We start from the raw sequence: 72,089 nt of genomic DNA on the forward strand, positions 1-72,089 counted from the left end.
CCTATGTGTATTAAAAATGGCTAATTTGAATGAATTTGGATTAACTTTTCGAGCCCTCCTTATCTAAACCGTATTGATAATCTGCCGGTTTATCTTATGAGTCGCTTTCAGATTTTTCAGAAACTCCATGAAATCTGGCAATAATGTGAACCGTCGATTTCAATCTTGATAAAATGCGGCGCGAAAAGATTAACTAGTCGCTAATCTTCGCCCAAATTCTAAAATAGACGCACTGTTGTTTGCAATGACAAGTTTATCTTATTTTAAGGAAAAACCGGCTTTCGTATAATCCTAGGAATAACGGATGAATACATGCTCATGTAACATATAACGACAAGTAGTTCTCCGTCTCTGTTATCTCTTGCATCCAGGCAGATAGCTCAGGGTAGGTTAAACAGAATTTTAATTGCCCACCAATTACCGGTTGTCTAGTTCTGATTTTGGAAATTCTAATGGTAGCAGTCGAAATCGAAAACCGAGTAAGAACAAAAAGCACAACTTCGGTGCACGTGATACTCACCATAAACTATATTGCCTGATAAAGATATTGAAGTATACGGCACAACAGGATAAGCTCAATATTTACTTATGTAACAAAGACAAAAGCAAAATATTGAAAGGGGCAGCAAGGACCTCATTTAAAAGAAAAAGAAATAAGCCACGCACATCAATATGCTAAAGGATATCCAACAGGAAATGTAGAGGGGCTGAGTATACTTTTTAAACAAGTCACTCAACTAAAAACAAAAAATAAAGCTTTACGGAAAGAGCCCGCAGAACTTGCAGTAAAGTCGATTTCCAAGCCGTTCTAGAATTCGTTCTATAAGGTTAGAAGAAAAAGTGAACAAGACAATCAGGCACGAACTCGGTGCTTCAGATGAAGAAACGTTGGAGGTCAATAGCTACAGTGAACAAACGCGAGAAGGTGATGGTCATGAAGAGCAGGTTTAAAGCTCCAGAAGGAAAGGTACATTGCATATCAAGCGTGCAAATGCAAAGACAGGGAAGCGCCTGAGGGAACAACACCGCGATGCGGCGTACTAGAACAAATAGCAAAGCAGTGTAACGCTCACCCCAAAAAGTACTATAAATGCGAACCGGACAAACGGTAGGTTCAACGGTGCGTTTTATTTATTACTATTATTATTATAAAAGAAACCAACCCAATAGTAAGAAATCTATCCATGTAAGAACGAATCATGAAGGATAATACGTTTTCTTTTCACAGATAAGCCTGACATTACTCTAGGATTGGAAGGTTCATCCGCAATGATATTTACTAGAAAAAAATGTTATAATAATGTGACTATGTTTGCTAACCCTGATTGTTACTTTTCTTAACATAAACAATTTCTCTGTTCGTTAATTACAATGTAAATCATCAAGTGAATTTTGTATTTGTAGCCGAGCCGTCTCTTAAATAAAGAAGCATTCATTTCAACTTACCATCGATCATCCAAAACTTTTTGTAGAACGCGAAAAGTAATTTGAAGTTCGCGCTTCTAGACGAGTTTAACTAATGAGTTTTCGCTGGATTCAATAACGGCACACGTAACTGGTGACGCGGCCATTCAGGCTTAAATAGATGTTTTGAATAATACAATTTATGCTTCCATTAGTTACCGTATCGCATGAATGCTTTTTCCAATAGAAGTTTATCTATGTCCAGTTTTGCATTAAGATCGTCTCAAGCATCCGTCACATTAGTAGACAAACGCGTCACCGCAACACGAAGGCACCGCCGTTTAGACCTGCAAATTAAGCTACTCCAGCTGAGCAAGTTTAAGATCTAAGGAGGATTTAAGGAGATCTGAGGCGAAGTATCGAAAACATTTTCGTTTAAGTGATTTTGCACGAATATAGGCAGGGAAATATATCCTCTATTGGTTTAAGCTATGTCTGAATTCCAGCTTATTTGGAATATATTTTTGATGTTGTCTGAACGACAGTGTTCGGGAACACCATGGAGATGTGCAGTGTCGACTTAAGGCTTCCCTAGGCCCGCGCTTTGGAAATCTTGACTGAGATTTGCATGTCGAGGCCGTATTAAAAACCTTCTGTGGCATTTTATTCCCAATCTAACTTCTCTCAGGGCAATTTAGAATATTTACCCTACGATTACGCTTCATTTATCTATTAAATAGACCTGAAGTAGTTGTATCAAAATTGTATCAAATAGTAGTAGATGGCACCCAGCTGAATGATAACTGAGAGTCAAATGGTTTAGCTAAAAAGATTTATAACCACAGCAAGAACGGCGATGTCGACGCCCGCTAAACTCACTTCGACTTGCCTATTCGCTCCACTCCTCATGTTTGGTCCTAACTGTATGACCCATGCATGCAAATTCTAACTTCTTGTTTAGCTGACACTCATCGGCATGAGAACTAGTGAGAAAGGGTATGGTTGATTATGTCATCTCGACCCGACATGCGTGTTTTGCATCTGTTGTATATAATGCCAGAGGATAATTTCCTTTATGTTCACAGTCGATTTCGTTAGAAAAACCTATGAATGTAGGCTGCTCAAAACCCACATTTTTCTTTGTTTCAGTAATACATTATGCACAACCGCACGCTTTCAAAGCAAAGTTTATCTAATAGAGGTCAAGTCTGTAAGGCAAATATAAAAATCTAAAATGTTCACTGAAATTTTTTTCTTCTTAGTTACTCATTCTGTACGCACAGCTTCACCTAGAAAACCTTTCGGTAGATTCGGTTACCTCATAAGAGAAAATAACTATTCATATTAGCTAGCATTGTTTATTGTCGTATACAATTCGTTAAATTACACCTGTCACTTTTCCTCATCCCTATTATCTCTACATAACGACGAGCTTTGTTTATCTACGTACTCATTTATTCTTTCTAATATTTTTTAATATATATATCTATCTATCGCAATCAGTCCGCCACGTACAGATGGATTTCTATCCACTAGGAGATCTAATCGATTGCTTATCGATTAAACGTCACATGCATGCATAGACATACACTGTCAGAAAATTATCTATACATAATACTCATGATACCTAGATTGATTTGATCACAGAAGAATAATTATGCCGTTTTAGCCCGTTGTAATATCGTGTGTGTGTGTAGTTGTCTGCACTGGGATATCAATAAGGAATTACGCGCCCACAATTGACATCCATCATGGCGACTACGGTTTCTATGTATGTGATAAATGTTAGGATTGTACATCCTTCATAAAAATGGCTGTTTTAATTGCTTTCAGATGTATTTGTCGTTTTTAATCTTTTCCCTCGAACGAGTGTTCAATGAAATACAGAGTGTCTACAATTTACTAACGTTACTATAAATACCACAGGATTATAATCGTCGTTATAATGCTTCTTAAATACAAAAAAGTAACAATCTTTCTTTTTTCTGGAACTCTTTTAGGTACAAACACTGAGCAAAATATCTCCTTTGAACTAAAGGGATACTAAAAACTACACATATGATACTAGAAAATGAATATGATTACTTGGCCTAATCTAACGAAAGCCAACAAGGATTGCTTGTTGATATTTATGCATAGAAAGTCAATAGCACACTATACAGAATATATATATATATATATATATGTATATATATGATTCTTGTTGTTTCCGCTCCAACAGTGAACTACAACATGTCCAAATGGTTATTTATCAGCGTCCTCGAAGAACACAAGCGGCTCGCTGTTAACGGCTGAAACGGCTCAGGTAAACTGTAGAGACTCCAGTTTTCACCAGCAGTGAGAAGAATATAGAACACGATTAAGAAATTTTTCGGACATCCGGCATTTTCCGCCTCCAAGACTTGGCGTGTTAAAATCAGAAACATGACCGAAATTGATAACTGACTGTTTGTCTTTCTGTTTGTTAATCGCTGGCGAATCTCTGGTTTGGTTGTTAGAAGAACCTTCCCCCTTGCTGGGCTTGTTGTTGCGCTTGTTGCTGAGCTTGCTGTTGAGCTTGTTGCTGGGCGATATGAGCAGCTCTCTGCTGCTGCTGCATCGCTTGAACCTATCAAATACGAAAACCAAACACGCTAAGTCTTACCAACGGCAAAGTCGTAATTAGAGATTTATTTCCGTTCTTTCCGTAGACATGGATTTAGGAAGCTGACCGTTAGTACGAAAGTAAGATTACTTCGCGTATCCCTCTAAGTTTAGTAGACGATCATTTGCTTCTAACATGTGTAATTTAAGAATACAATGCGCACATTTTCTTAGCTTATTAGGTTGTGCTACTTGATTAGCAGCCGGATAATTTCAAGTATTCGATTTGTCATAAAAGACCAAATTAAAATATTAAACTTTTTATATTTTTCCATTTTTAGCGCAGCGTTCCATATCAAGTATAAATGTTACCTCGTTGTGAAAGACATTACATTTATCGGCTGAACAGACTTCTCCAATAATACTAGTCAAAATTAGCAAAATTTCCAACCATAAAATCTTTAAATGCTGACGGCGCTTTTTTTCTGTCTTGTCCCTCATTGACCCTAAAAAACACATGTCCTCTTTTTCCTAATATCTGTCGCTTGGATTTGTCAGCAACTTCGTCAGCGATATAGCGAAAAAAATTGCCCACACATTTTTTTTTTGCTGAACTAACTTACCAATTGTTGCTGTTGATGCTGGAATGCAGCAACAGCAGCTGCACTTGACGTGGGCGTAATTTGTTTATGTTGATCACGACCACCATGGCCTGATACAGCCGTGAGTGGAGTTCGCCGACCCTCACGTTCGACCCGCTCTCTCTGACGAGCCGCAGCGACGGCCATTTGCTGTTGTTGAGCCATTGTTGCTACCATGTGCTGATGCTGAAGGGCAGCCACGGCCGCAGCGGATGATGTCGGTACCCCACTGCTTCCGCCCGCGCTGTTTTTATGTGCCTGTTGCTGCTGTGTTTGGCCAGCTTGCTGTTCTCCACGAGCTGCAGCTACTGCGGCCGCGGCAGCTGCTTGTTGACGCTGAGCCGCTGCGACCTAAAAAGAAAGAAGCGGGAACGAATCAGGATGATAGAAGCATATAGAGGCAAAAAATAATAGAATTTCGAATATGTATTGAAGGTGCATATGTAGATTTTTATACGAATCTTCATTTTACTGATTAATTTGTTCCTCACTCGAAGAGCAAAGATATTATAGTCCCCGGCTATAAATTGTACTATATGGAGGAAGTTCCAGAGTTTTCTTGATAAAGTCTAAATAGCTACCGTTTTCATTATAAGAAGGGGTGACCCCGAAAAGGTTTGATTGCATCAGCAGTTTAAAACAAAGGTAGAAAACGCTCAAGGCGAACGGTTACATTGGGGTGCTAGGGCCCTAATCTATATTTCTGATTAAGTGGCTAAATTAGTTGCTGGCCCATACCGCTTGTTCTTGAAGCTTTTTATGTTCGGCTGCTGCAGCCGACATTACGGCCATATGCTGAGGGCTGAATACTCCAGGTTGACCTGGGTGACCCGGATGCCCCGGATGCCCAGGGTGGCCGGGATGGTAGGCGACCATCTTATCTGCTTGAGCCGGCCCAGGTTGCCCATACGGAGCTGGGAATGGATACTGGAGACTTCCCGGTTGTCCACTGGACACGTAGTAAACAGGTGAGGGCGAAGGGTATGCCCCCCCGGCCGATGCACCTAGCTTGCCAGTAGCGTTTCCATAAGGCGAACCCTGTAAGTTTCCCAACGGCAAGCTTGGTTCACACTTCAAGGTAACTACGAAAACTTTAGGGCTAATCTCTCCAAGAACAATTGAGGGCATTCCATATGCTGTTTAGTGCCTACAAATTAGAAATAAAGTGCAGAAAAATACCTGGATCATGAAAAGGTATTAAGGGGGCCTTAATCCTAAATAAATACTGTTCACTTACTTGACCCGGTGCTGGCGCAAATCTTGCCTGTGACTGATTAGCGGTCTGTCCTTTGAAAGGATGTCCCGGAGGATAGCCCCCTGGAGGAAATACTGAGTTACCAGGCCCCTGCGCCGTACTGGTAGGAGGAGACGGTGAGTGATGTCTCTTAATTGGAGGCGGTCGATGCGGTTGAGGTGCGGCAACTTTATGACCTCCTGGATGCCCTGCAGCGGCTGCCATAAAACGTTGATCCTGCGTAATTAAAATAATATAAGATTAAGCCATATTTTCACACTGGAAAACAGAATTATCGTCTCAAAAGAAAACCCTGAGGAGAAATTATCCCCTGCTGAAAACGTTTGAAGTACGTCAAGGTGCTTTATTTTTATTAACTACGTTGACAAATAAGTCACTTACAGCAAATTTTTTCATCTAGCATAATGTTTCAAACAACTGTCATTTAAACTATTTCTGTCGTAGTGCGACCTGTTTGTTTATCATCGTTGATGTGAGAACTAGGAGACAAAAGGCTGCACTGAGTTCTTCATGAGTTGAGTTGAACTGAGGTCTTCGTAGATTTATCTCTTGTTACCTTGTTGTTTAACAAGCTCGGATTGTTATTCTGAGGTGAAACCACTGTTTGTTACTTAACACTACGTGATTTAGAAGAATAATAACAATAACGATAACAATAATAGTAAAACAAAATCAAAGAAAAATAAAGTTTCTCCAATTCAAGTCCATATGGCACAGAGCTGTCACTTAATAACACCAATGACATTAACACGGGCAGCAACGATTGTGGCCGTTATTTATTTCAATATAGTCTCACGTATCCCATTCTATCTAATTTGAATTGCCAGCGATAATATCTGCAACAACACCCTATATTTCCTCGAGCAGTGTCACGCTACTAGGACATTATCAGCGACTGAAAAGCCTTGACCCTTATGTTTTGTCACCCTTCCATAAAACACGCAGATTCGTTCCAGCACAAGCACAAAGGAGAACATGCATCCGAATATACCGATCTGTTTCATCCGCCCCGGTGATGACCGAAACTGTAGAAAGACTAGTATCATCAGTCAGTTTTGGACGAATCGTGTGCTCGACTCTGTTCATTTGTGCTAGGGATTTACACAGAAATCTTCTTGACGAAGGACGTGTTCCCACAGTGAGTAGTTACAGCGAAGACCATATCAACAATGCCGTAAGTACATGCACTCGAATGTTATGTAACTGCAAGATAGAGTACGCGCACCTTATGGCTTACGTAATAACATACAAGAGAAACTCTATCGCGGAATCTGTGAGACACTTCAAGCACTTAAGTACCAGCCAAAAAAGTGAATAGAATTCCATCCACATCAATATCATACATTATCGTGTTCTTCCTTTCCTATAATCTCACTTACCGTCATAAATACTGGGCTCGGCATCTCCTGCGGCCTTTGCTGAGCAGCCGCTGCCACCGCCGCGGCAGCCTGTTGCTGTGCCGCGACCGCTGCCGCCTGCACCTGCTGCTGTTGTGCAGCTGCTGCTGCAGCTGCCGCCTGCTGCTGTTGTTGTTGCTGCTGCTGTTGTTGTTGAACAACCGCTGCTGCAGCTGCTGCCTGTTGGGCCGCATGCTGGTGCGCCGCCACCGCCGCTGCAGCTACTTGATGCTGCTGTTGGTGATGCTGCTGCTGTTGTTGAGCGGCAGCAGCTGCAGCAGCTGCCGCTGCCTGTTGTTCCTGCAATAGCAGTTTGTGATGCTGTTGAGCCGCGGCAGCTGCAGCGACCGCGTGCTGTTGCTGTTGGGCGGCTACCTGCTGCTGCTGTTGCTGCTGCACGTGTTGTTGCTGTTGCTGTTGTTGTACAGCGGTAACGGCTGCTTGCTGTTGTTGTGCAGCCTGGGCGGCTTGTTGCTGCTGGGCGTGCTGCTGCTGTTGGGCGGCAAAATGTTGTTGAAGAAGATGCTGCTGTTCGTGCTGCTGGAGCTTACGTTTGGCGTCGTCCTCGTGTAAGACCTGAAAGAGAAGCGCGGAGAAGAAGAAAAATTGAGTTAAGTCAGTTGAGAGAAAGCAAGAAAAGAACGTGGAACAGAGAGAACAAGATTTCACTACATATATGGGAAGAAAGAGAGATCTATAATTTCTTAGGGCTTTCCACTTACTAGCGAGTTGGTACAGATAATGGCAAGTTGCACTGGACGCATAATAGTGTAAATCGTTAGAAGCTTAGCTTAGAAAGAAGAAATTGCTTTGTGTAAGAAAAACTGCCACCAAGAAATGCCAACGATGTCGGAGAGGCACTCGAAGGTTGCATGGCTATGAGGCGGAGCGCACGAACCTCATGGCTTCCCTGGTAGTTATGAAATCCAAAAAACTCCACGGGCATAAGATACTAAGTATTCCAGACCGAGGATCGGTCAAGTACCAAGGGCCTATTTAGTTATAATTGTGTAAAGCTTAAAAAGAAACCTTTTTGAGTTGGAGAACTAGCTCTTGCTTTTCAGTCTGGAGTTCTTGGAGACGTTTCTCCGAAGCTGCTACCTGTTCCTTGATCTCCTCTAATGTCATCGCATCCTGTAATTGCCATAGAAGAAGCCGGTGTAATAAATTTGCTAGAAAAATTGTGTGCATAAAGCAATACAAATGAAAAATAACAAATTAAAGTCTTAAGTTGAAGTCTAGAACTGATCCCACAGTTCGTATAGAAATATCGTCATTTGTATACAAACTCCTCCAAGCATGTGACGACCGACTTCGACCGCGAAACGAAGTGTTTCTAGGCTCGTATTCGGATCTAGAGCACTATCTGTCCGTAAATATAGCAAGCGAACATGTTGCCCATAGCGCCATCACGGGGACATAGTACAGTTGGATGCCTTCAGTAGGAAGCAAACTCTGCTACAAAATTTTACCGCTGCGTAAAAAATGGGATAGGCCTATTCGGAAAGGCGGATAAAAAAAAAGCTAATAATTTTCCTATTTATAATCTGACATCGAAACTAGGCCACGAGCTGTAAGAAGGAACAACGTCTAATAATATGATTGTCATAATGATTGGCACACATTTTAGAATTTTTCTCTTTCCACAGCATGACGCAAGCGACGGTATATCATTGTGATTGTGCTTATTGTTTAATTCCGTTCGAACGTTGGGTGTTTTAGATATAGATACAGTAGCTTTATCTGTTTGCTGTACCAGCGCCATTAGTAAAGCATACTTTAAATTGTTTCAAACTAAAATATACGAAAAGTTGTTATATCGTAGTTTTAGAAGATTTTTTCCTACACTCAGAAATACGTTAGCAGCTCTTGAATACACTTACCCTTTTCCGTTTTTGTTCCATTTCGCGTTTCATCTGTTGTATCGCTTGATCGGCTTCCAGTTCCTGTTTTTTCTTTTCTCGCTGCAGGAGTATGTGTGCCTAAGTTAAAAAGAAATTAATAATAAACTTTAGAGTTGTTTATTAAGCTACATTCTGTATGTGTTATACTTCCAAAGTAAAATGTGTAATGCTTTCAATGTTCGTAGGTTTCGTACAGTTATCACTTAATAACTACATAGAATATACAAACATTCGTTCAACGTATCGATTTCATCATTCCATGCGGTAGGTACATTGGAAATTCTGCCGACAGTTGTAATAAAAATAATAGCACTCTAAATACAACTATAGAGGCATTACATTATTTCGTTCTTATTATTCTTATTTACCCAAACGGGTCCTATCCAAGAAATACTGTATTAATCGATTAATGTAAAACAACTCGCTACAGTAAGGCTGAAATATCACCGTAATTTATTGTAATGATTAATTACGCCATTCCCAATTTTGGCTGTAGATCATTAGCAAGAGAAGCTCTCAACGTGTAATGAAGTATACAAAAATATGGGCCTTTTTTTACCAGGATGAAAAACAAAACAAGTATATACGAAACATGAGAAATTATTGTTTCTAATAGCTTCCAACGAATTCTATTTGTGCGCTGGCGAAAAACCTTAATTGAAAAGCCGAATCTATTACCATTCTTTTCAATACTTTTATTCCTTTTGTGCGCACGTTTAACTTAGGCATCTCGCTTACTGTATCCATCAGAATGGGTGAAATTGGCAATCCAGTCATTCGCGTATACCGTGGCAACGATTGCACACGCTTTGGTTGACTTTCATGTCACAACGTAATCGAATTAAAGCGCGCGCGCCATGCACAAGTGGTCATTATCACTGAAGGTGCTTATTTTCACTCAGTGATGATCAGCGGTATTCATTTCCGTTCTGAAATATCTGATGACTTTATGAGAGGTGACGGGCTTGCCCAGCTACTTATGTTAACACCATAGACTGCAAGCTACTGAAGGAGCTACTGTGGTACGAAATAAGCGAATTTTTTATACCATTATATTATTAACCTGACAACATTGATACATCATGGCGTAATATTGAACCTAACAGCAAGCTGGACGTAGAAATAAAGAAAGATCAAATCTAGGGTGTACTACAATGGGTAAGGTTTTGTAATGGCCACTTAGAAGTGTATTCAACAAACTGATACAGCATACAAAATTAGATAAAACAAATAATAGCAATACAGTAGAAAGTGTCTCTTAACTAATCATAATTACGCATTTATGCTCATGTATACTTCTCTAAGAACAAAAATGTTGTACATTAGAAGAATCTCTCAGTGTTTTTCAAACCATAAATATTGTGCGTTTTCCTAAAATATATAAATCAGAAGGCTATGTTGCAATTACCTTGAGCTGGTTCCACGTTGTTAAGCTCATCTTTGGCCGTTCCATAACAAGCGCTGAAGAGTGCGTCATCGTGAGAAGTTGCTGATTGCAAAACAAAGATTAATTGAAAGCTATAACCTATATTTTTGCAGATAAACCTGTAAAGAAATGAACATCCCTATTACATAATTTTCATTAAACGACAAATAGACAATTATCAATGCATTGACCGTTTTCTGCATAACCGTTGTCGTCTTAAACGAAAACCTTTGATGACTTTTTTTAACTACTAATAGCGCAGCATCTTTCCATAAAGCCTGTTTTCTTCAAGGTTTTATCTTGCCTGTATCAAATCCACAGTTCGCAACGAGTCCGACTTGTTCTGACTAACTTGTGTTAAAGGTAAGCATGCATACCAGTGTAGTATGCCCAGTTGAAGTAATCTGGCCCTGCGCGCGCACAGTAGGGCTTTTCAACCGTGGGCAATACCTGTTCCCTCCACAGAAAATTCACATTTTTAAGTTGGGTAATAGCTGATAATGCCTTACTGCTACTCGACGCCGAACTGATCTCGTTTTTTCCATGAACTTCTTTAGAGACCGGCGTTATGGTTGTTCCGCACCTGTTGAAACAGAGGAATGTACAGGCATGAGAAACCACACAAAGATCGCCTTGCGGCGAAGATCAAAAACACCAAAATGTTTTCAGGTTTTGAACAACTTACAGGTAAAGGATGTTAGATACCAACATTTTTTTACAGCAGGCTCTGATGCTCTATACGTCCTGTATGAAACTTTTTTTTAATTAAATCTGTCAATGAAATACAAAGGTTTTTGTGTTTTTTACGTCTTTATATTTGCCAGACCTCATACGTACATATAATGTACGTTGACTTCAAAATATACCTCGTATACGACAAAGTATTACCATGTAAGCCTTTGTAAATGAAAAATTCTCGCCTATTATTATTGCCAATATTATTTCAACGGGAAAAAAACAGGCCCCGTCAGGTCAAGGTGCGATATTTGTTTTAGTATGATTAGTAATTTACCTTTTTGATCAAAAAGATGTTTCAGATAGAACTCTAATACGCATCTGCTGTCACATTTGTATGGATTGGCAAATATTATGCGATCTCTAAATGTCGCTATTAAAACGTATTTCTCGGATCTTTTTTCAGTCCATAACTATCATCATCTTGTGAACCAGCCGAAAGCAAACATCTTTTACAAGACACGACTCCGACAACCGCTTAATACTGAAACGCTCACTTTTCGTAACAAAATCACAAGTTTAAGCCTTGGAAGCACACATCAGCGCTTTTAGGATTAAGACTGTTACTAGTTTTTTAACCTAATAACCATATGTTTATTGCATAATATATTTTTATTTCAGTAAGTACAAGACACAGCGAATATTTCAAAAAACTTTGTGCCTGTAGGAACTCGCAAGCATTCTGTGGGAGTCAACTGCTATATATGATATTTATAATACGTATAAAAAAAAAGCAAATAATATGCATTAGTTAGTAATGACCAGAGCATATTATCTAAACAGAAACTCAACTAATCGGAAGTGTTATTCTATTCTTTAAGTTACAACAAGCATTTAGTCTTTTTTTAATAATAATAATAACAATAAAATATAAGAAAAGAAGAATACTGCACAAACGGACTATCGTAGCACAAGTTCCGAGACAAAAGAAAAAATAAAATTTATTTACCTAAATGTTCTAGAGGAAAGATAAAAACAAACTTTTCAGACGGTATTTGAAACCTATATCTTACTTTAAAATAGCTATTCACGCAACATAAAAGACAGAAGGCCTTTGCAAGATGTAGCAAGAGAGCTGCAGTAGATAAATAACAAATAAAACTGAACAATTTATGATCGCCGCATGAAACTCTTTTTAACATACAAACTAAAATTATTCCTAACAATCTATATTTAATAGTTAAAACAGAACGTTAGAAATATTTTTCACTCGACTAAATTTTGACTTTGATATGAAGTCTTGCACCAATGAAGCGCACTGGTGACAATTTTTTTCCTAATTATGGATTACATCTAGACAGAAAGCACCCGCCGGACTGGACAACGGAGAAAAGTAAATGAAATCAGTTCTGTCCTCTACAGCACTTTCCATCCTTCTGTGCGATTCACATTTTGTCTTCATTATATGTTTCATATCCGGGACGATTTTCCCCTTACCATCGCCATAATAGAGTCAATAATAGCGGACAGCAAGATATGGTACGGCCAAACAACCGCGACGTAACATCAACGCGAGGCAAAGAAATAATTAGCGCAAAGTAACGAATAGGAAATAAGTCCATCTGTACGAAAGATCTCATCTGTGGGTTACAGAACTGGCAAGTTCACAGTTAGAGACCTGCTCCTCGGTATCAGCGGACCAGAAGGTAATCGATGGTTGGAGATACGTGGTCTGTCTATAACTATAGAGGTCTTATTATAACATTAGCCTAGATTAATAAACAAGCAGGCTGTACATGCTCTGTCCAACAAAAGGCCCTTGGCATTTGGATTAATGATCAACTTCTACTTGAAGTCCGTTGGTATCATAGAAGAAAACAATGATGAACGTGAGCATAAAGGTCGTTTTATTCAGATTCGCCTAGGGTGGTAATAATGACGAAAATAGTTAGCAAGAACGAGAATCACTCTTAACCGTACGGTTCATTCGGTAGACGTGCCAACAGACTGCAGCTGTAAATACTATAAAGGTACGTTAAAGGTTGCGTATGGAGCAAAGGCGCTTAAATCATACGAAGTTACTCTTGAAATGAGAGAGATCAATCTAAAAATTTCAGTAGTTCTTATTAAATCGATCTGAGCGTAAAAATGCTGTATTTACAGCTTTTTCGTAGACGCCATCTTTCGTTCGTTCAGAATCAACTCTATTTGACAATTTTGCCATTTTCTAGTGGCCATGACGGAACTGATGGTTATACTTGCTGTAATTGAAGCTAAAACAATACCATCGATAGAACACTTGAAACATTTTGAGGTAGAATTTAGAAATATTGCAATGTATTCTATTAGCATAAACCGCGTTGCAGGTAATAAGCCGGTCATAGTCATATTGTCAAGAAAATCCCATAATCGTATTCCTTATTAAAAAAGAAAATAGGAACCGTTTAGTTCTGCCATTGCTGAAATCTCTAGAATATTCAAATACTATTTTATTGGCTTGACAACAGCAGACCTTTAGCATGTGGCACAACGGAATCTGATTTCCAGTCGAATACAGGTTGTGAATTCGCTACGAGTATCGCTAATAATGAATTTTCAAACAGTCATTAACTCAAACAGAATATGACTTGGTAAATGATTACTGTAACGTTTTTAAAAGAAAAAGTCGTAACAGTATCTTTATGTAATCTTAAGTCCACTCCTGACTAATTTGTCGTTTTCGAATAAAAATCTTCGTTTTATGTAGGTATCATACAATAGTACATTGCAGACATATGGAAAATACAACTTCTAAAAAAATCGTTCTAAGAAACAGCTTCCTCACTTTGTAAACGACCTCTTTTAACGACTAATTGAAAATGCCAAATAAATAAAAACTCCATAGTTGAGTTCCACGTTTTAAAAGGTGTCGAAAGCACAGCTCAGTTAATGATGAACTGCACAAACGCCTGTAATATCGCACGTCACTCAATAAATGGCACATTTTTTCTTGTGAATATTACACTCTGCTCAAATTTCAAATTCATCTTTAAAGTACTCACTGACGCCTATAACCTAAAGATATGTAACACACTCTAGTTCAAGGAGCTATAAAACCTAAATCTATTCGCAATTGAGCAGGTGTTCGTTTCCAGTAAAGACATTCGTTTATCCAAATATACATATTTGTACCCTACGATAAATATATTTAAGTAGTGTCTTATTAAACTATGTTATTTCATATTTATTTTTGGCCAAACTGTTACCAGTCTGTGACTAAAATTACATAGGATTTAAAAAATATATATAATATCTATTTGAATTATGATGAAAAATTAGAAACACCAAATAGAGCCTAGTTTCTTCTAGGATATGCAGCAAACCTGATGCTCGTTAAGATCCTTTAATTGTACACGATTCATATTCTCAGTGTAAATCCAACAACAGCTATAACTTAATGCGCTCAGTTTTCTAGGAATGGAAGTTGTCCGTCTCAAGAGAAAAGGGTCAGCGGCTCATTTTAAGGCGTTGACAGGCTGAGTGCGTTTAAATTTCGTACATAAAATCGTTATATCAAGAATCGTTTTGGAAGCTATTTGTGCTGGGTAACTTAGTATCCAAAGAACGTGTGTGTGAAGGTCTGCGGTTTCATCAGATGATATTCATCAATGGCGTGTAACACTAACGGCACTCACCTGTCAGACAGACTTTGGTCCATTCACTGTTCACCTGAATTTCAACTCGAGTAAATAATTAAAAATAAGCTAGACACATAATTTGCCCCCGCCACTGGTTCCAGTAACCGGTATATTAATCATATATTAACAACAACAACAACTGTTCTACATGAGTTCACGCTAAGAAAAACTGCACGGCTTTATCACGACATTGTTAACAATAACTACAAGAAAACCCTTAACGGGTGCTAAAATTTATAATAATCTTTTTTTATTTACGTTAATTCATACAGAGAACACCATACTAGCGACAGAAGACATTACTCTGCAGGCCGCCATTTTTACCGACACCCTGTTTCGAAATCCCAGACAGGTGCTACTCAGCATCATTCGGTTTTCGTTTAACTCTTCTTAACTGGACGTGCCGACCTCAACTCCCTGACCGTGTGTGAATATACGCTATTGATATTAATTAACATAACGAACAACAAAGACCTCGTTATGAAATAGCTAGGTTTAAACGCTATTTCTCTTTGACAAAACCATGATCGCATACGTTTTCTACTATGACGTTTCGTACGCCCAAATGTCAATACCGAATTGAGCGTATAATCGCGTGTATCCTGTAAACGATTTCGGTGTTATCCCTCGCTCCTCCAGCTCACTTCATCAGTTGGTGATGTGTGACCGTCTTCTTGTTATTGTTTTGTTTTAGGTGGGTACGTTCTCCAGGTAGCCCCTTAGTGGAAGGCAGTACGCAGAAATACAGGACATGCAAGTTCAGTGTTGATTTTGCTGGTGTCTGGGATATCTCGATGTCAATTCAGCTGCCGTGGCCTATCACGCAATAAAATTTGATAGGCGCGTTTTTGTCTCTGTGAATGCGTGTGTGTGCATTAAGGCAAAGGCTCTTCGTGCCGTCGTTAGATCTACTTTACTTGTGACCTGATTCTGTTATATAGCGCATAGATGCCTGAGCCTCGCAAAGGTGAGTTTCTCTTCATTCGGTCGGTGTAAATGTATATTTGTGTGTCAGTGTTTTACGTCGTTCAGGTCCAACTTTGGCCTGCCTTTTCCTCTGTTGTTGCTGTTTGAGCTATTAGCGCTGAGTCGTAGTTGGACACGCACGACGCCCTGTTGCGGCAGTTCGCTCCTTTCTCAACCTTGTATCGTTCATTGTCGTCTGGACACTGACAAACAGCAACGAGCGGCACTAAAGGGTTCTCCATCCTGATAGCCCGTCTGACATTGTGGGCCCCCTGCCGCTGTGGAACAGGCAGAAATCAGCCCCGTTGATGGGAGGCCATTGGGCAATTGTTCTTGAGTACAGACCTCGAAACTGGCCAGCATATGGCCAACCAACGAACTAAAAAACTGTGACTCGTTTTTTATTTCAATTAGTTTTGGTTACAAGGGCAAAGTGATAACAGTAAAAAAAGTTCCGTCCTCTTTTATGCTCCATATCTTGTTGTATTCTTCGATCTGCCTAACCGTATCTCTTCGGCCTTTCGCTACCAGTCTAACGCTTGTGGCTAGACTCTTGATCCTGTCGTACTGCTAACAACTAGCAGCAATCGACGGTAGCGGCGGCAGCTGTCAACATGCGTTGAACCCCATGAGAGTCTGGCCACTGCAGTAACGAGCAGTTCGTAGGTGAGTGAGCCAGCCATGTCCTTTTGCCTTCTTTCCTAGTTGATTCGTCCCATTGTTGAGTAGTGTTGTGAGGGTCACCGTTGCATCCATCGCTGACTGTGGTGCTGCAGTTGCTGTTGGTAATATTGGGGCCATTGTGTAGCGGTAATCCGTAGTGGTGGGGGTGGAGGCCTGACCGGAGTCATTACTGCGATGGCTGACGAATGCTGTGTTGCTTATTGTTATCATCATCATCAACGGCATCATATTATTGCTGCCGCTGTTGCTGATGAGCGCCATTGGTGGCCCCATTCAGTTGCAGCTGGATGTGATGTGTGTAATGGAGCCTTCTGCTTGGCTGGTAACTGCTACGGTTTAGTTCGCGCTGCCGCTTGTGAAGGTGGTATCGTCGTAGGAATCGGATGCCACAGCATCGAACGGCCACGATAATATAACCGGAGGAAACGGATAGTTCAGGCAGTCGTTGACTGACCGAGTTCGCACCAGCGGCGGCCGGGCAGCAGCGGCGGCCGGGCAGCAGCGATAACACGCTGACTGTAGCAGCCGCAGCCAACAAAGTCGTGACTGGTGCCGTTTTGCTATTCCTCGTCGTGCTGAGACAGACTAACGTTTGCTACTGTGGCAGACCACCACAGCTGTTCCTGCTGTTGTTGGCGTTGGCCTTTTGCTTCGATAGCAGCAGCAGCAGCTGTCTGTGGCGGTCTTTCTCGTGTGGTGGCTGTCAGCGAAATAATTGCCTTTTTCAATAATGTAGCTATAGCATTCATTATTAGAGACTGCGCCTGGGGCCGACATTTGCCGCAGTGTGCCACGGAGCTGAAACCGGCTAAACAATCTACGAGACGTGTGCCCGTCTGTTCAGATATGTGACCGAAAACGACAGAAACAATAGCGGCGAGAACGCCAGCAGGAGCAGTTGACGTGACTCGTGAATTTGTGCGAGAATTTAAACAGAGTCTTGCACTTATTCCCCTCGGCTACAAACGTCTTGTTCGATTTTTGCAGGTGCAAAAAGATACAACTAATATCGGCAACAGTGCCGAGATCAAATGCTGTATCGCGTATTGTGTTTCGTACTTCCTGTATGCGAATGAGCCTTTCGGTGTGCTTGTGTATCTGTTGCGCATCAGACGCCTGTTGTACCATCGACGACATGCCGACGCCCCTTTGAGTTACTCTGAAAGTCGAATTCTACAACCAGTGTTAAGTTATATTGAGTGCAGAGCGACGCAACGATTTGCAACGATCCGTTCGACCAGGAGCAGCACACAAGCCCCTCGGTAGGTTCGTCGTTTCTTAGTTAGTTCGAACGAGACAGGATCCGAGTGCTATTGATCTTGGCGTTATCAAGTATAAACGGTGATATTGGCAGGAGGCAGCTGATTGGAGGTGTGGAGGAAAACAAAGCGGCGATGGCTCTTGTGCTGTTTCAAGACGGCATGAACTAACTGATAACACGGGAAGCATGCCGTTCAGGGCAGCACAGATAAATGGAACGTTCTGCCCTTCTACCATTGGTGGATATTCATCGTAGCAGCTGTAGTGGTCGTTAAGTCGCCCGACGTCCAAATCTAGGGGTTTAGGGTTACGATAAGGGTACGACAACGGCGAAACTTGAATAGAAATGTAAAGTGCAGCTTTATTCGATGAGACATTGTGGTGGACAAGGCCTGACAAAGAAGAAGCAATCCCTTGCTTGCTTTCACTAAAAAAAAACTGAATTTTACCTTAGGAGATTAAGGATTGTCATGCAAACTTATTTCTCTGATACATGTTGTTACAGAGTTTAACGGACCACGTTCATCTGTATGCGCAGTACATCGAATCCTCGCATGTGCAGTTTATTGCATTGCTCGGATTGCTGTTTCATTGTTTTTGTTCCTTGTCTCAACAGAGCTTTTCTTAGTTAAATCTCAGTTGTTCTCGCTCTGTAACAGATTTAAGCGTTTTATATGCTGGGGCAAGGAGCTCGAAAAGCGCAAGCGTTTAATAGTGCGGTGATCAACTCAATTTAATGTTAATCCGTAGCACCTCGCTGCAAAGTAGTGCTATTTTAGATAAAATTTTGTTTATCATTGTGAGCGCTTGCTGTAACAGTGCTACTGACAGTTCTACCTGACAACTTCTAGTGCCCTTTTCTACATAATATTGCTGGCGGTAAAATTTGCTTCAAGTATTACCTCTTTTTACCCGGCAGAGAATTACAATATGTACTTATATTGGCATAAAATCAAAGCACTAACTAGGCTTGCTCTTTTTCATTCGTTTGAATTTTGACGACTCTCCATAATACGAGCATATTGTTCATTCGCATGGTTTTCTGTACCTCAATGACTAGCTCACAATCGATCGACGCATTTTATAAACATTTGCTTGTATACGTGTATACATATCTGTATAGCTATTATTGTCCAGCTGTGTGTCGTTTTAACTGGCCCGATTACTTTTTCTGCAGTTGCTATCATTGTAGCAGGCGTTATGCCTCATTTTGTGTTGAGGTTGCTGTGGCTGATGTTAAGCCAGCGGCATCAGCGATAACCGCATGTCTGTCTATGATTTTGTTAGTCATATAGGGGAAACCGTTGCGTTGCAGGCGTTCGCTTATTCGACGCCCAACGGACCAGCGATAGCCACTAGCAGCGACAACATGTATTTATGTAGCCGGATTGCATTAGATCTTTATCGTTGCGACCTTGTCATAGAACTCAGTATAGAGTTGATGCCCGCGCCTCCGCCGGGCGATTGACAGTCATAACGCTTATAGCGGTACTCGTGTTACTCATCAAATAAGGGCTTTTGCTGTGACAAAGCTAGCCGACCTAATACGATCTCGCAGACTTGTTCACTCTTTTGGTATTCTTTTTCAGCAATGGCTTATAAGGTCATTACTTTTACTGAAACAGGCTACTTGGTCCCGGTGTCATTTTCACCTACAACAATCCATGAACCATCAGAGAATGCACGGATATAGTAGAAGAAAAGTGAGGTGAAGTACTGTGTTGCGTGATGTATGGGGGTGTTAAAATAAGTAGCCAATATAAATATATGCGTCTGCTAGCAGTTAGTATCTCAGTAAAAGGAACGATTTTATACTACTAGGGCAGTCCCTTGATTTTGTTGTTTGTTAGCTATCAAATTGCCCATAGATTTGCCTTTTAAATAAATCTGACCAGCTGTACATTAAGAATCTTCTTACAATGTATATAGAAAGTCAATTGTTGTTTTTCATGCTTCAATTGCTACGCAAACACCTCATTTCCTTCATTATTATATTCTGTTTAGAGGAATAGTCGCCACGAGTGTGGGGTTTCGATCATCTTTATGATAGTTTGTTTCAAATATGTCTTTATGGTGATTTAACAAAACAAAGGATGAGCTCAACTCAAACAAACGAAACTGGGGAAAGCGTTTTCATTATTCTTGTTTAGCAATACATATCTGTGATTGAAAAGACACGTTAACCACTTAAAAATACTGCAATTGCTTTATCTGGCGATCTAATCAATATCCTTTTTTAACAAAGGTGTTAAATTTTTTCCGTCGGAGGTGCTTCCTTTTTCATTCGTGTTGTCACAACATTGACCCACAGCAACTGTTGTTCGACAGCCTGTTCCAATGTGAAATCTGAGGAAGAAGTTCTAGCGGACCAACGTCTCGTGTATAAACGCTTATGAAAATGGGCGCGTGTATAGGAAGCAGGCATCACATGGAAACACATGCACGAAATATTACCACAACCACCATCGGTAGAATTGATCTGCTCTCAGCTAGTCCACCAATTAACTAACGAAGAAGTATTTTCACCTTAGTTACTAGTTAGTCGATTGCCCACCGGTGGGTAGTTACTAAGAGATCTTTGAGTTACCAACTTTTTTTGGCGTGTCTATTATAGGCTATGATTACGAAATACAAACAGATTTTTATTGATTCGGGTTGGACAGTAATAGAGGCATTTTTTCATAGTGCGAATGGCCGCTTGTAGCGTCAGAATTGGACGGAACATGATGAAACCGTTGATGGCCATAGGCAACACTTTCTGAGCTGGTTGTGATCGCAGCTTTCTATGGTAAACAATTGTATGTATTAGAATGAATCTTCTACGCTTATATTTGTTTGTGTACATCTGTTTATTAAAGATCGTTACAACGAACGTTAACTATGTTTGAGTACGCGTACACTGGTAGTTTTTGATGGATAGCTTTGTTTGTAGAGCACTTGTCACCTATTAAGTGGCGAGGCTTGGGGTATTTTATCGTTCTCTGGACGTATTGTGGGTGTTCGGCGTAAGCGATACGCAAGTGCGTGTCATATGCGCGTAGTGCAAGCGCTGTTTTTTGCCCTAGATGTGAATCAAAACTCTACGAAGGTAAAAGCAATCTGCACGGTTTGTCAGTTCAGGGTTGAGAGACAGTTCCCTCGAAATTCTCGTAAATTTTAATTCATCACTGCGTGAACGGTAAAATTATCACAAAGGATCCTCGATATATGCAGATATATCATTCAGGCTTGGTTATGCATGATGGGAATATGTCAATTGCTGTGAAAATATCCTGTCTATCTAGATTTCACGACGATACGATGAATACTTACAGATTGTTGACCCTTAGTAGATTCGCTTGGTCCAAAGGTTAGTATATCTAAGATTCTTGTTTTGAGTATCGTTATGGAGGGCACGCCTCTGTCGTCAAGGGTATCGTATTCACAAAGTATTTTGTAAATAAGTAAAAAATAATGTCATTTCGGAGTTCGTTAGTAACGGCAATTTGTGATAGGAATATTGGAAATAAATATTATAATAATAAGAAAACAATAGCCGGTGAAACTTGTTAACGACAATAAATTGTTATTGAACCTACTCTTACAAAATTGAAGGCGTTTCGACAGGTATTTTCTACGTGCTACGGGGCCGTTGTGTTACAGCATTAATTTCTATATTACTTTCCTCTGATCCAAAATGTCACCATGTTAAGCTTGTTAACATTCACATTATAATATAGAAAGTTGATAATCAACTGTTTGGTCTTAAATCTATATAAATACCAAGCTTCGTATAAAGAGCTTTACAGTGTATGGTAGGCGTTGCAAGTTTATTATGCGTGTCCACTTTAGCTGGTGGTATTCGCTAAAATGCTGGAAACCAAACATTTTGACTCGAGATCTATGAGTTCTCTGGATTTGCTCAATAAAAAAGTGGATTGCGATAAGGAAAAGGCATTGCTAAATTATGGAATATTGTTTATATTTGTACTGAATACCTAAAAGAGGGCGGTGACCCAAATATGCAGAGCATTTAATAGGTATAAAAATGTATTTCAAATCGGCTACCTAGTTTTATTAATTCGATAATATATGTTATAAATGGCAACAATGACACCTGAATCTTTAGCGTGGGTTCGAGTGTCGTCTATCTATACATGGAGTGATGGCGGTTGGAGAATTACCGATCATATATGATCGACGTCAGTTAATTTGGTCTCTAACGCGTCTAACTATTCGACTTACTATGATTACATGGTGACGGTAATCATAATAGTCTTGTCCATAACCCTATATATTGCAATAGTCAAACTTACACAGTATCGAGTGTGTGATATAATCACATAAAATAAGCAGAGACGTATATCAGGTGTATTATATGTAAGCACGGTTGTTGGCCTAATATTTTCTCCGTCTCCAAAAAGGAAAACGGTTCTTTCTTGTTGTATTACAACAATGTCCGCTGCAGTGAATCCACACCGACAACCAGTATTTGTCAAGTCGGTACAGCCTTGACGTTCACGGTACGCAATTCGAAGGGATTTGAGATACCAAAAATAGATCTGACTCGCAACTGTGTTTGTGATTCTCCTGCTTTTGTTGTGCATGCTGATGATCTTAGTCACAGATATAAATCAGATATGAACCTATACCGATAGCTAGGAACTGTTCCGATATTGCGTTTAGCGAGGCTCAACAGGAAGACAACCCACGAAATAGTCCAGTAAGCAGATAGGTGTGTCTGTGTATATGCGACTTCGACAAACCACGTTGGTGTTGTCGTCCATTAGTTGATAAAAATAATTTATGATTAGCATAGTCATAAATACAATATTTTTTATATAACACGATTGTACTAAGGTATTTAGAGCACTACTGTGCCAAAATATTAATATACCATAAAAAAAAACGTTATCACAGCGTACAGAAGAAGTGGTGTTGTTTGTTCACGTGTGCGCGGGTGAGCTCGTAGCGTTTTCATATATTAAAATATATACGACGTGTCACCTTTTTGTATGTGACTCGAAATACGTTTAGAGGTAACGTGTCGATCCCTCGATCGATTTCAACTAGCATACACCTGAGGCATTCAGAACACATAATTGTGCTCAGACTGCACGAATGAGTCACTCCAGCATAATTACTTGAAAGGATAGATTCTTTCTTTGACACGCTGTTAGAACCAGTAAGTTTTCTTGGTTTTTAATTAACTAATAAACCCTTAACTTGATTATAGTGTGTAATGTATGTAGTTAATGACCAAAGTGCTTTATTTAACTGTATTTTTGCTGCTGGTATTTTTTTTCATTTTTTTGCTTTCAGAGTGCCAAGAGGGAGCGTGATAGTGCTGCGTTGGGATGGTCGTCAAACTTCAATGGCCGTCGAGTCCGTGACGGAACAGCGCAAGGCCAGAGAGCTCAGCGCGGACAACATTGCCCTGAAGGCTAGGTGAGCTATACATTATAGTTAGCAAACTACGATGATACTGATACTGTATTTAAATATGCAACAAATGAGAAACCAGTTGACCTGATTAAACTGAATATTCATCGACTTAATTGTCCGTGAACGCAATCCATCATTACTAGTGACAAATGACCTTGGTGACAATCGATATTCCCATAAAATTGTTATGCCATGCCAAAGTTGAAATATGTTGCTAAATACAACTGAAGACACAGTATAACCTCTTAAAGGAGTTCAAAATAGCTAAAACGTCTATATGTTTTGGATGTAGCAACAACTATTCCCAACTGAACTTATGGTTGGGAATACACCTAACATTATTTACTATTGGTACACGACAAAGCACTGTAGTCTTTATTTTGTACATTTGATTTGCTATGGTATGCAATGTGCAACTCCGTAATTATCCTTCAGTTTTCAGACCGATTTTGTTTCGGGAAAGAAACACTCATAATTTCACCGTTTGTTAACCTTTTCTGTGACTTGCCTAGCGGTTGTTGTTTATGAGATTTACATTAACGTTAACGTTTACGGCACATCTGCGCTCTTACATCTCATTGAAAATAAACCGTGCTGTTTTTTGGTACAATCGGCCTAAACTGTACCGCGCGATTTGGCAAACCGTAACATGAAATGTGCGGGAGTAGAAAATTTTGATAGATTTAGTGAGCAAGACTCATATTGCAATTATGGTCAGTGACTGGGCACAGCAGTATTATATATAGTAAACATGTGTATTTATTTTCTGCGAAACGAAAAAAAGCAAAAATGAAATATTTTACTGTCATGTTTATAGAAAAAAAACACCCATATCAACATCAAGATCTATATCATAGATGACACAACTGGCAAATTGGGATAACTAAACGGCTTTGCGTAGTGGAACTGATTAAAAAGTTGCCTTGTTCTACTCAAACGCTAAATTATATAACAGGATCGGTGTGATTTTGTTTCCCAGTGGGCAGTGGCGTTTCTTGTTTGCCACTAATTTCTACATTTAGAAGAATATCAAAAGTTGCGTGAGGACATGTTTCGCACGCACAAACCACAAGGCATATAAACTATGCCTAGTTTGCGCGGTAAAACTGACGAAAAAAGCGGATTCCATTTTAGATAGCTACAGCTAAATTGTTGTTTTAGCCGTACGGTCCCACATTGGATCCTTCTTGCCTTTATGAGTAGCGGCATCGAACACCCAAGGACGATTCCTTCGTCGACCATAAACTTCAGTGGCGGTATTAGGAGATCATTATGCCACTACCACTCTTCTGCTCCAGTCTATTTGCCCTAAATATTTTGCATTTGTTCGTTTCAGCGTTGCTTTTATTTCAAGTAAAATACATTTTGCATTTATATTCGCACCGGCTATCGAAAAGCAAGAATCTCTCTTTATCAAGCGCACACATGTAAACTGGAATGATCAAGGATAGCGAAATTACTAGTGCAGTCGAATTTAACTAAAGACATATTGGGGCAATAAAGAAAGTAAAGATAAGGTGATTAAACTTGATATAGACATGCAAACAACGCAGATGAACCTGGTCCCGGAAGAAGTTATTACTGATTAGGGCGAGCTTGATTTTTTATTGCGTTGAGCACTGGTCAGTTGGACATGTGGTGTAGTCGATTTAGTGTCTGACAAACGATAGCGGAACTAGGGATATCAGCATGCGGGAAATGTTTAGTCTACTGGCTATGGAATAGCAGTTAATCGAGTATCAGCATGTGGTGGTAGACAATGATGAATGCGGCGCGGTTCGAATAAACATACAAGACGTTTGATTCGACTTTCACCAAAGCTCTTCAATCAACACACATGTTACTATAGACAATAACAATAAAGCGAAAGCTAGACACTGGCCATCACATTAGTAATCACTCGTACCAATACATTTTCCGGCGCCAAATAGATGGTTAAATGGAAAACATGGGTGCAAGTACACTTTGATCTTTAACTCAGATGGTTTTTACTCAGTTTGATTTCTGAATTATTTTCTAATCATTAAAAAATTTAACTTTGAGTAACGCTCGATTTGTCTGACGGCCTAATAACACAACAGTTATTTTAAACCACTGTGTCTAGACGCAAATTTTAGACAACGGCTGAGGAACGCATGTCGTTTATTATGTTAAGTAGACAAGTTGCAAACGTTGCTAACGTTAGTCATTGCTAGTAAACGGTTTGTTAATTGTAATATAACAGTAATGACCAAACCGGATTGGCCAATTCGTATAGCCGCTTAAACAATGGCCATTAGCAGAGAGTCGAGAATGTATATGCATATAATGAGCTTCAAATTATCATAATTTCATAAGACACTCTAACATATCCAATCTTTAATAGGAAATGTATTATGGTATAGCACGATTAAATTTTACAGTTATAATAATAATAAACAAAGCTAGAGGTCTCTGTTTTTAGCAAAGTTGATTACGGGTTTGATTATAGAGCATGGACTTGTTTTTCCTTTAAACCTTTCAGCTATTCTGATTGTATAAACAAGTCTTCGAAATAATTTTTTTCCGGGTTAGCATTAAAAAGTTGTTTCCACTTAAAGATCCAGCAGAAGTGGGTCTCGCTGGCCTTATCCGGAATTCCTACAACAGACTAATAAAATGGCATGATAGTTATATGCTACAATAATAATTTGGAAACGCTAAAATTTACACCAACTGGCTGCATGTTCACAGTTACTATGGCAATGCATTCAGAAAAATATATTAGACACTCAGATCGCATTGTCTAAATATACATTTTTCCGCACTGTTGAATGGTAACGGCTTTCAGAACGGGCTAGTATTAGTCCTATATTTTCCCGTCAATTAATTATGTAATTATGTGCTATGGTGATAGCAAGCATACTCATTATGTGGATACAAAGTTTAGGATAAAGAGTTTTGAATATGATCCAAAACGTTGTCGTAAATTTAAACTGAAAGTATGAATAATACATTATCGAAATTTACGATTACGAAAATTATCCTTGATTTTGCTCCTAAGCAATAAGTCAAGCCGTCTTTAAGCACCACATTTGAATTGTCTTTCCTTTTTCAAGGCTTCGTAACCTATAAAATATGATGCGATTGATATTTGATTTACTCAAGCAAATTTTTTGTTTTTATTTTTATTGACTAAAGCTTTTTCTCCCTAATTATGACTTGATTAGACAAAATCAGGGTTGTTAGCCAATGCACTACAACGATGTCATAATCCGTGCGTAAATCTGTGTCTATTGTCTCAATGGCTTATTCACTCTCATATGAGTTTATGTTCGGGTGACAGAAATGCTTTATGAGTAACTGAGAAGAAGTATTTATTGTGATCTTTCATAATACAACGGTTTAATTGGGAGATCGGTACGTGAAAAATTCGTAGATGTAGACACCTACGTATTCAAATTCTACCCATCAACGAGATTTTTTAAAAGCATCGCAAAGCACACACCATATCATAGAATTTAAAAAAAAAATCATCACTTCTCGAATGAATTTCGTTTAGTAAAAATGATCGTACCGATGTTATATGTTTGGGACATCCTGTTTTTGCCATAGGTCTAAGCATATACACGCCTAAACTGGACTAAACACAGTCCCGTTAAAGGAGACGAGTAGGGTCATTGTTAAGTGTTCTCGAAATCGATACCGGCCCACGGGCGCAGGCGCTACTTTTATCCTTGTTAAATATTAGGTTCCGGAGCAATGCCGCAAACATACTCAACCTTCTTCTGAGACATTTGCGACATTCGTCATCTGCTACAAATGAAACGTTCGTTATTGCACGATATGCACAGAAACCTATTGAGATAAAGAATGAACTCACAGGTTGATTGCGAAATTGAAAAGGCAAAGAGGGGGGGCCCAATAACACGACAGGATACAGTACATAGGAAGCATGGTAGGCAATGACAGGGAAGTGCTTCGTTGCGGTAATCGAGCTTTTTTGGGTGCGAGTCGTCCAGAGAAACAGCGATATGTCTGCTGTACACGATATTTACTTGATGCGATGTCTTTGTTTCTCTATTGTCACTGACTTGCCGACATAGCTGTAGAACGTCGTACTGTAGTTGTTCGATGACGATATCGTCACGCTGAGCCGTTGGATCTTACGTTGCAAGTACGGTCGAAGCCTTGAACGAGTTCAATACTGAGTGTGACGTTTCGCTAGACTGTATACATAATGCGTCATCCTTCCTATGTTATTTTTTTGTTGGAAGCCGTGTTTTGACCATTGACATAACGTGTTTTTACTGATAAACGTGAAGGACAGCTGTAAGGTGATAAGAACACAAACGTGTATTCTAAGTACTCAAGCACTTTGATGCGTCTGTTTTTTAATAATAGTAGGCAATTTAATGAGGTTGGAGGAAATATGAATTACATCAGTGATATTTGGATTTGGCTTCAGGGGGTCTTTCCACACCTGTGTGCTTATTGGTTTATTGGTGCATCAAAGTCACAGTTCAGGTTTTATATAGAGCTAATTATGTGGACAAATGATACTGTCATAGTCAGTTAGGAAGAAGCGCTGCAAAAATTTAGTATTCACGATCAACTGTCAGTAATAATCACCAGCAACTGCTTACGCACTACTGAAAGTACTCTCAGCAACACAAACCGGATGTGCATAGTGAGAAAGGAAGAATAATGCTAATCAGTAACCCTACTTCTATGCTTATATGTAATAATGTTGCACAAGTATCCAATTGGGATAAATATGCATTTTATTCCGGTTCTGTCCTGACGGGTCTCAAGACAATCGCTTGTAGGTGCTTATACGTCACCGTTGTTAACGGACCCATGATAAAAATTATCAAAATAACTGTTTTATTACTTAAACCTTATATTCTCGGCAGCTGTTGCTGCGAATTTGCTTGCAAATTTTGTTTGCAGAAAGTTTCTGAGAACATAATCTGCAAAAGACAAATGGGCACTGGTTACTGTCGTTTGACAATTATTGCTTTCAGTCGGAATTATATCGGCAATCTGTAGTTGAGGCAAGGTAACGAAAAAAGAGGATAAGTAACAAAAAATCTAATTGGATCTGCTGAACTTTTATTAAACAGAAATTAACTTGGTCTTCTAGCTGAGTTCTACAGAATCCTGTCTAACAAGAAAAATTGGTATCGGCACATTTAGCGATGCGATTCGCAACAAAAAACGCTGTATCATCGTTAATGTGCGAATATTTGCGACTTAACAAAGATACTGACATCCATACTAGTTTATGATCGTATTGTGTAGGTGAATGGGTGTCTGGAAACGACTGCTCCTACCGATATAACAATGCACTAAGAGTACAACCTTAAGAACGACAAGTACTGCGCATTATATACTTACACATTGCGACAAAACGATTCTTGGCGGGTGAATTTTATCATGTTACGTGCATCTATGGAAACGATTGACATCCAATTTTATTTATATTTATTTTCACTTTATCAATCATGGTAATAATAATAATAAATCGTGTTTTGATATTCCTTTTAAAAGAGAAAGCCCAATGAACTCTAGTTGCTTTGTAGGTATCGCCAAGTTAGGTAAGTTATTCATTTCCTGTTTTATTCAGCCATGACAAACAAACCGATAATTGCTTTTCGGGTTTCTTTACTTTTTGTTAGCCCTTCATTGCCCTACTCATCACGCACTGCTCAACCCACGTATAAGCAAAATAGTGCGATTAATATATATATATATAGATATATTTTTTGTTCTTTGCTGTTTTTCTTCTTGTTCTTTTTTTAATTTTTAATCGTTGTTACCGGTACACTATCTGGCTTACGAACGCACACCCAATTCACAGGCAGGTCATCCGCGTCGTGGATCCGTCAGCGGGCACCGGCGGCGGCGTCGGCGGCTCGACCTACGAAGGCGAAACGTCGATCCATCCGAGAGGCCACCTGCGGGGCACTTGTGCCGCAGCAGCAGCAGACGGCGGCGGAGGAGGGGGCAGCCATCAAAATCCGCATCAGTTACCCACCACCTCCTATTACTACCAGAACAACAGCAGTGGCAGTGGTAAACTGCTCAGCCGAAACGATTTTGGTAACGGCGGCTTTCACTCAAACGGTAACGGGCCGTCCACAACGATCTCACTTAAAGCCCGGAATAACCATCGATCGCGCGGACAGCAGCAGCAACAACTTGCACAACCACAGCAGCCACATAGCCGTCAGCAGCAGCAACCGAACCAGCCTCATCACCTACGCTCTACGCACCTTCAGCCGCATCAGCAGCAGCAACAACAACAACAGCATCATCGTCGTCGTGACTCGATCTCGAGGGGTGGCGACCCTGATTCCGAGTGGGACGACTCCGAAGCAGCGTCGCTGCTCGATCCAAACTCGAGTGGTAACGGCAGCGTTCGGGGCGGTCGACGAAAGACCAGCAAAAGGTACAGCAACCTCCTCGACCTCGGCAACATCGTTCGGCAACACACGCAGCTGACTGGGGTCAGACACCATAGCGGTCATAAAACGGGCGTGCTGACTGGCCCAGGTGCCGCGAGTGTCGCGGGCGTGTCACGACTTCTTTCGCCCCTGTTCTCCTTGCTGTCTGGGGTGTGTCTTGGGGTCTGTGGCCGGTGCTGCCGTTTTCGTCGGCGAAGGAGGGCCAGGTTAGTCCAGCCGACGCACTCCAGCCGGGCTTGCTCAAGCTAACCACAGTTCAGAGCTGCCGCTCCCCTTCCGCAAGACTCCCCCGATTCGAATTTGCCACCGCTCTGACCTCGATCACTTCCGTTAGCATCACTTCCGATATATCACCTAAACGGCTCCCTCGTCTTTCCACCTCGGTCTCACTCACTTACAATTGAGAATCAGTATCTGTGCACGCACTGCACCACTCAACATCTAAATAACGAGCGACTGAACGAGTGACAAAGTTCTTGACTTCTGGGGGGCGTTTGGCGGTTGGCGGAAATGGCCGGGGCTGAATGACAAGTGTTTTGAGCGCGCCTGTCTCATGAGAGAGCACATTGAAACGATGGCGACCTGGAAAAATGGCATTTGATCTCGGTCGAACAACAATAATAAGATTAATCCTTGTTGCTGATCTTGACGGCAGTCATTAATCATTAACGTTCACCTATAGCCCGATTCTATATACAGTGGTCTTTCAAAATGGACAATGTTACTTGCACGCCATTTTGTTGATGCACGCTGCACAACAAAATCCCGTACATAATATTGCACATAATGTCTAATCATTTCGCGCTAGTGTTTTTCACCTGTATGCCATTCCTGCATGATGCTTTTGTTGGACCTGTTAATTTGATTTTGCTTCTGTTGGAACAATTGGACTATGCAGTATAACTACAGTGGATTGGCTGTCGCAGGTAAAGCATTGGCGTCTATTGAGTCGCTCTGACCCATAGAAAATTTGTCGATCTAGTGGCCAGTGGTGATGAAATGTTATAATGTATTATTCTTTCGGAAAAATTTCTCTACACGGAGTTAACGGCTCATCGGTGAGCCGGCTGGTGTGTTCTATGACCGGGGGTCTTTTCAATAACTTATTATATCTATTATTACAGTCGAGCATCGTACTAGAAATGACCTTTCACTTGCAAGTGCATGTGCACGAATATTGGCTTTCTAATCAGTGTTTGCCAATGTGTGTCATTAATTTGGCAGAATATTTGAGTTGAGTTCTGTTAAAAAACAATAACGAAAAGTACTTTTGGACTGAGAATTCGCGCCCTTGACTTTAACCTACCTAAGATGTCCCTTCCTTGTTGGTTTGGGTATAAACGGCGTTTTTTGAGATCACTCAGGTCCTCGTGTTTAAGAGTACTTTTTTTCTGACTGGGTCAAACGACAGGTTCATCTCTTTGAATTTGCTTTCCAACACCTACGAAAGTGAATGAGTGTCTAGTACGGGCATATTCCCATATGCTTTTGTAATGGTAACAATCTAGTTAGTTTCGCTAGCAAGTGCTTATGAGCACATACGAAGCTGTACAAATGTCACTCGTTATTTGCTGGACGTCTTCTATTATTGTTGTATATTTCCCACGCCATAGGTGCCATCTATGAAACGTAAGAGTAGCGCCAACGAATTTGCCCATCAGGACAATTCAATATTTCACGTGATTTTCTTGCGGTAATTGTAGTGTCAATACGTTTTATTTACAAATGTCGTTTGATTTTGGTTTATGTTGTGTGAATCTCTATAAAAGCCTCACCACCTCGTACTATTATGATGGAAATATTGCTATAGATTTCTCTTGCATATTTGAGTTTTACAAAAAGAACATGTTCAAAGGCCTGATTAATGACACCTTGCATAAAGCCTGCACACATATATGCATATATCCGACTTTTAAGATTTATTTGACATCGATGACTAGTCCGTTTGTAGGCATACGTTTAATAACTTTCGGAAGAATTTTTATCATGTTGCTTTGAGCGTTGTTTTACTATCAGTACATAGATTTAGTAATGATTGTACTCTTCTCTTAGTGGATTCAAAAGCAGTACGCAGATATCATATTTTTTTTTCTCTGTATTGTTACATACAGGTGCTGCACGAATAAGTAAATGGTGCAATTCTGATAAGCATTTTTTTTTTGTTTTCTGCGTTGTCTCTTCCTATTTTTTGGTCCCCTCAGCAGTTGGTTTTGGTGGTGCTGTTTCTGCAATTGTCTAGCCAGCTGCTGCTGTTTCGCGAAAATGCGCGGCTCACAACTCGCTTGGTGTTTTAAATGTTTCCGACGGCCGGAACTCCGGCCGCGTCAGGTTTTCCTCGGACGCGAGAGCACTGACCAGAAATTTCCCGCTAACAAGATTCGTAATCAGAAGTATAATTTATTCACATTCATTCCACTAGTGCTGTTCCACCAGTTTAAGTTCTTCTTGAACCTGTATTTTCTAGCGGTGAGTACACGTGCTTGGGTCTTTCGTGTGCTTGATATTTATAAAAATGTTAATATTAGCTTCTATTCTCCATTCATTTTAATCAACTGTCTGCTTGAATCCTGAGATGTCGGAGAAACACGGTCGAAAATAGCAATAGGAGTAACTATAGGGTACATTCTATAATATCATTCATATATGAGTTAGATTTTTAACATGTATACTGAACGAAATGGTAGGTACCAAAAAGGTGTGTGCTATATTAAGTTACTCGCATTGGATAAAAGTCTGGCATTTACAAGTTACTCAGCAATATTTTCCTTTTTTCTTGCTTCAACACAGATATGTTTAACGCAGCTGATTCCGGACCTTCGAATCGGCTATCCTTACACCTACTATGGCCCACTATTATTCGTTCTTTCTGTGACATTAATCCGTGAGGCGATTGACGACCATCGTCGGTACCGACGGGATATTGAGATCAACTCTCGGAAGTACAAGAAACTCACAACGGATGGGGTCGTTGATGTGCATTCGGCGCACATCAAAGGTGAGGTTAAGCCTAGCATCTCTGTTGATACGAACATATGGTAACCCAGTAATACGTTCGCTTCCATTGAAGTCCTACGCAATCATTTCGTCATTTACGACCACCAGGTCTGTCTTCCGCATTAGGTTGAAGGTAGAGAATGTCTGCAAAAATGCTTGTCTTTAGAGGTAACTATAAAATGTTGTATCAGTGCATACATGTTTCCGTGTAGATCTTGTATAGCTGTCCCAGTGCGATTAATTACATTATTGCATTGTTATTTTTATAATTTTTCGACTATATAGTCTCCGATCTGATCATCGTTGAGAAAAATCAAACAGTCCCGGCTGATATGGTTTTTCTACGGACAACAGAAAAGAACGGCACATGCTTCATTCGAACAGACCAGCTTGACGGAGAAACCGATTGGAAATTGCGACTTGCCGTGCCTACAACGCAGCGACTGGAAATGACTGAGGTAAACAAATTAAATCGTTGGCGGTGGTTGAACGAATGAGGTTGCGCTCACTTTCTAATTATTCACCGTCGTATATACATACGTAAACCGTCGACGTGAATACTAGAGTAAGCAGAAAGTACGAGTTTTGAGATTGTAACGAATCGTAATAGTCAATCATTTAATTGGCTACGTTATGTTTTAGCAATTGGTGGAGTTAGATGCGTCAATATATGCAGAAGAGCCCAAGCGCGCTATCCACCATTTTGAAGGAACCTTCACCCGGCACGATCGTGATCAGCATGAAGAGTCGCTTGCCGTCGAGAATACACTCTGGGCAAACACCGTTGTTGCTTCCGGAACAGCTGTCGGGTTCGTACCTATATATATTCAAGAATGACGCCCAGACTCAATACCGCTTTTTGTGTATAGTAATAACCATAAAGGACAAAAAGGCTACTTTTTAATTAAACCTCTCTTCATAGTCCTTTAGCAGATTAAGATATAAGCAAAATGCCCTGCCTCATTGTAGCAATTATTTAAGGGCTGTTCGTATCTTACAGACATGCTATTTGTTGTGAGCTTGTAATAACTAATTGATAACTATGATGTTTGAATTTTATTTTTAGTTGCGTGATCTATACCGGTGTTGAAACCCGTTCAATGATGAACAACAATGAGTCTCGCTCGAAGATTGGATTGCTTGACGACGAAATCAACTCTCTCACCAAGGTAAAATTCAGCGAAGTCCCAACTTGCGAGATGCAGTGATCAAATATAAAATAGCCTACTTCATTTAATCACCACCTTTTTCCTGTCCGTCTAGCATATTGTAATGCGTAGTAAGGAGTGTAAATGTAATGGGGCGCTATTTTGTGTTTCGCTTACAGGTTTGCGTAGCAGCCGTTGTAGTGCTGGCTTTGGTAATGGTTATTCTGAAAGGATTTGATGGCCCTTGGTGGAACTATTTGATTCGATACATCCTTCTCTTCTCGTATATCGTACCGATTTCATTGCGGGTCAACCTGGACATTGGCAAAATCTGTTATGCATATATGATTCAGGCTGACAGTCGCATCCCCCAGACAGTCGTACGATCGAGTACCATTCCTGAGGAGCTTGGTAGAATCAATTATTTACTTTCGGATAAAACAGGAACACTCACTAAAAACGAAATGATTTTTAAGCGGTTACATGTCGGTGATCAGGTACGTTTTCCACAGGCTGTACCTAAAAGGCGAATCAGCATCAAAAAACATCCATTAACATTACCGTTAAAATATTTCCAAAGTATTTTATGTACCTTATAGCTAAGAGTCAAATATATCAATTTTACGTTTGCATTGTATGTTAACCTGAATTTATTACTTGACGATTACAATTCATAATAATAATAGGCCTAAACTGTATCTGACAGGGCTATGGATCCGAGGGTTTCGACGAAATCCGCACAGTTCTGGCTCAGTGGTACGATCCGACAGGTAATCGAGAAATCCAGCTCCTACAGCAGCCGTCTACGTCGAGGGTGACTAAAAAGAGCAAGGCACTCAAGGTGAGTGTATATATATACATGCTTGCATCAGAAATAGATTTTTTCAAATACTTCGATTTGCGGATTTTTTTTTCGGATTGTGATGGTTTATAATACATTCATAGCGTTGTGTATTGTCGAATGATTTCGTATCAACCTTAACCTAACATTTGGCGGTGTATTTCTTTTTGGGACTCCGCCGCTGCATCTCAAAGGTACATGATGCCGTGTGGTCATTAGCGTTATGCCACAACGTTACGCCCGTCTTCGACAACAATAACTCCTCATCGAACGGCAACTCGAGCAGTCCTACTCAGGACACGACGCTGCTGGACCAGCACCACATTAGTACAGGTAGATCTATGTCGTTGACCACGAAGTGTAGCTTGGAGTTTTCATACAGTAGGGGAGTTTATTATAGAACTTTGGCTGGAAAAAGTGAGCTGTTACCCGGAGCTGTTACCGCCACATACTCCACTAAAAGCATTCGCTGCGTAGCAGTCCGCTGGACTCATCATTTTTTTGTTGATTTCAAAGACAAACGGCACTCTAATGTGACAGCAAATAAAGCACTAGAATAGAAAGGCTACTAATGCGTAAACGTACCAAATACAAAACACAATTTATATCAATTTAAATTAACATCGACAGTAGTGTGCATAATATAAGAGTGTGAATTTTATTGCCACTACTTTGACTACTGCCAGCTAAGTTTGGCGAGCAAAGTGGCATTAAGACTCTACACTGGATATATTATTATATATATTTATTGTTATTTTTAATAGGCAAATCAACTCATTCTATTGGTATTGACGACATCTCTCCGTTAGACTCGTCATCCTCGTCATCGACTCCGCTACGCAGCCCTGTTTCGAATTTCGGCAGCGTGGATGCATGTGACCGACAATCGGTGGTATACCAGGTGGGTTAACTTGCGCTTAAATAATTAATAGTAATAATAATAATAATAACAATAGTACTACCGATATAGTTCTTAACGTGAAGGATAAAATACCAGTCCTTTTTAATACGGTTCCAGTTTCTAGATAGCACACAATAGTTACTCTACTGAGGTATGATAATATCGTGAACTCTTTGTTAAATTCAAGTCATACTGATCTTTATAACTTAGCCACACCAAGCCAATTGGTAAACACCTTCTACATGACATTCCATCACACTTCAGAATTTCTTCCGGTTCCTTATACTGCTGTCGATAAGCACAGGGACTTATAAGGCTTGGCTCAGCGATTGAAAACACCGGTAGTAAAACTCAATATTCGAAAGTGCTTACTGCCTTTGATCGTGCGGTCAAGAAAGCTGGAAGCATTTTTCTCTTCTACTACCGTTTGGCGCTTTATCGATCCATGGACAGCACAAAAATTCTTCCTTCTGGAGTTAGTGACAGAGGCAATAAATACACTGATAGTACTGATATTTCAAAATGCTCTGCCTTACACTTTGCTATTATTGCCACCAAACGCAAGGCGGTCTTTCATTAGTCATACTCTTAATGCTTGAAGGATTTTTCTGATTACTACACTTAGTTACTAGTACCCACTCTTGGTTCCTAATATCAGTGCTACTCAACTGGTCTAAAATGAGCAAAAATCTTAAGGCGGAATACAACGATTCTGCTCTATCCGTTCCACTTAACCTTATTGAACTTAACATGTGCTGTTTGGCCTGGCCGATAGAACTGTTTAACTAGTTCTTAACTTATTTCCACCAGCTCTTCCCGGCTTTTGAAAATCGTATTTGCAAAAGTAAGCGGCTAAAAAGTGAGTTTTTGTCTTAGCGCCTAGTAACAATAACGTCCTAACTCTCCAAATTTTTTGAAACATGCATGAAACAACTACTGTTGAAACGTTCTGCTTCGCATATACTTATGAACACGGTTGTTGTTCAGAGTACTCAACAGAGATTAGTCTGTGGACGATATGATAAAATCTTTTCTGGTGAGTGGCAATATTGTAATTTGTGTATATCTTGATCAGCTGTATTGACCATGACATACCTATCAAAAGTCTTTCTTACATGGGCCTTACTGTAGAACGGTGTCAATGGCTCCGTAGTTATATACAAGGAATATTTTTAAATTAAATTCACTGGGGTGCTTATACCCCCTGCGCTCCGTTTCACTGAACGTATTTGATGAAACAGTTCTGATTCTATTTCTATCTTTGTTGTAAGTTAACCTGCTTCTCTAGAATGGAAACATATTTCCCATAATTATTACTGGAACACTTTTGGACCTCAAATCTATTTATTACAAGTACTCTGTCGCTCAAAAAAATAAACACTGACTGAAATTTACAGTTAATTGGAGCGCGAACTGCTCAAAATGTATTTTCAAATAACTTCAACCCATACTTATAATTTAAATTATATATACTGGTATGACTTTACCTTCTATATTTTCCACTTTTTTATTACCGTTCATATATTTATATATATATATATGTTTATATTTATTACTTATTATTATATTATAATATATTATATTATATTAATGTATATTTATTACTGTTTATCAGTTTTAAGATAACAAGATTTCTTTATGGCATTAGAATACCCTATCTAATAATAAATCACGTTCCTTCATTCACTCACTTGTCCTCTGTAGGCATCCTCACCAGACGAGGTAGCATTGGTGCAGTGGACGGAGAGTGTTGGCTTAACATTAGTGTTCCGTGACATCACGCAGATGAAGCTAAAAACTCCTCACGGCAATACGCTAACTTATACGATACTAGAGACATTCCCATTCACATCCGAGCGCAAGAGAATGGGCATTATCGTCCGAGAAGAGAGCACAGGGCAGATCACATTCCTTATGAAGGGTATGATTTCTCTCTCGGAAGCTATTAATACACACATAAAAAGAAAATATTTTTACTCAGAGAACAACGTTTTTAATTAGTCAACAAAAACAGGCAAGAAATGGCTCCTAGGCGTATGTGTCGCAAGATTTACAATAATAATTTCTAAGTACAAAGCTGTTAGGCCTAGTCGTTATTAAGCAGTTCGGTTAATGCTCAGTAGTCCAATTGATTTGTCGTAATTGATATTTCTATGTGCTTTCTGATGTTTGTTTCTACTATACTGCAAACTGCTAGGCGCTGATATGATAATGTCGCAAATTGTCCAGTATAATGATTGGCTTGAGGAGGAGTGTGATAATTTGGCGCGTGAAGGCCTTCGCACGCTCGTTGTGGCTAAGAAAGAGCTCTCAGAGGAGATGTTTGCCGAGTTTCAGACGCGCCTGCACAAAGCCAAAGTGGCTATGCAAGACAGACAGGACCGTGTCAACGAAGTCCTGATGAGTCTTGAAAAAGATCTCGAGCTTGTGTGTCTCACAGGTAAAGTAATAAGTACACTCGTACTAGCGTACGGGCGAACATAAGCAAACCGTGAACAATGTTTTACTCACTGCTAAAGCTGCTATAACGCAAACTAGAAACAAACATTAGTAGCTTCTGAAATTTCCAACATTTTACTTGTTATTAAGGTAATTACGGTGCTTTCATGTCTATACTAGCTAATACAAATTATTATTTTATTGTTCTTAGATGTACAGGTCAAGTGGACAGTTGTTGGAGTGGCCTCTAGAATTTGCCATTTTTCTAAAGTATACATTCATTAAACCACGTTTCAATACTTAGGTGTTGAGGACCAACTACAGAACGAGGTAAAGCCAACCCTTGAACTTCTTTCAAATGCTGGCGTGAAGGTGTGGATGCTCACAGGTGATAAATTAGAGACGGCGACGTCGATAGCAAAGTCGTCGCGTCTTGTTAGCAAGATGCAGGAGGTACATGTGTTTGACACGGTTACCGATCGAACAGAGGCACATGAGGAAATGAACTCGTTCCGAAAGAAGAACGATGCGGCGTTAGTGATTTCCGGCGACTCTCTTGAGGTCAGTAGATGTCGACTTGATGAACGCGGTTGATATGCGTTAGCATAAACGATTACTAAGGATTAAGCAAGTCAGTCAGTTCGAGTTAAATCGCATTAAAAAGTAATGGTAGGTAAAATAAACTTTTTCTTTACTGTTTCATTTATCTGATACAAGATATACATTTCTTAGTACTTAACACGTTCACCTCTGAGTATGACTAGCTATCTGAGCATGGGCAACCTACCATAAAAATGTCGATTTTTGACAACGCATGGTAAGACAACTTTGGAATTCAACTTGCGATCGAATGGTAGGATAAACGAACTTTTTGATGAATATTTCTCATACTAGTGGTTACCTTGATGAAGAAGGCGTAACCATTTCTCTAAACAGTGGAACCTTGCTTCCTTTCTGCTGTGCCTTTTAGGTGTGTCTGCGTTATTACGCAGCGGAATTTATGGAGTTGGCGTGCGCATGTCCAGCCGTTGTGTGCTGCCGATGTTCGCCTACGCAGAAGGCCCAGGTTGTGGAACTCATAAAGAAACATACCGGCAAACGGACGGCAGCAATTGGCGACGGCGGAAATGACGTCTCCATGATTCAGGTCGACAAATGTTTTGTTTATCGCGGTGTTTATTACCATTTATATATCTATATCGATTTTTCAATAGATTGCAACATTTTAGGATCCCTTATATTTTGTGGTAAGGGATATTTCTCATTGTAACATTTTTGTATATGTTGCTTCTTATGTGTAACAATTACTGGTAGCAACTTTTGTGTGGGCGTGCATGTCACAGCGCTGTAACAACTTTGATCTATAGCAGCAGACTCAAGTTGCTATTTACAGCTCTGTATGTAGTTCTCTGTAAATAAATTCTGTTCAGACTGAACAGTGTGAAGACAATTAGAACAAGCAATGCAATTGCTTGGAAAAAATCGCTTGTTTCGTCTTGAGTGTTTGTTTATTCCTGTAAAAGTAGGGATGTTGCGCTCAGTCGTAGCATAAACTATAGTCGAACCAATAATCATTGATTTGATACATGATCTCATTAATAGGCGGCAGACGCTGGCATTGGTATTGTTGGCAAGGAGGGCCGACAGGCGTCACTGGCAGCCGATTTTTCGATCACACAGTTTTCGCACGTGTCCCGTCTATTACTCGTGCACGGACGGTACAGCTACAAGAGATCAGCTGCCCTATCGCAGTTCATTATCCATCGAGGCCTTATTATCTCGGTCATGCAGGTACGTAGAATATTTCATTTGAATCTTTAAAGAATATGATACATATTGGGTATATAAGCCAAAACACATATTCAGCCATAAGTCTTTTTTCATACCCCGGTTTGGAAACCCATATTTTTCTAAATAATAACGATATACTACACTATTACATAAACGAAATCATCATTTTGATGAGTAAGCTGTATGTATCGATCAAATAACGTTTTTTGTCTAATTTTTTGCTTTTCTATGGTTGTAGGCGGTGTTTAGTTCAGTGTTCTATTTTGCCTCAGTGGCGTTATATCAGGGTTTCCTGATGGTTGGGTATGCGACGGTCTACACCATGTTTCCTGTCTTTTCACTTGTCCTCGACAAGGACGTTACCCCGGAAACGGCGCTTACGTATCCCGAGCTATATAAAGAAATGGGCAAAGGACGATCATTGTCATACAAGACATTCTTTATCTGGGTGCTCGTCTCAATTTACCAAGGTAAGAACCGCATTTGTTTCGGAATTGTGCTCTTGAAAAGCTTAATAAAGTTGTTAGCTATCTAGCTACTGCCGAAATTTGCACTTCAAAATTAAGAACAATTGAACTTGAACAAACAGAGAAATGTAAAATACCTATTTCTACATAATAGAACTTTAATATATCGAGTAAATCCATCAGCATTTATCTATATTTACCTGCAAGTGAATTATAAGTGAAATGTGTGTTATACTTAGTAGTCAACCATATATTTTTTATATCGCCTATTCTCCATCGATTTTAATTCGAGTTTAAGAACTTAATTGTCGTTTCTAACTATCCCGCTTTACGCAAATTGCGATATCAAATAAGAGAGCCTATATGTCAAAACGGTAAATGCTTATCTTCCACCATTGATGATTTGAATGGCTTCATAGGAGCAATCATTATGTACGGAGCTTTGGTATTGTTCGAGGATGAGTTTATACACATCGTCGCCATCTCCTTTACTGCCCTGATTCTTACTGAACTCCTAATGGTTGCGTTGACAATTCGGACGTGGCATTGGTTCATGTTGGCGGCAGAATTGTTGTCTTTGGGCATCTACGTTGCATCGCTTTTCTTCCTTAAGGAATCATTTGGTAAGTGTTTGCAGCAGAACAGCATGATGCATAAACAAATATAAAAGAAGGAAAATCAAGTAAGTTTTTGTTTATTGAAACTAACTACAGGCATCTCGTAGAAAATTTTCCATGATCGAATTCTGGAAGTCCAGTAACTTCACCTTAGTAAATACCGAGAAAATGCTTCTGTTTAGTATGTTTTTGTCTTTATTACATTAAGGACTTTCGGCATCTAGCTTTTCGTACAATTCGTGCAAAATTGCTATTAACTACTCTAATATGGCGTTAATTACTATGGTTCGATTCTGGAAATTTCAAGATGTAGCAGCAACGCATCCGAAGGGTCGTTGCGCACTGTACAGATGGGGTAGAGGATATACTTCTGCCAAACTTCTAGTTTATGGGCTCCACATTAATAAATGAAGTATTTTTTGCAGGCAGTAAAGTACATTAAATATGCCTGCATGCTCGGCTTTAATTTGATATCACGTAATATACTATTACCTGAAAGGTGGTGTTAACTCCTGTAACTATCTTTTATTTCCTGGGACGTTTTTGGCGAGAATTTATTATTTTTATGCGTTTTGTTGTAATGTGTGCCCACCAATAAGCCCATTTATTGGTAATGGCTTGGTTCATTATTCATTTTTTATCGACAAATTAAAAGTAACAGGCCTAAGAGAGTTTCTTGAGTTTTATTTTTTAACTCCTGCAGCTATTTCTACGGTGCGATCAAGTCCTCGAAATGATTTTTTCGATACACCATGAAGGACTTGTACTGAAATGTCTAGTCGCGGCAGATTTTGTCGTACTTTTCTAGGATTTTTTCAACAGACTTTTAAAACGGCATAATAATCGCATGTTATAGTAACTATTTGCCAACGCTTTTATTTAAACCAGTGATAAACGCGTGCTTATCACAAAGCATTCAAAGAGATGCACATTAACTAGTCGAATTGCGTTGGGTTTCTTTTTTATTGAAGTTGTTGAAACGAGAAATAGAATAGAACAGCGCCATGGTGACAAAACACCACATACTATTGATTATCAAAATCATATAAAGACGCTATGAGGCACAACTAAGGGTCATCATCATCTTATTTTTGAATACTAAGCGACAAATTCTCAGTTATTCTGCAAACGCAGAAAATATTCTTGTTATTAATTAAGTTTATAGTTAGTAACTACTAATGGTATTTTAATATCCTCATAGCTGTATTGCATAATTTTTAAAAACACTCGATCACTAGGTTAATTTATCGTATTGTAACCCGCTTGCGGCCCTCTAACAGTAGTGTAAGTCTGTAATTATCAAGAGCTACACATTATGCTACTGAAGTACTTGCACTAATGTATTTTGCCTGGAATGTTTTATATATATATATATAAGCGTTGTTTTTTTCTTGAATGACTACAGCCTGTTTTAAATTCATTGCTTTTTTTAATTGTCGTGACATTTTTACTCGCACAAAAACACCTGCGGTACTCGCATTCAGTTTGATGATTGATTCCTTTATACTTGATGCCTATATCTTTGATAGCTTATCACTTTTATTGAGTGGTTTAGTTATCAAAACTTGCTCCATGAGAATTTCCTCGTGCTCCCTGCTGTCCGATCTCTTCCCAGCTGTGGTTTAATATTTATAGGGCAGGAAAATTTAGATCACAAAAAAAACCTTCACTTGCTTTCTCACCTGTGTGATCGAGCCCATCGAACCCTTTCCCCTACTGGCCCACGCTCCCAAGGGCGAAATTCTACTTCAACATAGCCTGGCTTTCGGCTCACGAACAGTCGCTAAAACGAGGCGTGCCTTTCATTTTGTCTGTATTTTCGGCATCAATTTTTGCTAAGTTTCCTCGATTCGGGTAAGTTGTCTCTTTTTCTGGTATTTCTCATCATCAATATATCACATACGGATGCGCAGTATTGTATATTGTTTCACTTTTTTTGGTAGTGATTCGTATCGCATACAGTTCGCTTATATTGATCATGAATTGCTCGCACGCGACGCTGAACATATCAAGAAGCTTAGAATGTTTTTACGCTCTGTGCTAGCTTATAATATAGAAGTGCACACGCTAAATAAATCATAAATGGAGTTCTCATAAAAAAAACACTTAGTGGCTGCCTAATGTGGACGGTTAAGGTTGACTCCTAGCGATATTTGAGCAGAATATAGAGTCCTGAGGAATAAAACGGCGTTATTTGTAGTCACAGGTATTCTCTTAAGAAACAATTGAGTTCTTATTGCCTGAACTGTGGTGTAAATTTCCTCTGAATAGAGAGCTGTTGTGGCCAAATGTGTAATTATTTTTCTTAACGTACCGAAAACTAATCGTCACAAAAACCCGAGCGACGACAGATCACACATTTTTGTTGATCGTTCACTTAGTTACGATCGTTCACGATGCGAAGTTATTGCAGTTGGCGTTAGCAAAGATTGTAAATGGACTGATTTTAGTACGTGCGTACTGGCTAGACATGTCTAATACTCAGAAAACACGTTTGAGGTATTGAATTATCTGCCAAACCCTTCTGTTGTGTCAAAACGTACGCCGTTTTACCTTTAATAATTTTCTCTTTTGCTACGTGTATCTGACTGTGCAAAATCCAATGAAAGTATGCTTGGAAGTATTTGAATGTTCAGTGTTGATGTACAGTGAATTTGTATTTGTTGTTTTTTGTCCCAACAGAATAAATTTTCATTGTATGCGTATATTCAAATTTAGTTCAAGTACGTACCATACATAATCAAAATGGTACAGTTCAATTAAATACATGTGGGCATTTTTAAGGTCATTTTTTAAGCCATTCGATAAATTCTAACTGCAAATAAGTTTATCAAAGTTACAGCTATTACAGTAAACAAATAATGGAACTCCTATATAGAGGAGTTAGAGAACGTATGTACCATACATGATAAGCGTTATATTTATGGATTGTATCAACGCTTGAATATTATGACAGCTGACATGTAACAATATGCACCTTTTATTTAGCAAACATATTTTCAAACAAATTAAAATGATAATCATCTTGGTATGCCATTCAGTGTAGGTAATAAGGCAAGCAGAGTATTTGGTTTTATCTTTCTCGGTATCGTAACTCATTAAATATTGTTATGGTATGATGTAACTTTCAGATAAAAACTTCATTCAGAGCGGCGATTTTATTTTCAAGGTCGTCTGTGTTACGCTACTGTCTTGCGTTCCCTTGGTTCTGTTGAAGTACATGCACAAGAAAGTGGCACCGCCCTCATACTCGAAGCTGTCATAATACGAGGATAATCACCAATACAACTTCATCATCACCCTAACGGCTTGTCAGCATTTTGCGCCTTGACAAATTCTCACGCGAGGGCTGGAAAAAGTGAACGCCATACAGCCATAACAACTATACATAAAAAAAATTCTGAAGTGGCAAGAAGGAGGAGCTATTCTGTGGCGTTTAAAACGAAAGTACATTTTCCTATAAACTTTGAACTATTATTAGCAAAGATGGCATCGGCAAACATTTGGTAGCATGATCGACGCAAACTAAGAACAGGAAAGATTACAACATTTATCATCCAGTGCTCTCGCAGAAGTTGTATAGCATTACCGGTTATTAAAATGCCGTGTACCATGCTACGAGTGATGTTTTCTTTTAGTTGGTTTTAAATGCGATGGCGAACCCATAATCTGTATGGAAAAATGGAACTTGGATGTGATGCTGTAAAGTGGCTCAGGTTCTCTAGGCGGTTTGTGTTACAAATACAACCGCCCTTTGTAACTCAGCCGCCGAATACCGTAAATGAATAAAAAAATGTCATTGACCAACATATGCAAATGGTGGTAGGTAAATTATTTTCGCGTAAATTAGTTTTTTCTTAAAAACCTTTTACGCCACGAAGAACCTTCTGGCTGTCCTAACTGAAAAGATTACATCCACGGATTTTGAAAATTTCACGGAATGTTCAGTATTATAAATGTTTCTTTCAGATTTTAGTCCTTTAGATTAAGGTACGCCCGTCTCAATATAAACAACTTTTTTACAAAGGCAATGAAAAAAGATCGTTAGCATGCAGTATTCGAGCCAAATCGTCAAACGTCTTACTACTTAACGGAAATACCCAAAATGACTAGCCTTCGTCTGTTTGAAAATGCGAGTGGTCTTAAAAATATTTACATAATACAAATATAAGTGTGCGGAAAGTGGATGCGAATTTAATCACAATGCCAGCTATGTGAAAAAGATCCTTGTCCGGTTTTATGGCTGCCCTATTTGTCTCTAAGTCCCTTGACACAGCTTGATAGATTGTCTTACTGTTGCCATCTTTTCTGTTCTAGTTCTAGGAATTATATGCGTACAGCGTATAAAATAAGCTTTAACTTCGGTTAAATGTATACAAGTTAAAAAAGTGGGTTAAGATGTTGTAACGTTAGTCAGCAATGGGTGATACAAGTTGCCAACTAATTGTTTTACAAAGAAAAATGTTTTACGATTTCCTTTGGAATTTATTAAATACAACTGGCAAAAGTGAAACGACCTATTACATTGCTGTTTAGCAGATTTAGTCCAGACTGTACAAACTGAATTAAAGGTGAGAAGAAAACGCTCTTGGCTGTTCCTACTATGTGAACAAGTCATCGGAATTACCTCTAAAGTATAGCATTAAGAACCTGCTTCCCTTGGAAGTTCTAGTAGGGTGAGTTTTACTAAACTGATCTGGAATTTCCCAAAGAGGGTTACGAAACGCCAAGGTAACAATTGGCCAACGCTGAAAGTTGAATCAAGGATGGGAGCATGTTTATAGCTACCATGGCAACAAACTTAGAGACGCGCATGAGCTATCCCGACCAAACCGCCTGATTCTTCAAAATTCTTCTGCGCTGTGGATGTCGAGAACGTTTACCCCAACATTTTGAAAACATTTGTCCACCTTTCTCTGTTCTACAGTATTGGGCCAGCATTTATTCCAATAACCTTTCCATTTCCATTGTTTAAAATGCCAAATAATTGTCGTTTATATCAAGGCGTTTGTTGTATGCAGGCGATGACGGTTTTAGTTACTACTGTTTGTCTGATGAAGACAAGTTATGCTGTAGTATATGTCCAGTTGATCAAGATGGGTTTTTTGTCAGAGACTTACAATTTTAGTAAATAGTTCAAGTAAAAGCATGACACGCTGTACAATGGAAGTGCTACGAAATGAAATAATCTTTATTCGAAATGGCAGGTAAAGAGACAAACGAAATCGCGTAGAAGCGAACTAAACGGAGGCTTTCGGACTGTTCCATGCATGAGTGTACGAGAATTATGTTCGAAGACAAATCAATCTAAGAGATATCTTGGAAGAAAATGATGATATAGTGTGTGAAATAATTATATACACGAAATAGAAAATATGCTCTAGATATGGCCTAATTAGATATTTACAAAGTATTTCTTATAATTTATTGTCGCTTATATTTGCCGAAGGTTCATTAGTGTGCACAGAATCTTAAAAATTACAAGTTTAAAGCTTGTGTGGAAATATTATAATTTTGGCATATTCGATTTGCGGGAAAAAAAAAAAACTTTAGTCATCGGTTTACTCGTAGCTCTGTGTTCCTTCAGTTTTGTTCGTTTATTTTACATATTGCTGCCACAAAAAATATATTTTTCAGAAATTTCAATATAAACAATGGCTTTAGTGCAATTTTGTATGTAATAACTTGTTCGAGAAAGCAGTCTGTGTACATTTTTGAGAAACTACGAGTAGCCAATGATTTAATAGCAAACACCATTTAAAATTTACTGTTATGAGAAGATTTTATAAGGATATTGACTAAACTCCTTAATAGGTACGCCAATCCTTACCGAAGACTATTAATGTCGAAAAGTTATTTTTTTGAATGAATAATATTACTTTGCAGGTAGAACGATTGTTCAGTTTAGCAATGGTTAATCCATATGAGCAACTGCGCAAAGAAGAGATAAGCTAAGATTAGCATGATTTTTTATATAACTTATTGCTCTAGACAGAAATAACTAATTAAATTTAAACAAACCAAATAATTCCACGTGGAGGATTAAAAACGCATAAGTAGACAACTACTACCTATCAATGTCAACATGACAGCACTGACGTCAATTATGAGAATATATAAAGCAGAAATCATGTTAACTAACATCGGATTAAAAACAAACATGAGGTTAAGCAGGAGAGAATACTTGTAAATAAAGATTCGTGTGATATTATGCATATATATAATATATATATATATATACACACGTATATATATATATATATATATATATATATATATATATATATATATATATATATATTAGCCAGTTTGTTCAAATTTTATGGTGTTTTCAACTCATTAGTTATAGATTCGCTCTATGATAGCTTACTATTACAGATAGTATCGTAAGTATCACGAACATCCTCGGCTAAGTTAGCTGTTGGCTGTCTTTTAATGCAAAAAGAAGATTTGGAGAAAGCAATACCAATTCAAGCCCAATTTAAGTCGCACGGGTATTTCGAGCACTTCGCAACCGTAACAAGAGTATAACCTTATGAAGGCGATTTAAGTTCTATGTTATCAAATTTATAGATTCTACTGTGTAAGCCTTAGCTAAGGATAGTATACGAAAATGTAGTACATACTCGAGTTTCGAAAACCAGCAAGGCCTTCATTTGATATATATCAAATAATTTAGTTAGGGCAGCTTTCGTTGGCGACTTGTAACAAATAATTGCGGTGTTAGAGGATTTATTGTTATAATTTTATTCTAATTAGCTGACAATCCTGCGTTCTATGCTTTTTGTATAGTTAGTGACTTCTGTGGACAATGGCTTCGATAGATTGCACAGATCCTTGATCACATGTTGTATATGTGTATAGAATGATGTTTAAATCGGCCACGCCTTTTTTGCTGCTTCTTTCCTTTGTTGCAGATGCGGATTTTCTCAAATCTCCAGAATTCCACTACAAGGTCGTATTAGTTACAATTGTATCCTGTCTTCCGCTTTACGTGCTCAAGTATCTCCACCGGAAGGTAGCGCCCACATCACTTACCAAGCTACAGCAGTGAAGTGAAATGACCACAAACGTTTGCTGTCTGTGTTTTGCCAGCAGTTGCGAATGTACTGATCGCATAGTGCAAAATGGCCACGCACATCCGAGAAAAGCAGGGCAGGACCGTCGATATAGGAGCTATGTAATACTGGATATCCAAGATAAATCTAGAGCGACAGGGCGTTGCTAGGAGGAAATGAGTATAGCTTAGAATCAAAACAATCAATTGAAGACATGCTACTCAAGGGCAGAAAAGGGGCAGAAGTCATGAAGGGACCTGGATTTGCCGCTATAGGTGACAAAAGTATAGTCGAACTCGAAACGACAATGACAATGATGATAATAGAAAAGAAACGACGTGACCTTTAAAGATTATGCATAGAATTAAATACTATATGTATTGAGCGACTAGCAGCCAATCCCATGCTTTCTAAATACTATCCCCATGTAAAATATAATTAATATGTAAGTATTAGTATATAGAGATAGGAAAAAAAAAAAAACTATATATTTTTTTTCTATTTGTGGTATGCGAGACATAAATGCGACTGCAAGCTATATTTGAGAGAGGAAAAATATCAACTGAGAAAATCCAGCAATATGCAAATAGCAACATGAATGATCATATCGATATCTAACAATAATATAGTAGTAATGAACTATAATAGCGCTACGTGCCTTGTTGCAACTTTATTTTAGAAACATATATATATATATACATAGACAGTTGATACTAAAGATAGTCGATAAGAAGCGAAAGCTGTGTGTCATCAATGAAAAGAATAGGTGGATAATGAGTTGAATTCCGCTGAAATGAGGCAGTTGTCAACACATTTCGTGATGTGAAAACAGAAAGCTTTAGAAAAATTGAACACGGCATCTGTCTAGTGAATTGTTACGGAGACGTCGCCTGGTGTATTTGACGTACGAGCAGCGAAAAGGTAGCTAAAAAATCACTGGAGGGCCTACAAGTAAGCAGATGTATTGAGAATGCTATTAAAAAAAATTGATTCTCACATTATGAGCCAGCAGTAGGCAATAGAAAAACATAATCATACTAATTGAGTCGCAGTGATTATACCTGCTGTTATTATACTGAAAATCGTCGTATGTTGATTGTTATTACACTAGTTTTTAATATAACTGATACAAGTAATAATATATATATATATATATATATATATTATTGCTTATATAAATAGGTAATGCGCAAAGAACTGGCAAAATAGAGGCAGAAACATAGGGATCAATCTGCCGGAAGAAATTTAATGAAATATTGGCAGCAAGCCGTCCAAATAAAGAGTGAAATCTCTTGATAGTGTGAAACGTTAGGCATCGGCTACGAACCGAAGAGAAAAAAATAATTATAAGTGAGAATAAAGTATATTGTGATAACTGTTTTCATCTAGGCGACTGTACTTATGCGAAACAGCTTATTGCCATCTCCAATAGGTTATCTAATCTTCACCAGACCTTGTAGTCAAGCTATAGCAGTATCCAATTCTTGTATGTACCGTATTGGCAAAGAATTTTCGTCCCTATACTAGATGCATATTTCGTTTCGTTCAGTTAGTTATTCAGCTTCCTTCAGCTTATTATGCCAAAGAAGTTCTATAATCAATCTCTTCATAAGCAATCTTTACCAGTCATGAACTAAAGGAAAATATTTTCTATTTTTACGCCCGGAGCTGGCTCAATATTTCCTAGGACGTCTGAGCTCTAGTACCGAGCGAACGTGTCTACCTCACGAGATTTGTTTCATATTTCTAGCGTTCGTAGGCAGCATTGCCTACCATAACATCGTCGAAGCGAAATCAATCAGTTTCGATTGAGGACGGCGTCAGCGGTACCCATAAACAAAGATCATAAAAAATGCATCTCCCTCTACAGTTGCCTATAAGAGATTGTTTGAAGTAAATATAAAGAAGGAAGTAGTTGCAATAACATTACCATGCTGACAAAGATAGCAACTATTCTAGTTGACTCGACAGACATCTTGAAATCTATCGTTGCTGAAATGTTGTACGACGTATCGTGGATCTGAGATGCGCTACAATGGGCAAGTTCTCTGGGTTGTGTTGCATAAACGTCCTGCATGTTGTGATACCTTAAACAGGAATATACGTGAAGTCAGATCAACAGGGTTGTGCCGCGGCTTACTGCGTTGCGTGTACACAGGGCGTTGTAAAAGCTTAGTACGAGGCCTACGGTTTGTCGATTCTGCTGGAAATATTTTGTGCGTCCTTCTATTATGTCCTTGCTTTGTCAGTTCACTCTCAATTTGTTTTGTCTTCATTCTTCTTTTGCGAAATAGCGTTGAAATATGGCGAGGGACCTAAAAGCTTAAGGAATTGAGGTGGTCCTACGCCTGTTAACCTGTCAATCTAGTTTTAAAATATAGTCCATCTGCGTTGTATGACAGCGGCGGCTTTGTCTATATCACGCATACTATTGCACGACTTCGGTTCGGTTTTCGCCTATTAACTGCTGGACTCTCTGACTTCAGTGAGTTTGTTGGCTTTGTGATTACTTTTAGGCGTAAAGAATGAAGCCTGATGCGAATCATATCGATTAATTTAAGAATAGAAAAGGCTCATAATATTGAAAAGGCTTGCAAGAACGAACATTGACGAGGCTCGCGGTGCCCTTTGAGCGCAAAGGGACGGCGAAAAAAATATCCCGAGAAGACAGGTCGAAATATCTGTTCACATCGTGAAGTGTGCTGAGGATCGTTCCGTATGTAGTGAGATTGTGCCAAATAGTTCGTATGCTGTCATAGTACTGACTTCATCCTAACAGAAAACGATAATTTTTTAATTATCATTAAATTTATGTGTGTACTAAAACGCCGGTGTTTCCACAGTTCGTAAAGCTGCGATACATGTTAACTTCCTTAGATTTCGTGACAGCGGATTATTATTGTTTGATGCCAAATATTTAATTGCAAGCATTGCTACAAATTTGTCAGCTATGAAAAGCGAATGATATATTTCTTAGTCGTCAGTTACCCACAGCGTGTGATCGGGCTCCACCAGAAACATTTTCATTTATAACGCACACAATGGTTTTGACTAAACTGCGTAATGTAAAATAAAACAATCTTTAATGCTGGACGGAATCATAATCGTGAAGTTTTAAAGCCTCTGCAGAGGTTCAGTGATTTTTGCGCGTTCTTCTTGTCAATTTAACAGTTGCATAATATAATCTCAACTGATTTCCGTAGAATCGCAGGTCTTATTTCTTACTGTTGAGGCAGAGTATTCTAGCCATTATAGAAGAAAACGATCAACCACAAAACTTGTGCGTTTCCGCAGAAACGCAAAAACACTTTTTGCAGCATGTAATTGAAATCACTCCATCAACACCGACGCCAGTAGAGGACAGGTGATCGTCACAGGGCTACGCTTTTACTTAGTTAATAGTTGGACAAAGGACAAATCGTAGAAAACAGTAAGTGGATGTACGTAAAGGTGATACTTGTGCATAGACGAGGTAGGTATGCATTAGGGTGTCGCGAATGTATGGAAACGTGCCTTTGAAAATTTCAGTCCATTTGTTTAACTATCTCTGTTAGATAAATGATTTATTTATAATATAATTATATATACTATAACTTATAAGCTATTATTTAGCTAAGAAATTCAATTTTTTCGATGCATTGAGCAGAAGTACCTCGCCCAAATATGATACGCGTACGACATTTACAAACGATTGACCTTTGGGCATGTAAATGAAAAATTTAAACTTTACCATTGGTAGAAAGGCAACTATTTAAAGTATTTTTTATATATTTTATCACCTATATACTATTAAGACTGTCTGTTTACTTGATTCTTCTTCGATTAAAATTTATTTCTTTAAGTGGTCGGATATTGTTGCGTTCCTAAAGTTTCATCGCAAGTAGAGCTACGATCTATAAGCTGCGTAGAGTACGGTCCATAACGCCACACATTCAGTGGAAATGGTCAAATACCCATTGAAATAAAGATGTCTTTTTTTTATTACTTTTTGAACGAATTTCTGGAAAGTATCGATTGTTGTGGCGGCTAATATGGCGAAAATTGCAGTTGTTTTTTTCCGAAAATACTCTGAGATGTTTTTTGAGGAAAAATAATAAGATAATCGGAAACGATTTTTTACGCAAAGTATTATTTTGCTGATGCCAGTTCCTAGCACCCATCAGTAAATGTGAGATGAGTAATTTCAACACATTTTCCTATCGCTCAAATTTAATTGTTAGCCTGAAAAAAGACCAAAAACCAAATGCGGTAGTTTTTTTTTCGCTGAAACAATATTAAGGTTATTATTTTTTTTACATGAAAGCTTATGTAAGGCATATTTACTGGTATCAATCAAAAGCTCGATAAGCTAAATCGAAATACGATACGTATACTTAATTTTAGGTTTCGGGTGGTAAATGCCGTTTGAAAAGCCAGAATTGACGTGCTATTCCGTTTGAGAAAAGCTTCTCTAAATTCCAGATGATAGATATTGACCAGCTGAGTATTTTTGAATGAAAACTGCGGAAACCCTATTGCTCGTATATGTTTGCCTAAGTAAGATTGGAATAAAAATGTACTTTAAGAGGTTCTTTAAGCGAATTCTTAATAGATGTTGATATTGTTGTTGAGGCGGCGAACGTGAAATTGACCTTTGTGAAAAAACAAAGAAAAAAATCTTAAATAAATGTTTGTAAATATTTATTATCAAAAGAAATTTAACAAAATATTAAATAATCCACTATTTTTGATGATGTCCCGAGAACAAAATTAGGACATTTGAAAAAGTTAGATATATCTATATATTTCGTGGAATGTGTTGCTGCTGATTATAAAGAAAAAACGAAGGTAAAAAGCCCTTAAGCCTTGGTGACGTCAAAATTAATCATCATCTTCTGAAATGAAAAATGATAAAAGAAGCTACATTTTAATGAAGCCCCAAAAACGAAATTAACAGATCAGTTGACTCTACCAATGGCAACCGTTTATTAGAAGTGAACTGAAGGCCGGCTAAATTCTCATGAGTCCGCTAGAGGACGGCCGAAGCTCTGGAAACGGAATCAGTTAGCCAGTACTAAAAACTTTGTGATCACATTGCAGAAGTAGAGAAAATCAACACATTACGAATACAGAGTAGCCTGAATACTCTGGCCAACACATGAGATCAGGATGCAGGACTAACTAGAAAAGGGGTAATGGTTTAGACAGCGGCCTGATTACGACAGGATAACCGTTAGTGTGTACTTGACCTACAGCGTTTGATAGCCGTAGACGAATCTGATAAAATAAATAAATCAATGACAAAACAGGCCTGGAACGGAACTCGTGGGGTCGTCCAGTAAAATTCAAATCCCCCTTTAGCTAAAATATGAGAACATTATGTCGATACAAACTGCTCATAATCCAAAATCGGTGCGTTTGATATCCTTGACATAGCTACTATTCAATACGAACTCACTAAGCGATGTATAGGTTAAGATGATTTCAGCATCAGATTTTAAAGTCTGTCATTTAAGTAAGTCGTGGAGCGGTCGATACACAAAGGAATCACTATTTTGTATCGCCCAAAAACGTCAACGATACATTTTTGTTTGTCGAACTAACTAATTATTGCTCACTTTAGCTCATACATAGTAGTACATGTCTTCAAGTAGCTGTTATAAAGGAAGAATTGCAACTACTCGGAATTAGAAACATTTTTTTTTTCAAATCTATTTGATAGGTGAATTGGACTTCGGATATCCTGGCAGGTGTTCCGGCACTCCGAAAAAGCACGGTACCCTTATCGGCATACATATTGCGTTTATAGATAGTGTTATGAATGTCCTGCTAGCTCACTATAACAGGCTATTCATAATAGAGCATTATGCAATCTGAAACATGCTTCCCAGAACCAGTTCAGAAAAATTCAGGGCATATTATTATAGATAAACATTATATTTCGATGTGGAATATCTGTATGCAAAACAGTTACGTTCGCTAATATGTCTTAAACATAATTTCGATAAGAAAAGGTACAAATGCCATAGAAAAGTAAATTTGTCGTATAGTTGCTCAACTAGGGTTAGAAATACAGTTGATGGATTCATTTAAGAAAGCATAAATTGAAGATAGAAAAAAAACTATACAGTTTCAGAGAGATTCGAATTCGTTCCGGGCTTAGTTGTATCGGTCAGTTAGCAGTGTTCCATCCATCCGTAAGACCATCCATTAGCCTTCTTTCGAGCAAGTTAGCTGGTATTTTCTGGGTATAACTGTTTACCAAAAGCTCTCGCGTCCCTTGTTTACTGTTCCAGGGTCCCCATCTGTGGGAGGATAAAATTCGAAACACTGAGGGCGACGAAGTTGCTTTTTCCAGTCACGAAAATTTACTTGTCAGTTGAATCAGGGTTGCACGAAATCTCCAGGCATTAAAATGGGTAAATTTTCTAACTATTTCGTTCATAAAATATGTACACCTTCATGGCAAGTATATTTCGATAACACATCTGACGCTGAATTAATACAAAAGTGTTGTTATCAGTCAATTTGTTGCAAGACGAACAGTTTCAGCATAATAGAGGATCTTGCTATTCTTTATATGAGTTTAAATCACATAATGTCGACATCTTTTAATAGCAGGAGTATAGACAGACCAATAATTAGCGACTTTATTTACAATGTTTTTAGGGGGCACAGTCCATAATTGACCCCCCTGTCAGCGTTCTGATCCTTAAAGTTTTACAAGTTTGAGCATGTTGGCTTCAAAGGGGTTCTCGCAAAAAGCAAATATTCAGTTTAGCCCCCGCAGATACACGACCATGTTATAGAGGCTGAACTTTGAACCTGTCACAATATATTATATAATAATAATCGATTTACCACTCTGGATCGACTTTGCAAAAAAAAAGGCCACTGTTTATTATGATAACAAATTTCAAGTGTTTCTCTGTGAGGAACCCCTGGGACAAGGCATCATTTTATCTAATTAGATTGGTAAGCGCACAGGGTCGTCTACAACAGGCTACCTGAGAACGGTTCCTACGACTTAAGCTTAGTTTCGTCATGTTAATGAGAGAGTAAACAAGACATTAGCTTATTTTGTGATAAATAATCATTGTCGTCTATTTACACTTTTGTCACGTACAAATGCAAATTAAATATAGAATAATATAGTATGGTTTTGAAACAGACGACATGATGAATAGAGAGAACATCTATAGGATACGCTTTTCATACACACGAATGCCACATATATGTATGTGTTCTTTTTTTTTATTAAGGTAAATTTAGCTAGGAAACACGACATATCATATTATAGCTTCAACGGGGCTAATCATAGCGCCATAAGGGACTTTAGGAAGAGAAAAGTGGAAAGCCGCAAGACGCATCGCATCACCGCCTAGTAGGGGCCATTTGCACCCCCTCCCTCCTGCAAAAAAAGCCGGCACAACCGAAATATTGCTAGTCGTATGAAAGTATAACATAGGCCAACTGTAACCCCATAAAAGAACGGCTTCAACGGTCTAGACGATTCGGCGTAGTGAAACTTTTGAACTAAATCATCGGTGGCTATAGGCACGGAAGCATAAGCTGTAGGAAACATTAAGAAAGCTAGGAGAAGTACTTAAAGGAGTATCTGCAAGAAATACAAGAAAATTGTGCTTGTCCTCTAAGTGCAATGGAGCATGCCGTCTCATTTGTCGACTAAAATCACTCGCAAAGGACCTTGAGGCTATCCTTATGACCAGGCTTCCGGACTCAGCGGAGGAAAGCGTCCTGTTTTTAGATCGCCCACGAGGCCTAAAAATGCATCGGTCAGTATTATTGATGGTTGAGAGCGCTGAGAAAATAGGGAAAAGCAAATTGCGATCAAGAGACCTGTTCCTGATCCTTCTTCTAGAGATTAAGAAGGAGCAATATGTTTTTCTGTACATCGTACGCATAGCCTCAAGCTATTTGAGCAGTCGTGCGATAATAAACAAGGGTGCTGTTTGTCATGACTACCGGAGCCCCTCAAAAGTCCATCGTGAAGCCTTTGTTTTTAAATGTGGCGCTTCCCATATTTAACAAAGGTGTGAGCGATTGCGTACGCGGACGAAGGAGCTGAGGAGCAGCAAAAATTAGACGCTAGGATGGCTATCCGGATAAAAGAGTGCTGTCTAAGTTCAGCGTTGGTGAACTCAGATGCAGTGCTTTTAACAAGCAGGAAAAAGTACCTTCAAATAATACTAAACCAAAGCCTAATGAGAAGAGGTTGCTCACTGCACCAAGTGGTTGAATATACTGCTAGGCCAGCTTATGAGGGCATAAAACATACAAAGAACGCGATAGCCAAAGCTAAAAATTTACTAGCAGACGTTGCAAAAATAATAACTAACAGTTAAAGTCCTAGGGGAAAAACGAGAAGGCTGCGGATGAAGGTGGCAAAGTCAATCGTTCTGTTTGGAGCCCCAGTCTGGACTAAGCCGGACTCAACCCAAACCCTTCAACAACAGGCTCCGTCAAAACGCTGAACGAGCTTTGGTCCTAAAGGTTCCCAAGCACATCACAGAGTCACCGCGCGCGCAGCGTGGTTCTTTTAGGAACTAACTCGTGGGCTCTAAAATCCAAGGAACGACAGAAAACCTCGGTCAACCCGATAGCGGAAGCAAGTGAAGACGCATGACGAGACGAATAAATTGTCATTCTCCTCCATGCCCCTGAAGCAGCTGTGAGAATCGTTTCGAATATAAAGGATAAGTCTTTTAAGCTTCACATTTAGTGCAACTAAATAGTTTTTTCTCCTATTTTGAACCCTTTTGTCGGATTTGTAACATAGTAATTTGGCTCAGTACTTACCATAGACGTATCTTTGCCTCTTCGCTCGTCTCTATTTGGTTGAAGGCAAACATGCATCGAAATTAATGCCCAATGCGATACAGACCATATTGCTAAGAGGGAGCGGTGTATATACTTTCCGAAAAAGGCATAAGCCTTGCAGTCATTTAAGTTCTCTTCACGATAATTAGGACACAGGTGGCTTAATTGTATAGTTGCGAATACTATAATCGCTTGCAAGCAATTGTTGCGATCGATTTGCTTGTTTATTCTAACTGAACATTATTTTTGTATCTTATTTATATGTATGTGTATCCATCCATTCGAAGACCGTATTATAGAACGTGGTCTTTTTTTATTAGGACAAAAGAGGAAAATAATCGTACTAAAATTGCTTTCTTTTAACACACGCTACGTCACACGCAGGTACGCCAAATAGATGTGATTATAAGGCAAGTTTAGTTTACCGACACCGGGTCTCACTTTTAAATACTTGGAACCTGCCAGCATTTTTTTCCTATCAATGAGAAACACCTATTATGCTTATTAGTTCGTAAAGTTGAGTCAAGCTACATCGAGACCGCCCGTGAATATGCTCTGGGGGAAAGTTAACCCACACAACGGGCACACATTTTCCCAAGCTCTCATTTCAATACACTCTGGGAACGAATTCACCTGCGCGACGACTACGCGCTTACCAGGCCTACCATCCAAATCAACTCAGCAGGACATTTGTCCACACAAGGGACGCACGCTTGTTCAAACCCGCAATCAGCGTTTATAAATACGTAGGCCGCCACTAGTACCGGTCGCGCTGATCTATCGTTATTGTGAAAAATGTATTGCGTGGCAGACTGTGTTCAAGCTATAATACAGAGGAAGCTATTAGACTACAGTTAGCCACTGTTCGACGTTATCTCTACTACAGATACGATTAATTTTTTACCCAAACGAAACTAAAATGTGCCTAGTAGTAAGACAGGCGCGGGGTGAAGCCCGCAAGTGACGTTCTAATTAATCATTAATTTAGTTATTTTTGCTTGTAGAAACAATACCGGCGAGCCTTTAGTAACCATAGTTAACAGCCATAAATAAAATTAGGCAGGTACGTTTTGTTTAGTCCTGAGTAATTAAAATAGCTTATTCAGGTTTCCTGAGTCCACTTTTATTTTATGATTTATATAACTCATTAATTCCTGTTTATTCGGGCCAAGATTAAAAACTGAAACCATTTTTATCGGACTAAGACAATATTAAGGAATTTCTTCTCAGGCTTATTACAGAATACCTTTCTGAATTAATTGCGGCATTTAGAGAAACGCTGTGTTAACTAAATGCAGAACAGAGTACATGTTTAATAGTTAAAATGCGTATTAATTTATAAAATACGTGTACGTGGCTATTGCCGGGCGCTTAAAACGTCGTCGGACTTATTCTGAGGAGACACCTTTTTTGTGAGTGGATGCTCCTCTCGCTTCCATTCATATCGCTTCCTACAGTGAGATCATTTACGTCTTTTCTATATAGCGATCAATTGCCGTATGGTTTTACGGCAGTAAAAATTCTCATCGCTGTTTAAGTTTACGGACAAATTGTCAGAAGACCGTTTTTCGGCTTATTGAACTTTAAATTCTCAAGCAGTGGGGACATTCTGGTTTCTAGTTGCGACTTATTTATGCCACCGATGTATCGCCAGCGCGCAACTCTTGCGTCATTTCCATGATTGCTTCCTGTGATGTCATATATTATTTTTTTAGAGAGCTTAATTCGATGTTACAAAATGATTGTCGTCGTGAATATCTGAATCCAATAATATCGATCAATATTTATTATATATACATATATGATTGTTGTGGATATTAAATGTTTAACTGTCCAGGATTGGACGGAGCATCCGTCGGTCACAAAGCATTCATTTTTTCGTCATAAAATGAGCGGGCGTTTTTTCGAATAACTTACAACTGAACCGTTTAGTTCCCTTAGAGCTAGGTAATTGTTAAGTTTTTGGTTCGGTATTATGACTGAGCATTGCTTTGGATGGTTGACGGCCTTTTTCAGGACGAAATTGAGTGACTATAGACCCGGTTCTAAGCCTTCTCAGGCCTAACGTTTAGCAAGTGAAAATGCCACTATCGCATTATCACGATTAGACATTCTTGAATATTATAATACCATACACTTGTACTATGTTAATTCAGGTCTTTAAAGTAAGACGAACAGGACCACCTTGAAAAGTTAAGGACAGCAAAGAGATGAAAGCAAGTGCAGTATTTGCATAATAATTAAGTTCAACTTATTTATGTAGCCCGTGGTATGCAGCTATGTTGTTACCACTTCGTAAAGTTCATAGTTACACTTCCGTTACAGTTTCAACACAATACAACAAAAGGTATTATACTTTTGTTGTATAAATAAGTTGTTTGCTAAACAAGTTGTTGTATTGTGTGGAGATAGGCAAAGTTCCCTTAGAGGAGATAGGCAAAGTCGTTACCAAAGTTATAGACGAACGGACCTTCTTTAATGTAAAGTACCATACCAAGTATTGGATACGAGTGGGCAATGCGTTTATTGCTAGAAACGTCGCGCACGACAGTGCATTGAGTAAACCAGACACTTTTTGATGGCCTGGGAGATGGAGTGGTTCATATCTTTTTGGCTGCGCAATATTTTTGAAGTTTAGTATGAAAGCTGTGAATTGAATGCGAGTGAAGTTGTACTCTATTTCAATTATCTGTCACTCGATATCGGGAACGTATTAAAGATACAACTTTACTAACGGGTCGAAATGATTCATTCATAAGATAGTTCAAGTTGACCGTCTAGCGCCCAAAAGTTCTAAAGAATAAATAAATACTTAGAAATTACATATAGACGGGGGTGGAAAAACCTTCAAAATGATACATTGCTATAACGGGTGGGAAAAAATCACTTAGTAGTAAAGTAATAACGATCCCACCAATGAGATGTTAGATATGCCAAGGGAAAGTCATAGTTAAAGACACCTTAGATTTTGCAGCCATTCATTATGGTGAATGACTATTTTGATTCTATATGTATGGAAATAACGATAAATAGAAGAAAGACATTGAAAGTTAGAGCTAGGGTCCTAGAACTAGAAAACTAGAGTGATCTCTCACAGAAATGTTCCTGCACTCATTGGTCCAATATACGATTTCGCTGATCATTTGACTTTTCAGCCACCACCAAACGAACGAAGTCCATTAACACAAATCATATTTTCAACCCTCCGACATCTCTTCTAAACCCATGCACTAACACTTAAATTACCTGGTAATAGTAGATGCATATTCTTGTTGCGTTTTTTTTTCTCGTAACGTGAAATTGTTGTTATGCTTATTATTAAAAAAATGTAAAAAAAGAGATAGCAAAAATGATGCAGTAAAAACTATCTACCCGTTCCTGGTCAGTCCGATGCTATGTGCGGTATTAACCAGCCCGGATTGTGCTATTGAATAATCGGGTCTTTTCTTACCCTGATACTGAAACAATTGAACGTGCTGCCATTCGCGAAAACGTACCACATACAATAACCTGTCGTAGCGTAAATCACTAATTGAGTTCTAGGTCAGTCACTTTGATAGCTAACTAAACGTTACTTAAGCTTTTATCTTCTGATACAGATCTGTTCTTAAAAAAAAATCGGCGTCCGTTGATATGTAGATGGTCGCACAAGTAATGCTAAAATTTAGTTTTTTACTGAATTCAATATCGTTAAATTTGACCTTATCTCAATTTTTGCTTGGCAAGCGAACAGAATTGAGTGTAGTCACTTTCTAGATACCCCAGAGCATATCTGAATCGGCCCATCCAAAAAGCTTTACACATCCTGTATAGCCAGTAAAACTAGCGATAGCACCGCTAATCTAATCAGACTAATGGCAGAGATACACAGCCCCAGGCGCAGGTTGTTAACGTCGACTACGGATCAGTAACAGTCTTTAGAGCACCAGTACGCATATCGTGTCGACCTTAAGCTAGCATACAGGCAAATTGCTTCGAAAAGCCTACAAAACCGTTGTGAGTGGTATAGACGCATAGAGGGGTCAGCACCTCAGTGATGTAGACACCCTTCCAACGGGCCTCAAAACAGACGGACGGGAGCACCATTGATTTAGCCTCACTGCAGGACCGACTAACAAAACATGAGAAACGACTCTGGTGACGCTAGGTTCCCGCAGACAACAATACAATAACATAGAGCGGCTTTCACCATTTAGAAATAGGCAGACGAAGCAAAGGAAAATTCACTTACTTCTTTACCTTGTAGCTCATTGATTATCGTTCAAACCTATCTCAAAGAGAATAAAGAGGAAAAACTCTATCAGCGTTTTGGATCAGGACAGGAACACAAAGCTAGGCATATGCGGGAATTTTGGCCCGCTCTCGTATCAGTCAAAAATGGAAACGGTGATTGAGAGATAAAAACCGTACAATGTTGTGAAATTCGTTCCTGAATTAAGACAGCAATGCGAGATTAGAAAGAGGTTAGTAGAAAACATTTGAAATTCTGACGCCATCCACTTTTCCTGTCTGTTCGTAGAGCTACGTTAATGTACATCCGGGCATGCAAGCTTACGAGAGACTTTTGGATGGCCTCAAACTGGCTCCTTCATCATCACCATTGCGAGGAATAGTTATTGTTTGATTCTAAATAGGCCGCCTGATAACAAAGCGAATCTACATATACGTATATCGAACCGAATATCCTTTGACACTTAAAAAGTTGCCATGTTAAGGTTAAGGACATACGCAAATTGTTGCAATAAATAGTGACTCGGTAAAACGTTCTACAACAGAAGTATTCTACTGCCATTTTTAAGCATACCTCATCGTATCTGATGACCGCTATTGTTATTGTTGAATTTTAGGCATATGCTAAGTCTGTGAATTATGGCACTATAGCGTTTTGCTGCAAGAGCTCAATAAGGACTCTCTAGATTTCTACCCATACTATATATATATATATATATAATTGTCTATCATGTAAAACTTTCCCTGCTGCAACTAAAGCAGTTACACGCAATGTTTAATGAATGCAACTCCTATAGATGGTAAGATGTTACTGTAGTCACGCCTCAACACCTTGGGTCCTTTAAAAGGCAATTAGTAGTGGCCTGTCTGGTACTTAGCGCGTTCCGTGGTTGTCGTCCTCGCTTTAATGGGAAACGTTGAGTTAAACGTTCGTATACGTCCCATACACGCAGAGGAAGTTTACGCGTCTAGGACATGCGCACTTAGCAAAGTGAAATGAATCGTAATCATTTTTCAGTGTAAAATCACGTTTTGCTGTCATGATTCACTTTTGCTTTGGAAAATTAAGCTGATGTACCTGCAATGAAATCTATACCAACCATTCATTTCAAATATGCGCTTACTCTGTCACAATTTTGCGACATCAGTTCAGTCAATGTTACCTTTAGCGCAAATGACCTAGTTATTGCTATGCATCAATCCCTTATAGAGCTCTTATTTCTTAGCTTCGAAGGTGATTGTGGTCTGTCTATGGAACCTCTCTTAGGAAGCGTACTTCATTCGCGGAGCGACTGCAATTGTAACCTTCGGCTGTCACATTTAAACTGGTCGGCCTTCTCTGCTTCTGCTCATTGGCCGGCGTCTCCTGATCCTGGAAGGGGTCGCCCACCCAACACTTCAAGGATCTCCCCTGTCGAGACTTAAGGTAAATACGAAAGTACTCTACTGTCTCTTTAACGACTATGTGTAGATCAGTCATCTTCCAGGTACATCGTAGAAATATCTCTGTACTATTTTATTTCTCATTTCAGCTGTATTTCCGCCGTTTTCCTTGTTTTCTTGCAATAGATAATGTTATATCCTTTTTGTACTTCATATCCGTAGTGGCAGTCCATTGTCTAGATCAGTCATTTGTCACCATAATCATGACTAAATGACTAGATATGGCTAGCTTCTTTTGTTTTCTTAGGTGGCCATACATTTAGCTTAACAGAAGACTGTGTCAGCCTCGGCTTCGGTATCCGAGCCGAAAATAAGCCCAATGTGGTCACAGCAAACCTGACGCCCTCCCTTCCACGAATTTGTAACCTATCTAATGTGTATACGATGGACTACTACGTCTACACGGTGTTTCTCGCCCCTAACGTTACCGATACTCGGGCCGCCTTTAAATCCTAAGACACTCTACCAAATTTCACGCATTACCAACCACTTGAAAATAGGCGTAATTTATTTCTAATCGGTGAGAGTGTCACCGAGTGTTCGTTGTTGTTATGCTGATGCCTTGTACGCCTTTTTTTGCTATTAGTTTAAACTTTACTGTGGGTGGCATCGCGCGTAGCCCGCAGTGTCCTGGTAACATTCTGCACGGTGTCAGTTAGATATGACCTACCGGGTCTACCAATCGCAGCTTTTAACTGCCAAATTTGTCAACAAATGCCCCTCGCTGCAGTCACAAACTGACGATCGAGAACAAATAATCAAAAATAATGCGTAATACATTTTGGGCATCACTGTTCATAACTTCAAGTAAAGCACATAATTAAAATGTTAACTCTGAGGTCCGAAGTATAGATGTATAAAGTTGGAGGCGTACTGATTGACGCGCAAACATAGGACTAAGTGGGATAGTGTTTCGAAGAAGTTCACTATTCGTTCGCTGTTTATTGTTCTTTTAACTATAGATCCTTTAGACTCTTTAACCGTTCCTGATGGCATGTTTTCAAGAAATTATTCTATTTTTCCTGTTGTTCATCTATTTAAGTGTATTTTCATCACTTTATAATGTCTTTCTTCATAATCTGATGCTCGTTATAACTGCGTTCAATACGTAATAATTGTGTGACAGTCTATCTGACCATAACAATGGCCGTTTCAATATCCCAACCGACCTATGCCTTGCAACATATACGACATTCAGGTATTACGTCCTTTTCCTATTGATGATAATAATAAACTAAAATACTTCCATTTGACTTTTAGCTTAATAATTATGTACCATAAATGAAATACACACAAACGCTTAATTTTGTCTATGAAATTTATTTATAACAATGGTTAGTTGTCATATTCAATGTTTCGAAGGGAACTTTATAGACAGAGCACGCGAAAGGGCCACCCATTAGATTTCAAAACGATTCTTTTTTTCCCGCTAGCACACGCCATTGGGTGTGCGTTTGTCTGTGCATCCCTCACCGACCGCCGTCTGCGTATGACCAGCGTCCATATCATATCTGTAAGGGACTTAGTAAAGTTTTCTTTAACCGTTGTTTTCTGCCCCCTAGCGTGGCAGAACGCATTCATACTATACGCCCAATTCAATCATGCTGTATCGGATAGTCGTTTCTTTTCAATTCTATAGTACATATCGGTTATGGGACTGTAAAAAGAAAAAGACAGAAACAAACTATAGAATGCTTATTGTAGCATCGGATATAACTAGAGTTCACAAGTAACTTGATTATTGGTTATCTAGCGTAAGTATACGGGAAAGATTTAAAAAAAAAAATAATTTAGATATCTCATAGAGACCGCACGCATTTCCAAAGTGTCGGTGCCATTAGGTAGCGTTTGTTCCGTATCACTTCGTCCCATTTTTCTGTTGCTGTTGTTCTCGTTAGTCTCTCGTTAGTCAAAAATACTCCCTGACACTATTTTTGGTCATTTTTTGCCCTCATGCACCAATAGACATATTCATCATGTCTACAATAGCTATCTGTACAGTTTGTTTGCCCCTCAGTTCATAGGGTCCGCACGTCGAGCGGATGCCCGAAGAAACAAATACGTTCTGCGCCTTTGCGAGCCTTTTCCATGTACAGATTATCGGTATTATTTTTCTATTTAGATAAGTATTATGCATAGTCTACAATAGGAATACACGAAGAACATTTGTTAGCGCAACGGTAACTCGTCGCTAGACAAAATCGCTTACAAATTTTAATTATTCGTATATCAGTTATAATTTTGAGTATGTAAATATTCATATATTACGTGTGTGTGTATTTATATACGTTTGAATATAATTGCTTTCGTTAACATTATGGTCGTTCCTCTAACGTTAGTGATATTCAATAAGGCCCAAATCCTATGTAACCGTGTGCCTGTTTATTGTCACCACACGTCTCGCTGTGCATTTCTTCTACTGTTTTTGTTCAGAATTTGTGCTTACGGTCATAGTAAATATATTAGCGTATCTTCATTGGTTCAACGATACAGCGCTCCCGAACCGGATAATTAGATGAAACAGTTACTCGCTCAATTGTCGCCGCGATCGCTCGTTTTTTAACCAGCTATCCAAGCGGTCCTCTTCATATGTATATCATGGAAAAATACTCAAAATCGTACTGTTTAAATGTACCTTATAATATTTGTAGCAATTGTAAGGGTAAGCGTACTTGGAACAACGGCTAACGTAACAACGATCTGTGACGTGCAACAACTTAGGTGCAAATTTAGGAAACCTAGGTACTTATCTAGGCACTTTTCAACAATTGTAACAATATAATAAATCACAAAAGCACAAATTGAAAAACACGTGTGGTAACAGTACAGGTGCATACATAGGATTTCGTGACAACGGTTTCTATTATGCTGCATTCAGTTTAACACTGCGTGTCTGCCGCCTCAACAGGAAGATGCCAGTTTTACAACAGTTTACCATTGGACAACGCTGTTACTTGAAGATGGTAACCTGTTTATCTAGAAAAGGTAAGGGTTCCAGCCTTCCAAACGCACGTCGCTAGTGTGCGACCACAGAAGCTAGCTAGTACGTTGACTTTGTTCGAAACCATCGACGATCGCTAAGCAGAATTACTGCATGCTTTTGTGTAACGAGTGTGAAGCTTGCCGGCTAAACTGGTAACATCCCGGGTGTTTGATTTGAACATGGAAATATTCTCCCAGTTCGAAACGGTTTTTTGCGGAAGTTAACTTTTATACGACAACGGTGAGGTTTCTCTGGGCATGCATATTGTATTGCTAGTGTATTGCTAGTAATTTGCTTTCACAAGCTTCATGCCAGTGTATGGTTATTATGTCACGTATGGGAAAAAGTAACACTAAGTTATCGTTCTGTTAATGATTTGGCAACTCTAGTTATCGGTCAGGATGATAGATTCCTGACCGTAACATGGCTTGAGGACCGGCACAGTAATCACCTGTCCATCGTATATAGTGAGGTGTGCTTAAAAGAGAGGATGTGAATAAATAAATTAAACAACACAGTAATGATCTAAAGGGCAAACTTTCTTGGTGCTGTATGTTGACGCTACGGCTATTGCTGCTGCTCCTATTATAGTTCCTAGTCTGACTTATTTAAATTCCGATTTGCCATTATGACTGGCTACTTTATGCTGTCATTATACACGCGTTTAAACAGTTCTTCAATGCCTCTTCATCGCCATATTAAGCCGTTCCGCTTAGGTAGCACATCCTCTATACGCATGCTTCACCACAGGCCTACTCACAAACACACACACACATCCCAGTAATCATGCCATATCTTACTACCCACAATTTCACTCGAACAGATCTTCCTATGCCTGTAATTATCATGTGTAGTTCCCTTGTCTACTGTGAATCTTTCTAGTCTAGTTTTGGTAAAGTTATTGTTATTAAAATATATTCACAGGTATAGTTAAATATAGTACCAAGTTTATAGAAAACACGAATTGCAATCACGGTCATGGCAGAATGATATCAATATCAAAAGTTATATATCTTTGCAGGCAAGCAAGCCACTACATCAATATAGGGCGAATATTGCGTTAAAATAAGCAATCGGGTTTATTATGGCAGTATTATCAGATCTAGTCGATGTTGCTTTGTGTAGCGATGTTTTTAGCCTTGTCGTACGATGTACAGCTTCGTTCACTGGCCAATGAAACGGGGAAAACGGACTCAGAGAGAGAGAGAGAGAGAGAGAGAGAGAGAGAGAGAGAGAGAGAGAAAGAGGGTCGACCCGACTGAAGCCCTGTTTTGTGACCCTAAGTAAAGATTATGCAATTCGAAACAGTTCTCGTTAATTATTTAAGCTATGACGGTCTTGATATGCCTAGATATGCCGCACGGGTTGGGGGTGAGAATTAGACGGAGAGGACGTCCGTGACAGCAGAGCTCATTGCAGCAGAAATCGCGTCGTTCCGCAATGGTCGTCTGCTACACAGCGTCGAAGCAAAAACGAGAATTGATGGTTAATCTAGGGCCCAAGAAGTTCATCAATGGCCTCGATCAAACGTAATGTCGATAGACGCTTAGTACATGATAAGCAAGAACGGCGGAGGTACAATTGTTTAGCATAACCACCTGTCAAAAACAAACCTATCGTAGATTTTATGAGAAGATGTGTACTGATAACAATCACACACAACATTAGGTTACCTGACGAACTATTATGGACGTAACTAGAGGGCGTAACTAAATAGGCAATAGCATACGGATATGAGGACTGGCTGCCTAAGCTATAGGCAATTTAAACCAAATCTCAGATTGTAACTGAATTTTAGCGAATGAGCTTCATGGAATTGCAGGTGTGTATAAAATTTCGTATCAGTAAATTGCCTTTAATAATGTGAAGGATCGCTCTTATCGGTATTTATCTCGCATGCTAAATATTCTGCATCACAATTGTTCTAGTTCGTTTTTCTTTTTTTTTTTTTTTTGCAAGACACTAGTACTTTGGTAGAACTAATTGTGCAACGCGCAAATTAGCCTAGTGGTAGATTTATCATGACAACGTATCCGCACCGATATCAGTCAAGATGTCTCTAATCCATAATCATTTACTTTAAACAAAATCTAAATTTTTATATTCGTCCTAGTTTGTATCTTGTATCAGATCTACTCTAAGTAGTGTTAGAGGGTAGAGGAAGCTAAGTTAAACGACTATTTACGCAAAAGAGATCGCCTTTTCCTCCCATATCTACTTGGTCTACAAGCTGCATCTATTGTTATGTGAATTTTCATTTTTTTTTTCGCTGTTGCTTCCATTTCTTCCATTCGGTTCGTATACAGCCATTGGACAACGAGCTGGTGAAAAATCCTCTAAGCGTATTTGCGGATTACGTCAAACTCAGCATTTGGCTACCTGTCCAGTAGTTGTACTCATTGAATTTTGAACACTCCCCATTTCGTTTGTGGACTAAAAGAAAGTCGGGCCGCAAGTAGTTAGAGATTCGCAACTGTTGCTTGTTCATATCTTCAAGAAACAGCTAAACCCTTTTCTAGAGTGACGCACTTGGCCAGGCGGCAAGGACAAACTGCCCTCGATGATTTCGAGTTACTTCCAGAAGAGCGAATTAATGCTTTAATATATTCTACCTCAGGCCGACTTGAAGAAATCGAGTTGTCCCATGAGAAGGGTGCAATGGTGACGTATCTCACCTAGTTTTGTTGCAGTGCTTGACGTCTGATCAACCACCCCACTCTTACGCTCCGTGTTATGTTATTAATAAAAGATATAGAAACTGCGCGATTTCGCCAAAAAAAGACGCAAATCCATTTCCAACGGCCCTTAAGTTTTCTGCAGTGTTACAATTCCAATAAGATGTTCAACGAAAGCCTCAATTATTATGACGACAAAATAGTTATATATCACATGACAAGCCAGGTAAATTCGAAATGTCAATGACTATAATGGGTTCGTACTCTACTTCACAGCGGTCTACTGAGAAATGTTTTCAATAAATGTTTTTGTATACTTCGCCTTGCAGACTTCTGCCTTAGGAAACCCTTCAAGTGTGGACAATTGCCTGACATCCTAAAAAATAATTTTCATGTAATCGATATTAAGGCTTATTATAAATTGGACTTTAAAGTAAACGAATATCGCACTTCTGCCTTCAGACTTGAGAAGCGCATTAACGTTTAGTTGATATTAACATGATTTTTTTTTTGAACAGATTCTCGGAACAACTTTACTGAGCAGTAGGGTCTGCCCGGCACGGTCTTGCTTGACTCATCTGTAATTGTTCCAACAGACCTATGAAAAAACGATTTGCCACCATCAGAATCTGAAGCATCAATGGCCACATATTAATAGCTAGCATGGCAAAAAACTCTAAAGGATCCGCATTAGCCATTCAGACATCTACCAACTGCCGATTACGTATGTTAGGTTGTGCGCGTCTGGTGTCACAATATTCCGATCTCTGTAGCCAATAACAAGGATCTTATAACTGGACAAAATTTGTGAGGTTCTTCACTGTTTGTCAATTCACTTAATATCTAGGCATATTTCTCTTCAGTAATGCCTATTACCTTGTGGTTTCCAAGCATCAGATAGTGCTAATTAACCGAAAGTGAGGTAAACACCTTAATCTGTCTCTCAACTATGTTATAGCCCAGTATCACGAGATGGGAAATTTGTAAGATTCGTATAATAATGTGTTGAATTAATACTGACTAAAAAATAGATATTGAAGTAATAATGTAATGAGGTACCTGACCTGGAAGACTGCGCGCTGTTCTCAGTGTATCTGTTCGGTATAAAAGATATAGATGCGGTGTGATTACTTAACCGGCAGAAGCTCACATGAAGGAATGACTATTTGTTTCTGATCTTATTGATATCGTGTTTATCAACTACTTATCTATTTTTTTCATGACTATTGCAAAATTACAAGCATCGATCTTTTCTCATTGTGTAGACCTTTTGACACCATCTCAAACCTCCAGGAAATGTTGTGCATGTGACATCTCATTATAGTTGCTCATCACTCCAAAAGCAATTGCGAACTAATGGGAAACGTGCAGAAATCGAGTTATCTATGGCTTAATTAAAAATGTATGTTTATTGCGCCTCGTTGTTCCGTTCAAAATGTACGTATGACTGGGGACGCACTATTATAATATCATTGTTACTACTACAACAGATAGTTCTTATGGTAAGCCTCAATTATCGTCTGTATTCTAAAATCTGTGTCCTATTCGTTGTATTTTAGAAGAATTTAGGATTCGGTAATAATAACAGGTAGGCCTCTCGTAACAGTCCTTGTCCTTGACTGGTTTTGTTTTGTCTGTGTGTATCTGGTATCTTCCATTCTCTGTGTTAATCCGTGTTATTTTTTCCCGTTCGAGCTGGAGTAGTTCATATCATCAGGTACGATTCAAGCGCTCACGGCGCTGCGCCCACTTGATAGCAGATCCGTCGCTACTACTTCTATTATTTTAATTGCATAGTACGGAGTTATTTGTTGCTATGATCATTATTTGTATGGGTGTGAGAATAAAAGTATCTAATACCATTAGCGTCTTTACAATTGCAGTTAGTGATGAGTTATCTTGTATTATATTGTTTACCATTTTATCGAATACAAGGTAGACTATTATAGTTACTGTCACTGGCAGTCGTTCAGCATTGCCAGCCATAGAGAATGGCCTCCACCGTGGTGGCTTCAGCAGTCAGTTACTCAATATTTCTACCATTATGTACCATTACCACTATGTAATATTTATCTATAGTATATAATGCGTACTATTTATTTCATTCCACTATTGTAGGGCTTATTTACAACGGCTTCAAGAACTACGAGGCGATACTAGCGATCAATAGACTTCATTGGATGTCTGCATTAGACCATCAGTGAAAATAGTTCGCTCACGTTGAGCCAGCATCTGTGCCCTAAATTCATAGGTCTTTAATTATTTTATGTCGTTCCTAAGAATCAGCCGTGTTATCTCTCTCTCAGTGGACGCGCGCACTCATTTTAACATCGCTATCATGAAAAACTACGAAGTATTGCTTGTCTCTACAAATAGGCATCAATAAGAAGATCAGCGACCTTTGAGGCTTCTAGTACTAATATGGCTAAGCAGAAATAGAAGAAAAAGCGGGATGTTCCAGGTCTCAGGAAATCCCATTATGTAATCGAAGTGTAATTCGAATAATTTATATGGTGGCACAGGATTATCGGAACATTTGTGACACGGTTAAGTTCAATGGCTTATCATTATTACTTTCAGTTATACAAAAGCGGTTTGCTAATCTGTAAGTGGGACAAAATCGATGAGCAGGCTAAACTTCCTTTAGGACCTACCCGGAAAAGGAAATAGCGTCCACCCTCTTCTGTCACAAGTCCACGATGTCAGCGATGTTTGTTACCCCATTTGTATAGATAAGCCCACCACGATTTATAGCGTACTGCTTTATATTTCAGTATTTAGCAGCAAACTTATGAGGTTTATTCTCCTACAGAAAAGTTTTTAGCGTGCGCAGAGCATGTATCTACTTTGAACAGAAGTCGTCCGTTCAGCTTAACTACGTAAATGACTAGTGCTAGAAAAGACACTCGAGAAAAAAGAGAGCTATTTTCGGTGCTCGGTATAAACGCCGCTCTTTATCCGTTACATCCAAGCACGCTCGGTCAGTTCACACCCATGTGGCTTTAACTAGGACAACCGTGTATTTACTATGACTGTTATGCCACCATTAATTGGTTAGAAAGTTTTCGAACTGTGGTCCCGCAGCAGCCGCTACTGCTATCTACTATACAGTGCATGTATATTCTTGGTGTAATATATAATAAGTTTCTTTGTTTGCAGGAACTGTATAATAATGGTCATGTGTAGTTCGCGAGATTCAAAGGGGCAATTTCAAGGCTTTCTCAGTCGATCGTCTGGCTATTCAAGCCGCGTCGACATAGGCTGACAATAATAGGAGTAACTTTGCAATACGATATTATACGATGCTATTATCTAGCTAATATCGCTCATTATCATTATGGCTCATTTCTTTTGCAGTTTTAGCAGAAAGCCGTGTAGCGTCTCGCATACATTCTAACGTCAGATTTTATATTTCATAAGCAATTTCCACTCTGAGCTTAGTTGCATATTCAAATTAAATGAATTTGTTTTCTATTCATTCCCTTTAGCTCGCCATGCTGCTGCCTTCGCCGAGACCTCGAATGATCTTGACCATTTCGTTATCGTACTGACACTTCGCGTACTTCGAGTGTTGCCGAAATCGGAGCAAGAAGGCCTAAGACGAGAGCAAGCTCAAAGTATACCGAATTTGAACCTCGATCTTCTACTTCATTGGCGTAGTCTCTCGGAGAATTGAGTATTGTGGTATTTCGGAAGCAGTACGTTTGTTTCGTCGTCATTTTAAAAAGCTTTACTTGTGTTAATGGAGCCCGGTCAATCATTTTTTTTCTGAATTATCGACTCTCTTTCGATATATGCTACCTGTTTATGCTGCTAAGCCACTAACTTTAATCAGGGGTCGCACTGCAAAATTTCCGTTATGTCGAGCATGCATTCTTTACGATTTGCCGCAATCAGGCTACGATCATTGTCAGATTGTGCCATATCTTTTGCCAGCCGCCCTTCTGCTAACTCAGTT

The 72,089-nt window shown here is 39.1% G+C and overlaps 2 protein-coding genes across 17 annotated transcripts; one reads left to right on the forward strand and one right to left on the reverse strand.

The window, feature by feature from the left end:
• Positions 1 to 2,746: 2,746 nt before the first annotated feature.
• Positions 2,747 to 15,542, reverse strand: LOC111271871 (uncharacterized). 7 transcript variants are annotated; one of them, XM_086973082.1, is made up of 10 exons: positions 14,960 to 15,542; positions 11,120 to 11,193; positions 10,593 to 10,673; positions 9,164 to 9,262; positions 8,310 to 8,414; positions 7,263 to 7,856; positions 5,866 to 6,099; positions 5,367 to 5,666; positions 4,611 to 4,979; positions 2,747 to 4,012 (listed from the first exon to the last, which is right to left on the reverse strand). In XM_086973082.1, the coding sequence occupies exons 2-10, from the start codon at positions 11,153 to 11,155 to the stop codon at positions 3,899 to 3,901; spliced, it is 1,932 nt and encodes a 643-aa protein (XP_086829208.1). In that variant the 5' UTR covers positions 11,156 to 11,193; positions 14,960 to 15,542; the 3' UTR covers positions 2,747 to 3,898. The 7 variants fall into 7 exon arrangements, with proteins under 7 accessions (XP_086829208.1, XP_086829207.1, XP_086829206.1 ...); XM_086973081.1 differs by having other exon boundaries at positions 11,085 to 11,193; XM_086973080.1 differs by having other exon boundaries at positions 10,593 to 10,645; positions 10,988 to 11,193.
• A 285-nt stretch (positions 15,543 to 15,827) lies between these two features.
• On the forward strand, positions 15,828 to 49,368 carry LOC111271873 (putative phospholipid-transporting ATPase IIA). Of its 10 annotated transcripts, XR_002687187.2 has the most exons (21): positions 15,828 to 15,929; positions 23,174 to 23,299; positions 29,118 to 29,930; positions 31,926 to 32,190; positions 32,512 to 32,719; positions 33,004 to 33,176; positions 33,361 to 33,527; positions 33,785 to 33,887; positions 34,046 to 34,363; positions 34,573 to 34,707; positions 34,902 to 35,040; positions 35,472 to 35,608; positions 37,313 to 37,529; positions 37,806 to 38,048; positions 38,352 to 38,608; positions 39,018 to 39,194; positions 39,650 to 39,838; positions 40,077 to 40,308; positions 40,725 to 40,928; positions 42,558 to 42,776; positions 44,054 to 44,151. XR_002687187.2 is itself a non-coding variant. In XM_022852889.2 (20 exons), the coding sequence occupies exons 2-20, from the start codon at positions 23,226 to 23,228 to the stop codon at positions 47,974 to 47,976; spliced, it is 4,188 nt and encodes a 1,395-aa protein (XP_022708624.1). In that variant the 5' UTR covers positions 15,828 to 15,929; positions 23,174 to 23,225; the 3' UTR covers positions 47,977 to 49,368. The 10 variants fall into 10 exon arrangements, 9 of the variants coding, with proteins under 9 accessions (XP_022708624.1, XP_022708629.1, XP_022708627.1 ...); XM_022852889.2 differs by lacking the exons at positions 42,558 to 42,776; positions 44,054 to 44,151 and adding an exon at positions 47,840 to 49,368; XM_022852894.2 differs by lacking the exons at positions 42,558 to 42,776; positions 44,054 to 44,151 and adding an exon at positions 47,840 to 49,368 and having other exon boundaries at positions 35,517 to 35,608.
• Positions 49,369 to 72,089: the final 22,721 nt, after the last annotated feature.

This window comes from Varroa jacobsoni, unplaced genomic scaffold (genome assembly GCF_002532875.2).
Source record: "Varroa jacobsoni isolate VJ856 unplaced genomic scaffold, vjacob_1.0 contig01198, whole genome shotgun sequence".
Classification (NCBI taxonomy): Eukaryota; Metazoa; Arthropoda; class Arachnida; order Mesostigmata; family Varroidae; genus Varroa; species Varroa jacobsoni.

Coding starts and splice junctions, on each gene's coding strand:
- LOC111271871 (XM_086973080.1), bottom strand. CDS start 14,982: ATGGACCAAAGTCTGTCTGACAG. Junction 8,415..9,163: donor TGGAACAAAAACGGAAAAGG/GTAAGTGTATTC, acceptor TGGCAATTACAG/GATGCGATGACATTAGAGGA. Junction 4,980..5,366: donor AAAAGCTTCAAGAACAAGCG/GTATGGGCCAGC, acceptor CTTTCTTTTTAG/GTCGCAGCGGCTCAGCGTCA.
- LOC111271873 (XM_022852889.2), top strand. CDS start 23,226: ATGGCCGTCGAGTCCGTGACGGAACAGCGCAAGGCCAGAGAGCTCAGC. Junction 23,300..29,117: donor AACATTGCCCTGAAGGCTAG/GTGAGCTATACA, acceptor CCCAATTCACAG/GCAGGTCATCCGCGTCGTGG. Junction 32,191..32,511: donor TGAACCTGTATTTTCTAGCG/GTGAGTACACGT, acceptor GCTTCAACACAG/ATATGTTTAACGCAGCTGAT.